The 69484-nt window shown below is 43.3% G+C and overlaps 28 non-coding genes across 28 annotated transcripts; 15 read left to right on the plus strand and 13 right to left on the minus strand.

Moving 5' to 3' along the window:
• Window positions 1-4674: 4674 nt before the first annotated feature.
• trnar-ucg (transfer RNA arginine (anticodon UCG)) lies at window positions 4675-4747 on the minus strand. Its single transcript has one exon. It is a non-coding gene; the product is annotated as a tRNA-Arg (tRNA).
• A 1193-nt stretch (window positions 4748-5940) lies between these two features.
• On the plus strand, window positions 5941-6014 carry trnan-guu (transfer RNA asparagine (anticodon GUU)). Its single transcript has one exon. It is a non-coding gene; the product is annotated as a tRNA-Asn (tRNA).
• A 1537-nt stretch (window positions 6015-7551) lies between these two features.
• Window positions 7552-7633, plus strand: trnas-uga (transfer RNA serine (anticodon UGA)). The gene has a single exon. It is a non-coding gene; the product is annotated as a tRNA-Ser (tRNA).
• Window positions 7634-9183: 1550 nt separating this feature from the next.
• Window positions 9184-9256, minus strand: trnar-ucg (transfer RNA arginine (anticodon UCG)). Its single transcript has one exon. It is a non-coding gene; the product is annotated as a tRNA-Arg (tRNA).
• A 1193-nt stretch (window positions 9257-10449) lies between these two features.
• trnan-guu (transfer RNA asparagine (anticodon GUU)) lies at window positions 10450-10523 on the plus strand. The gene has a single exon. It is a non-coding gene; the product is annotated as a tRNA-Asn (tRNA).
• A 1536-nt stretch (window positions 10524-12059) lies between these two features.
• trnas-uga (transfer RNA serine (anticodon UGA)) lies at window positions 12060-12141 on the plus strand. Its single transcript has one exon. It is a non-coding gene; the product is annotated as a tRNA-Ser (tRNA).
• Window positions 12142-13691: 1550 nt separating this feature from the next.
• trnar-ucg (transfer RNA arginine (anticodon UCG)) lies at window positions 13692-13764 on the minus strand. The gene has a single exon. It is a non-coding gene; the product is annotated as a tRNA-Arg (tRNA).
• A 1193-nt stretch (window positions 13765-14957) lies between these two features.
• On the plus strand, window positions 14958-15031 carry trnan-guu (transfer RNA asparagine (anticodon GUU)). The gene has a single exon. It is a non-coding gene; the product is annotated as a tRNA-Asn (tRNA).
• A 1536-nt stretch (window positions 15032-16567) lies between these two features.
• trnas-uga (transfer RNA serine (anticodon UGA)) lies at window positions 16568-16649 on the plus strand. Its single transcript has one exon. It is a non-coding gene; the product is annotated as a tRNA-Ser (tRNA).
• A 1550-nt stretch (window positions 16650-18199) lies between these two features.
• On the minus strand, window positions 18200-18272 carry trnar-ucg (transfer RNA arginine (anticodon UCG)). The gene has a single exon. It is a non-coding gene; the product is annotated as a tRNA-Arg (tRNA).
• A 1193-nt stretch (window positions 18273-19465) lies between these two features.
• On the plus strand, window positions 19466-19539 carry trnan-guu (transfer RNA asparagine (anticodon GUU)). Its single transcript has one exon. It is a non-coding gene; the product is annotated as a tRNA-Asn (tRNA).
• Window positions 19540-21075: 1536 nt separating this feature from the next.
• Window positions 21076-21157, plus strand: trnas-uga (transfer RNA serine (anticodon UGA)). The gene has a single exon. It is a non-coding gene; the product is annotated as a tRNA-Ser (tRNA).
• Window positions 21158-22707: 1550 nt separating this feature from the next.
• On the minus strand, window positions 22708-22780 carry trnar-ucg (transfer RNA arginine (anticodon UCG)). Its single transcript has one exon. It is a non-coding gene; the product is annotated as a tRNA-Arg (tRNA).
• A 1193-nt stretch (window positions 22781-23973) lies between these two features.
• trnan-guu (transfer RNA asparagine (anticodon GUU)) lies at window positions 23974-24047 on the plus strand. Its single transcript has one exon. It is a non-coding gene; the product is annotated as a tRNA-Asn (tRNA).
• Window positions 24048-25583: 1536 nt separating this feature from the next.
• On the plus strand, window positions 25584-25665 carry trnas-uga (transfer RNA serine (anticodon UGA)). Its single transcript has one exon. It is a non-coding gene; the product is annotated as a tRNA-Ser (tRNA).
• Window positions 25666-28481: 2816 nt separating this feature from the next.
• Window positions 28482-28555, plus strand: trnan-guu (transfer RNA asparagine (anticodon GUU)). Its single transcript has one exon. It is a non-coding gene; the product is annotated as a tRNA-Asn (tRNA).
• Window positions 28556-30091: 1536 nt separating this feature from the next.
• On the plus strand, window positions 30092-30173 carry trnas-uga (transfer RNA serine (anticodon UGA)). The gene has a single exon. It is a non-coding gene; the product is annotated as a tRNA-Ser (tRNA).
• Window positions 30174-31728: 1555 nt separating this feature from the next.
• trnar-ucg (transfer RNA arginine (anticodon UCG)) lies at window positions 31729-31801 on the minus strand. Its single transcript has one exon. It is a non-coding gene; the product is annotated as a tRNA-Arg (tRNA).
• A 4754-nt stretch (window positions 31802-36555) lies between these two features.
• Window positions 36556-36628, minus strand: trnar-ccu (transfer RNA arginine (anticodon CCU)). The gene has a single exon. It is a non-coding gene; the product is annotated as a tRNA-Arg (tRNA).
• A 6235-nt stretch (window positions 36629-42863) lies between these two features.
• On the minus strand, window positions 42864-42936 carry trnar-acg (transfer RNA arginine (anticodon ACG)). Its single transcript has one exon. It is a non-coding gene; the product is annotated as a tRNA-Arg (tRNA).
• Window positions 42937-44560: 1624 nt separating this feature from the next.
• trnas-gcu (transfer RNA serine (anticodon GCU)) lies at window positions 44561-44642 on the plus strand. Its single transcript has one exon. It is a non-coding gene; the product is annotated as a tRNA-Ser (tRNA).
• Window positions 44643-45985: 1343 nt separating this feature from the next.
• On the plus strand, window positions 45986-46067 carry trnas-uga (transfer RNA serine (anticodon UGA)). The gene has a single exon. It is a non-coding gene; the product is annotated as a tRNA-Ser (tRNA).
• Window positions 46068-55519: 9452 nt separating this feature from the next.
• Window positions 55520-55661, minus strand: LOC138225788 (U4 spliceosomal RNA). Its single transcript, XR_011184259.1, has one exon. It is a non-coding gene; the product is annotated as a U4 spliceosomal RNA (small nuclear RNA).
• A 1292-nt stretch (window positions 55662-56953) lies between these two features.
• Window positions 56954-57072, plus strand: LOC138225755 (5S ribosomal RNA). The gene has a single exon (XR_011184228.1). It is a non-coding gene; the product is annotated as a 5S ribosomal RNA (ribosomal RNA).
• A 2725-nt stretch (window positions 57073-59797) lies between these two features.
• trnas-cga (transfer RNA serine (anticodon CGA)) lies at window positions 59798-59879 on the minus strand. Its single transcript has one exon. It is a non-coding gene; the product is annotated as a tRNA-Ser (tRNA).
• A 2046-nt stretch (window positions 59880-61925) lies between these two features.
• On the minus strand, window positions 61926-62039 carry LOC138225736 (U5 spliceosomal RNA). The gene has a single exon (XR_011184208.1). It is a non-coding gene; the product is annotated as a U5 spliceosomal RNA (small nuclear RNA).
• Window positions 62040-62432: 393 nt separating this feature from the next.
• LOC138225735 (U5 spliceosomal RNA) lies at window positions 62433-62546 on the minus strand. Its single transcript, XR_011184207.1, has one exon. It is a non-coding gene; the product is annotated as a U5 spliceosomal RNA (small nuclear RNA).
• Window positions 62547-65845: 3299 nt separating this feature from the next.
• Window positions 65846-65987, minus strand: LOC138225723 (U4 spliceosomal RNA). Its single transcript, XR_011184195.1, has one exon. It is a non-coding gene; the product is annotated as a U4 spliceosomal RNA (small nuclear RNA).
• Window positions 65988-69484: the final 3497 nt, after the last annotated feature.

The following is a 69484-nucleotide window of genomic DNA, read 5'->3' on the forward strand; positions in this document are numbered from 1 at the left end:
AATTTATTACCCTGTTTTTAACATAATAACAAATTAAAACTAAGTTTGGAACACCAGGGAACATAAAAAATGATTTTTAGGAAAACCATGAGGTTCTCTGTGTCCGATGCCTGCAAGGGGAGAAAGCTAGAATCCTTTGATTTTTCCAAATTTGAAAATAAACATCATATAACAACAGCTTTCATTCCTAGGAGTGAAAAACAACCATTTTTGAAGACATATTAGTTTCTAAAACACTACAATAAAGTTAAAAACATCCATTTTATATTACATTATTTTTTGTGAAATAATTAAATTGGCTTATTTCTCTCGCATTAAATTGGCTACAAATGCAAGAATTCAACCAGATATTCTTGTAAAATGTATAATGTTGCATTGCAGTTAGTTAATGTAGTTAGTCCATAGTCAGCAATCTAAACTTTATTGTTAAGCTTTAATGATTGATGTTGTACCAGTAACCTTTAGAAATACTATAGTACTTCACAAATGCTTTGTGTGTTTGGAAACCTTTTGAGTAAAAGCCTTATAAAAATAGGTTTCGTTTTTACAGGACATCACAAAGAAATAGGATGGTATAATTCTTATAATTGCTTAGTGATTGTATTTGGAAGATTATGCACTAAACAGACTTCAGGAATGCCAGTGGATCATTGTGCTATTTGGAATTATTCCAAAAATCAAGTGACCTCTTTGCTGTAGTATTTTTAGTATTATTTATTTAGTATTAATAAAGAATAGATTTATTAAAGTCGTGCGATGTGCAAGCGGGATATGTAAAATAATTTAAAATAAAGTTTTTTATTATTGTTATAGAGAAACATGATCAGATTTTCCCTGGTTCAGAAAAAAAACGATTAAAATCTGTAATCTTTCCACTTGTATGTCATCAGACATTAACGAGTACAACCCCCCTCTCTGCCGGAGTGCTGGCTGTGACGAATTAAACCAATTTCACAGGTGTTTTCAAAGTAGGAAGTACAGTGTTAACTAGTAGATGGCCTCCTCAATGAAATCGCTTCAACATGCTAATGCGTTGGTGTAACAGTCCGGGCGTGGCAAGCTTCCAATGTCAACTCGACTCGATTGGAAGACAATGAACGTATTTTAGCCCTAAATGAATTAATAGCAAACATGGTTTACATAAAAGACATTTTTCCAAGAAAGTTTATAATAATACAATCTATAGTTGAAATCTGAGCCTAAATATAAAGAAAAAAGCATTTTCAGAGAGCAATCACGCTGTGTTTATGTAGAAAAAGCGATTAGGTTTATGAGCAATCTAATTACCTATTCGCTTAAAACGCTATATAAAATAAAGTTTATTTAAAGATGAATGATAAGTGTCGCAGTTTTAATAATTTTCGTAGTAGGGCTTGGACAGATTCCAAGTGCATTTTTGCAATTTACGTTGCATTGTCCAATGTGATGTTGTAATACAGTTTAGAATACAGTAAGTCTAAACTGTATCAGCTTTATTTATGGGTTGCAATTTAGAAAAAGTCAAAAACCGCACTCAAAATCCAATTTAGAGCTTTCTGGCAAGAGGAGACACCCAAATTATAATGTAACATGCCACTGTTTGTGCATGAACAAAGTTATACTGCAATTTTCCTTAGATACGCGATTAAAAAAAATAATTTTTTTGAATCCCCGGCCAAACACATTCCATAAGAATCAGCGCTTTTATACAGTATATCGCCTTTAAACACGCGTTTACGATTTAAATCAAAACTCGATTCAAATCAATATAAATGTTTATTTTGTAACGCATAGGTGACTATTCATTGTTATTAAAAAGACGTAAATTCGATCATGTTGTGATATTTAGAAATATAAATTTGTTTTGATGCGAGTGAGGTTTTATTTAATCTCTGACCAAGGGAAATGTTTCATTTTTTCAAAGAAATGTTTGTTAAAAATTAAAGTCATAGTTCCATGAGATTCAACCACAGACCATGTGACATAGGAGTCAGGAACCTAACCCACAGCACCACCAGCGCAGTCACATGCTGAGGGCTGAAAAAGCACTACAGAAACATTATCGACTATAAAATAATGTAATTAGGCACAGAAGAAGTTTACAGCACAGTACAATAATAAATGCTGACCATGACTTTAGAAGCATAAATTACCTTACACTCAATTTAAACACAAGCTGTCTTTAGCCCTCTAAGCTGGTTCATACAGAAATGTAGAGAACCAGGCTCAGAACACACAGCTTCATTAGCGAATACATATGCAGAACAACTAGAGAAGATGTTTTACAGAGGATGGATTTTTAGAAACATCCCATCAGTGACATCACTGAAGTCAACTCCTAGGTAACTGTCGTGTGGATAGTTTCACAAGAATCAGACAAAGGTTTAAGCATCGCTTATTTTAGATAAAACTGCAAAAAAACAACAACAACCCATAATGTACTTCTTTGCGGCTCTGTTTGCCCAAATCATATATTCACAACGTGAAATTAGAAAATAGTATTACGTAACCAAAAACCGCAATATGGAAACAGAACCTGTGTAATTGTTGACAGATGATGTACTCGTAACATTTTTACAAGACGAACTACAACATTTAAAAAATGACTTGTATGTACTTGATATCTCTAATCAATCCACTGCACTGCATTAAAACAAAACAAAAACTAAAACGCCCTGGGCATACCGTTTCGCGCTTCTTATCAGTTGCTCAAAAGCAATTTGACCGTATGAAATGCATAATATAAACCTAGAAACATATACGTGAGGAGTATTTACGTAGTATCGGTGTCAAGACATACCTCTCAAATACTGTAAATCAAGTTAAAAATATCTCAAGACTGATTCTGGTCATAATGAAACCATGTTTCGTGTATGTTTTCTTTAAAGTACCGAGACCAGCCATATACTGTATGTTTATGTTCCAAAATTAATATCGTTTATGGCCTTCACACGCGTTGCATTACGCTCCTATTCTTTTTATGCTCAGGCACTAAGATTTCCCTTCAGTGGTAAAATTCCATATAAATATTCAATACTTAAACGGGCACAGTTAAGACATTAAATATACATATACATATACATATACATATACAAACTGTATACAGTACAGTTTGCATACGGTAATATGTTTATGTTCCTAAATCAATCTCTTTTATGAGCATGTGAAAGGCATGGTGAATCGATTCTCAAAAATTACTGTACTTTGCATGATTGGAAAAAAATGCGTGATTGCGAAATGCTGTGGTGTTACTTTTACAAAGAAGGTCAGTGAAAAAAATAATGTGGACCAGGGCAATACTTTGAGTTTACAGCTTGTCCAAGGTCATTTATTATTAATACTATTAGTAATATCTTCATTAAAGACTTTGATGGCTACAGCTCAAACATGAGAAGTTGAGCTTTATTAGCTCCACCTTGCGGAAATTCCGGATACTATTATTTTGCTAGCGGTATTTACCGGTAACTCGCGGTATTTACCGGTAACTCGCGGTAGACTGCGTACAGCGTACCGGAAAATAATGCAGTATCGCCCGCACATTTTGAATGGCTGCATCTGTAGCAATCATATTGTAGCAGACACTCATTTGCCTGTTTCACAAATGATCATATTTTACTAGAGATTCTGTTTGGGATACGGATGTGCATTCTGACAGCAATCTCTTACAAAAAATGATTTTACCTTATCGCGGCTTTGCCCTTCTTGCCTCTTTGGACAATATCTCCATCTTGTGGTCGTTGTTGGTAATGTCTAGACAATATCTCCATCTTGTGGTCGTTGTTGGTAATGTCTTCTTATAGATAGATACTTTATTGATCCCGTGAGGGAAATTGCAGTGCAACAGCAGCTTAACACACACAACACAGCCACAGTGTAACGAATTATATAATAATAGTACAATACTGTATATATACTGTATATATATATATGAAACAGAAATAGAAACAGAAACAGGAATCGCTTACTCACCTGGAGAATCTCTGTAGGAATATATAGCATTTATCAATGGAAATAAAAGCTGCTTTAATACAGTGCATGTTCAAACTCAAACCCTCAGCTGCTGTTCTTGTTTGTTTTGGGACAAATTCAACTGAGCATCGCATGAGCCGTTACGTACCCTTATCTGTTTGGCAATTTCAAGGGAGGAGTTAGGTCAGAATGGGTAGGCTGCAAAACAACAAGTAAAGATTTATTCCAAGATGAAACGTTGTGGCGGTTTTCTTATCTTTTCAGCATGGACTAAACTTTTACGTGTTCCTTATATGCTATATATGTATATATTAGCACCAATGTCGTTCTTAAAAACTAACATGAAATTGTCAGGGACATTCAGCTATATACAAAGACGAGACAGACAAAGTAATAATTCTGTATTAACGTGGCCTACATATTGACGCAATGATCGAACTAACTGACATGTTCTGATTCACATCCCCTGCAGTTCATGCCAATTAGAACAATAGCAATGCTGAGTCCTCCCCACCCTACTGAGCACAAATTCAGCTGCTCTCCAGTTCTGTTCTGCATGTTTTTTCATTGCAATTGAGCTCGGAGCTGGAGATGATCTCCATACAGTTCTGTGTTAACTAGCCCGCACTTGCGTGCTAATTTACGGGTTGTGGCAGATGCTTTTCTATAGTTCATATACATGACGGCAACCTGTTACCGAGGAACCTGAGAGGTTTAAAAGCCTCACGAGCCAGGCAGGACTCGAACCTACAATCTTCTGATCCGAAGTCAGACGCGTTATCCATTACGCCACTGGCCCATAGAACAGGCGCTTGCACTCCACCACAGAGAGCTCTACACTGCTACTAGTAGTACACCTCCCCATCTAAATTTTCACAGCAAGAAACTTGTGTTTCCTACTATTTTTATCAGGTTTAAAATATCATCTCCTTAAAACAGAAAAAGTGTTGATGTGTCGTGCTGAAATTCCGATTGATTTTGAATTCAAAGAAAAAACGTTTTCTTCCAAAACACCGTGAAATTGTCACATCTTGCAGACAATAGGTGTATTCCATGTTGAAAAGAGAAAAAAGAAAACAATGGAGCCTTTTACAGGTGTGAGGCTTCTTCAGGTGTGAGAAGACCTCACAGTCGAAACGCTGTGTTTCCGTTCTTCTCTTTTCAGCATGCAATAAACCTAGTACTTGTTCCTTTGCAGCCGAGGCATGCTGACGTAGCTACCCAGCTGAACATCTTGCAGACTCTACAGTACTTCTCTCCTGTAGAAGTAAAGCAGGGCTTGCTGGGTGAGCTTTTGCTCCGGTAAATTAGGTCACGTGTCATGTTAAATCACTTCTTCTAAACACAACATTTGCTGGTGCTAGCTTTCCCCATGAAAAGAGACATTTCCCTTACAGTACATGACATATCATTTTTATTCTATCAATAAGTATAGAAATTAAACAAAAGAAAAAATGGTGTCGCCAAAGAATGCACAGCTCTGTCGCCTTGTGGAGGTGTCAAGGGCATTGAGCTCCTTGGACATGAAAAGTGCCCGATAAATGCCATTTCTCATCATTTCTCTTGGCGTCAGTTCTGCTATTAAATGGGACGGAGGCAACGGGCTCAGAGAGCAGGTTAAGTGCACACCGAACGCAGATGTGTCCAAGTGTCTGTAAAAGCGCGGTGCTCCGCTGGCGCTGTTCCCTAGTGGCTTAAAGTGCCCGCCTAGTAAGCAGGCGATCCTGGGTCTGAATACCAGCGGTGCCTCTCTCCGTGTCTTGTTGTGCCGAATGTCTCATTTCAGACAAACATGTACAGCTTGGTTCAGTTTAATGTAAGAATTCATTTCCTTTCTGGAATAACTTGTTTTTGAAGAAATCCATACAGCTTGTGAAAGATGAAATCCATTTCTTGGTTGTCAGTGGAAAAAGATTGCCGGCTGCAAGAAGCGCAAGTGATTGTTTTCTTTGACCATAAACCTGCAAATGTAGGGAACACAAGCGGCCGTCAGTCTCTGTGGCGCAATCGGTTAGCGCGTTCAGCTGTTAACCGAAAGGTTGGTGGTTCAAGCCCACCCAGGGACGCATGTCTCCGTTTTTCCAATGTAAACATCATCACCGCTAAAGAAGATGGCGCAGAAGGCTCCACAGTCGAAACGTTGTGCTTCTTTTCTTCTCTTTTCAGCATGGAGTAAACCTTTGCTTGATCGTTTGCAGCCTACGCATGCTGACACAGCTGCCTTTCTCTTAACGCGCCTCAATCATTATTCACCAAAACCATCAGCAGAATGTGTCGCCTTTGTGGTGATGTCACTCCTCTGCTTCACAAATGTCCTTAGTGACGGACCATTTCTTTCTGCCATTTTTCCGGAGCGGTTATTGATTGCTCCATCATTTCCCTCATACTTTCCATCCCTAGATTGAAAAAAAAAAAACAGAAACAGGCTGACAGGACGACAATCAAATTGCAAAAACTCATCAAAGCACTCGATAGAGTATTTGAATCCACAAGTAGCTACGAGCAACTTTGTCCTGGCTTGCATGAAAGTCGGAAAATGTCAAAAAGAAAAAGATGGTGGCTTTTTCATATTTGTTCTTTCATTTTTAGTTCGTTGGCTCTTCTGTCCATTGTCCTCCTGCCTGGCTCTTGACCTGTGACTGTCTGAACGCACACATTAGACTTTCAGGCGGGGGATTTGTCCTGAGCCTCTGTGGAAGACCCACCCACCCCCATAAATAACTGCTCTAGAAACACATGAATGCAAAACTAAACCACAGCTTAAAGAGGAGCTCCAACTCAGTGCCATACTAATGTAAACGAAGTAATACTAAGACATGTTCTTATGGATTTGTCTTACCTTGAGATATGTAATTGGATTTCAGGATTAACTTCCTCATTCAATGTACTGGTGATTCTTTGCCTGGTCAGTACCTGGGTGGGAGACCTCCAGCGAACAATTAAGCTTGCTGCTGGAAGTGGTGTTAAGAGACTCTTAGGATCTTCCAGAGGTGTCTGTCCAATAGCACTAGTTGCCTTAGAGCTGGCTCAAACATTGCTCAAGAGTCTACCTTTCACAGATGCGCAAAGATGAATGATGGGGGTGCACGCTTCAAGGAGCCTTCCAACTGTAGGGACCGATTAGAGACGATCCGTAGCATGTGTTCGTTTCCATATCTGCCCCATGTCTCAACGGTAGGACAGAGTCAAATACTGCCTCGACACGTAACAGCGTTATATTAAACCGCAGGACTTGAGGGCTGTTTTGTTTGAATGTTCAAGGCATTGGTAAGAGCGTAGGTCAAGGGCCATTGGTGCATCTCCTGTAACTGGAGTAAAAATGCTATTCAAAGTGCAGTGACTAAAATCGTCGTCCACATGTCTCTGTTGTTGATTGCTTTCTGTCTAAGAACGTTCTGTTTTCATGTCCGAACGGGGAGACTTTATCATTCCAACTTGAAGCCACCCTTAAGTCCTCTGAGGTGTGTGTGTGTGTGCTTGCACGTATGGCGTAAAAGGTTTCTTAAACGGAGAGCGAACTTGAAAAAAGTTGCCTCCGCTGCCGCCGCCGCCTCGCACTCCCTGTTCGATTGTAGCAAGAAGGCAGCGGCCGCGGCGCTTGCTGTAGTCGTGGCCGAGTGGTTAAGGTGACGGACTTGAAATCCGTTGGGGTCTCCCCGCGCAGGTTCAAATCCTGCCGACTACGGCGTCCTTTGCATTTGGTTGCGTGCGTGCGTGTAAAAGGACCAGCGCCGTTTCGTTTTCGCTGGGACCTTTAACACTCTAAATCGCCTGGACCCACAGCCTGTGAAATCGATTCTTCAGCACCCACGATGGACGCTTTGCCGCTGGACACAGAGAACGATGCTTTTCTGCAACGAGCTTTCCAGCTGAATTTTCTCGGCAGCTCCGTACTGAACCTGTTCTCCATTGCAACATAGCGGAGGCTCGTCACGTCTATAGCAAGGCTGTGTAGGACCGCATACGCCACAGTGACTTGTACACAGACCACATGAAAGGCAAGCAAAATACACTTTTAAAATTCCAAAGACTCACAAGGTCAGAGAAACAGCGATGACCTGAACAGATCTGTTACAGAAGTCTAGGTTGATCTTTTTAGAGCTGTAATTGCATTTTTGTTTAATAGAAGATCAAATCTACTCGCATGTACCAGCACCTTACAGTTTATTGATGTTAATTCTGTTTAAGTAATAAGATTGCTAACGATGTTGGACTTTAGCCGGTGTTTTTTAGAACAAATTGCTTACACTTCTGTAAGGAATACGCAGTACGTGCCTTTGTCAGTCATTGCTCACCATACCTGTAACTTTCTTATCTAACTCACTTCCTCAAATGGTGAAGGTCCACAAACATAAATGAAAAAAAAACCCTTGTTGTAGATGAGGTGCACAAAAAAGCAGCCCCTGATAGTGTATAACACATTTATACTATTGCAGAGACACATGTAACATATATATACTGTATATATGAAACAGAAATAGAAACAGAAACAGGAATCGCTTACTCACCTGGAGAATCTCTGTAGGAATATCTAGCATTTATCAATGGAAATAAAAGCTGCTTTAATACAGTGCATGTTCAAACTCAAACCCTCAGCTGCTGTTCTTGTTTGTTTTGGGACAAATTGCAACTGAGCATCGCATGAGCCGTTACGTACCCTTATCTGTTAGGGAATTTCAAGGGAGGAGTTAGGTCAGAATGGGTAGGCTGCAAAACAACAAGTAAAGATTTATTCCAAGATGAAACGTTGTGGCGGTTTTCTTATCTTTTCAGCATGGACTAAACTTTTACGTGTTCCTTATATGCTATATATGTATATATTAGCACCAATGTCGTTCTTAAAAACTAACATGAAATTGTCAGGGACATTCAGCTATATACAAAGACGAGACAGACAAAGTAATAATTCTGTATTAACGTGGCCTACATATTGACGCAATGATCAAACTGACTGACATGTTCTGATTCAGATCCCCTGCAGTTCATGCCAATTAGAACAATAGCAATGCTGAGTCCTCCCCACCCTACTGAGCACAAATTCAGCTGCTCTCCAGTTCTGTTCTGCATGTTTTTTCATTGCAATTGAGCTCGGAGCTGGAGATGATCTCCATACAGTTCTGTGTTCACCAGCCCGCACTTGCGTGCTAATTTACGGGTTGTGGCAAATGCTTTTCTATAGTTCATATACATGACGGCAACCTGTTACCTAGGAACCTGAGAGGTTTAAAAGCCTCACGAGCCAGGCAGGACTCAAACCTACAATCTTCTGATCCGAAGTCAGACGCGTTATCCATTACGCCACTGGCCCATAGAACATGCGCTTGCACTCCACCACAGAGAGCTCTACACTGCTACTAGTAGTACACTTCCCCATCTAAATTTTCACAGCAAGAAACTTGTGTTTCCTACTATTTTTGTCAGGTTTAAAATATCATCTCCTTAAAACAGAAAAAGTGTTGATGTGTTGTGCTGAAATTCCGATTGATTTTGAATTCAAAGAAAAAAGGTTTTCTTCCAAAACACCATGAAATTGTCACATCTTGCAGACAATAGGTGTATTCCATGTTGAAAAGAGAAGAAAGAAAACCATGGAGCCTTTTACAGGTGTGAGGCTTCTTCAGGTGTGAGAAGACCTCACAGTCGAAACGCTGTGTTTCCGTTCTTCTCTTTTCAGCATGCAATAAACCTAGTACTTGTTCCTTTGCAGCCGAGGCATGCTGACGTAGCTACCCAGCTGAACATCTTGCAGACTCTACAGTACTTCTCTCCTGTAGAAGTAAAGCAGGGCTTGCTGGGTGAGCTTTTGCTCCGGTAAATTAGGTCACGTGTCATGTTAAATCACTTCTTCTAAACACAACATTTGCTGGTGCTAGCTTTCCCCATGAAAAGAGACATTTCCCTTACAGTACATGACATATCGTTTTTATTCTATCAATAAGTATAGAAATTAAACAAAAGAAAAAATGGTGTCGCCAAAGAATGCACAGCTCTGTCGCCTTGGGGAGGTGTCAAGGGCATTGAACTCCTTGGACATGAAAAGTGCCCGATAAATGCCATTTCTCATCATTTCTCTTGGCGTCAGTTCTGCTATTAAATGGGACGGAGGCAACGGGCTCAGAGAGCAGGTTAAGTGCACACCGAACGCAGATGTGTCCAAGTGTCTGTAAAAGCGCGGTGCTCCGCTGGCGCTGTTCCCTAGTGGCTTAAAGTGCCCGCCTAGTAAGCAGGCGATCCTGGGTCTGAATACCAGCGGTGCCTCTCTCCGTGTCTTGTTGTGCCGAATGTCTCATTTCAGACAAACATGTACAGCTTGGTTCAGTTTAATGCAAGAATTCATTTCCTTTCTGGAATAACTTGTTTTTGAAGAAATCCATACAGCTTGTGAAAGATGAAATCCATTTCTTGGTTGTCAGTGGAAAAAGATTGCCGGCTGCAAGAAGCGCAAGTGATTGTTTTCTTTGACCATAAACCTGCAAATGTAGGGAGCACAAGCGGCCGTCAGTCTCTGTGGTGCAATCGGTTAGCGCGTTCGGCTGTTAACCGAAAGGTTGGTGGTTCAAGCCCACCCAGGGACGCATGTCTCAGTTTTTCCAATGTAAACATCATCACCGCTAAAGAAGATGGCGCAGAAGGCTCCACAGTCGAAACGTTGTGCTTCTTTTCTTCTCTTTTCAGCATGGAGTAAACCTTTGCTTGATCCTTTGCAGCCTACGCATGCTGACACAGCTACCTTTCTCTTAACGCACCTCAATCATTATTCACCAAAACCATCAGCAGAATGTGTCGCCTTTGTGGTGATGTCACTCCTCTGCTTCACAAATGTCCTTAGTGACGGACCATTTCATTCTGCCATTTTTCCGGAGCGGTTATTGATTGCTCCATCATTTCCCTCATACTTTCCATCCCAAGATTGAAAAAAAAAAACAGAAACAGGCTGATAGGACGACAATCAAATTGCAAAAACTCATCAAAGCACTCGATAGAGTATTTGAATCCACAAGTAGCTACGAGCAACTTTGTCCTGGCTTGCATGAAAGTCGGAAAATGTCAAAAAGAAAAAGATGGTGGCTTTTTCATATCTGTTCTTTTATTTTTAGTTCGTTGGCTCTTCTGTCCATTGTCCTCCTGCCTGGCTCTTGACCTGTGACTGTCTGAACGCACACATTAGACTTTCAGGCGGGGGATTTGTCCTGAGCCTCTGTGAAAGACCCACCCACCCCCATAAATAACTGCTCTAGAAACACATGAATGCAAAACTAAACCACAGCTTAAAGAGGAGCTCCAACTCAGTGCCATACTAATGTAAACGAAGTAATACTAAGACATGTTCTTATGGATTTGTCTTACCTTGAGATATGTAATTGGATTTCAGGATTAACTTCCTCATTCAATGTACTGGTGATTCTTTGCCTGGTCAGTACCTGGGTGGGAGACCTCCAGCGAACAATTAAGCTTGCTGCTGGAAGTGGTGTTAAGAGACTCTTAGGATCTTCCAGAGGTGTCTGTCCAATAGCACTAGTTGCCTTAGAGCTGGCTCAAACATTGCTCAAGAGTCTACCTTTCACAGATGCGCAAAGATGAATGATGGGGGTGCACGCTTCAAGGAGCCTTCCAACTGTAGGGACCGATTAGAGACGATCCGTAGCATGTGTTCATTTCCATATACGCCCCGTGTCTCAACGGTAGGACAGAGTCAAATACTGCCTCGACACGTAACAGCGTTATATTAAACCGCAGGACTTGAGGGCTGTTTTGTTTGAATGTTCAAGGCATTGGTAAGAGCGTAGGTCAAGGGCCATTGGTGCATCTCCTGTAACTGGAGTAAAAATGCTATTCAAAGTGCAGTGACTAAAATCGTCGTCCAGATGTCTCTGTTGTTGATTGCTTTCTGTCTAAGAACGTTCTGTTTTCATGTCCGAACGGGGAGACTTTATCATTCCAACTTGAAGCCACCCTTAAGTCCTCTGAGGTGTGTGTGTGTGTGCTTGCACGTATGGCGTAAAAGGTTTCTTAAACGGAGAGCGAACTTGAAAAAAGTTGCCTCCGCTGCCGCCGCCGCCTCGCACTCCCTGTTCGATTGTAGCAAGAAGGCAGCGGCCGCGGCGCTTGCTGTAGTCGTGGCCGAGTGGTTAAGGTGACGGACTTGAAATCCGTTGGGGTCTCCCCGCGCAGGTTCAAATCCTGCCGACTACGGCGTCCTTTGCATTTGGTTGCGTGCGTGCGTGTAAAAGGACCAGCGCCGTTTCGTTTTCGCTGGGACCTTTAACACTCTAAATCGCCTGGACCCACAGCCTGTGAAATCGATTCTTCAGCACCCACGATGGACGCTTTGCCGCTGGACACAGAGAACGATGCTTTTCTGCAACGAGCTTTCCAGCTGAATTTTCTCGGCAGCTCCGTACTGAACCTGTTCTCCATTGCAACATAGCGGAGGCTCGTCACGTCTATAGCAAGGCTGTGTAGGACCGCATACGCCACAGTGACTTGTACACAGACCACATGAAAGGCAAGCAAAATACACTTTTAAAATTCCAAAGACTCACAAGGTCAGAGAAACAGCGATGACCTGAACAGATCTGTTACAGAAGTCTAGGTTGATCTTTTTAGAGCTGTAATTGCATTTTTGTTTAATAGAAGATCAAATCTACTCGCATGTACCAGCACCTTACAGTTTATTGATGTTAATTCTGTTTAAGTAATAAGATTGCTAACGATGTTGGACTTTAGCCGGTGTTTTTTAGAACAAATTGCTTACACTTCTGTAAGGAATACGCAGTACGTGCCTTTGTCAGTCATTGCTCACCATACCTGTAACTTTCTTATCTAACTCACTTCCTCAAATGGTGAAGGTCCACAAACATAAATGAAAAAAAAACCCTTGTTGTAGATGAGGTGCACAAAAAAGCAGCCCCTGATAGTGTATAACACATTTATACTATTGCAGAGACACATGTAACATATATATACTGTATATATGAAACAGAAATAGAAACAGAAACAGGAATCGCTTACTCACCTGGAGAATCTCTGTAGGAATATCTAGCATTTATCAATGGAAATAAAAGCTGCTTTAATACAGTGCATGTTCAAACTCAAACCCTCAGCTGCTGTTCTTGTTTGTTTTGGGACAAATTGCAACTGAGCATCGCATGAGCCGTTACGTACCCTTATCTGTTAGGGAATTTCAAGGGAGGAGTTAGGTCAGAATGGGTAGGCTGCAAAACAACAAGTAAAGATTTATTCCAAGATGAAACGTTGTGGCGGTTTTCTTATCTTTTCAGCATGGACTAAACTTTTACGTGTTCCTTATATGCTATATATGTATATATTAGCACCAATGTCGTTCTTAAAAACTAACATGAAATTGTCAGGGACATTCAGCTATATACAAAGACGAGACAGACAAAGTAATAATTCTGTATTAACGTGGCCTACATATTGACGCAATGATCAAACTGACTGACATGTTCTGATTCAGATCCCCTGCAGTTCATGCCAATTAGAACAATAGCAATGCTGAGTCCTCCCCACCCTACTGAGCACAAATTCAGCTGCTCTCCAGTTCTGTTCTGCATGTTTTTTCATTGCAATTGAGCTCGGAGCTGGAGATGATCTCCATACAGTTCTGTGTTCACCAGCCCGCACTTGCGTGCTAATTTACGGGTTGTGGCAAATGCTTTTCTATAGTTCATATACATGACGGCAACCTGTTACCTAGGAACCTGAGAGGTTTAAAAGCCTCACGAGCCAGGCAGGACTCAAACCTACAATCTTCTGATCCGAAGTCAGACGCGTTATCCATTACGCCACTGGCCCATAGAACATGCGCTTGCACTCCACCACAGAGAGCTCTACACTGCTACTAGTAGTACACTTCCCCATCTAAATTTTCACAGCAAGAAACTTGTGTTTCCTACTATTTTTGTCAGGTTTAAAATATCATCTCCTTAAAACAGAAAAAGTGTTGATGTGTTGTGCTGAAATTCCGATTGATTTTGAATTCAAAGAAAAAAGGTTTTCTTCCAAAACACCATGAAATTGTCACATCTTGCAGACAATAGGTGTATTCCATGTTGAAAAGAGAAGAAAGAAAACCATGGAGCCTTTTACAGGTGTGAGGCTTCTTCAGGTGTGAGAAGACCTCACAGTCGAAACGCTGTGTTTCCGTTCTTCTCTTTTCAGCATGCAATAAACCTAGTACTTGTTCCTTTGCAGCCGAGGCATGCTGACGTAGCTACCCAGCTGAACATCTTGCAGACTCTACAGTACTTCTCTCCTGTAGAAGTAAAGCAGGGCTTGCTGGGTGAGCTTTTGCTCCGGTAAATTAGGTCACGTGTCATGTTAAATCACTTCTTCTAAACACAACATTTGCTGGTGCTAGCTTTCCCCATGAAAAGAGACATTTCCCTTACAGTACATGACATATCGTTTTTATTCTATCAATAAGTATAGAAATTAAACAAAAGAAAAAATGGTGTCGCCAAAGAATGCACAGCTCTGTCGCCTTGGGGAGGTGTCAAGGGCATTGAACTCCTTGGACATGAAAAGTGCCCGATAAATGCCATTTCTCATCATTTCTCTTGGCGTCAGTTCTGCTATTAAATGGGACGGAGGCAACGGGCTCAGAGAGCAGGTTAAGTGCACACCGAACGCAGATGTGTCCAAGTGTCTGTAAAAGCGCGGTGCTCCGCTGGCGCTGTTCCCTAGTGGCTTAAAGTGCCCGCCTAGTAAGCAGGCGATCCTGGGTCTGAATACCAGCGGTGCCTCTCTCCGTGTCTTGTTGTGCCGAATGTCTCATTTCAGACAAACATGTACAGCTTGGTTCAGTTTAATGCAAGAATTCATTTCCTTTCTGGAATAACTTGTTTTTGAAGAAATCCATACAGCTTGTGAAAGATGAAATCCATTTCTTGGTTGTCAGTGGAAAAAGATTGCCGGCTGCAAGAAGCGCAAGTGATTGTTTTCTTTGACCATAAACCTGCAAATGTAGGGAGCACAAGCGGCCGTCAGTCTCTGTGGTGCAATCGGTTAGCGCGTTCGGCTGTTAACCGAAAGGTTGGTGGTTCAAGCCCACCCAGGGGCGCATGTCTCAGTTTTTCCAATGTAAACATCATCACCGCTAAAGAAGATGGCGCAGAAGGCTCCACAGTCGAAACGTTGTGCTTCTTTTCTTCTCTTTTCAGCATGGAGTAAACCTTTGCTTGATCCTTTGCAGCCTACGCATGCTGACACAGCTACCTTTCTCTTAACGCACCTCAATCATTATTCACCAAAACCATCAGCAGAATGTGTCGCCTTTGTGGTGATGTCACTCCTCTGCTTCACAAATGTCCTTAGTGACGGACCATTTCATTCTGCCATTTTTCCGGAGCGGTTATTGATTGCTCCATCATTTCCCTCATACTTTCCATCCCAAGATTGAAAAAAAAAAACAGAAACAGGCTGATAGGACGACAATCAAATTGCAAAAACTCATCAAAGCACTCGATAGAGTATTTGAATCCACAAGTAGCTACGAGCAACTTTGTCCTGGCTTGCATGAAAGTCGGAAAATGTCAAAAAGAAAAAGATGGTGGCTTTTTCATATCTGTTCTTTTATTTTTAGTTCGTTGGCTCTTCTGTCCATTGTCCTCCTGCCTGGCTCTTGACCTGTGACTGTCTGAACGCACACATTAGACTTTCAGGCGGGGGATTTGTCCTGAGCCTCTGTGAAAGACCCACCCACCCCCATAAATAACTGCTCTAGAAACACATGAATGCAAAACTAAACCACAGCTTAAAGAGGAGCTCCAACTCAGTGCCATACTAATGTAAACGAAGTAATACTAAGACATGTTCTTATGGATTTGTCTTACCTTGAGATATGTAATTGGATTTCAGGATTAACTTCCTCATTCAATGTACTGGTGATTCTTTGCCTGGTCAGTACCTGGGTGGGAGACCTCCAGCGAACAATTAAGCTTGCTGCTGGAATTGGTGTTAAGAGACTCTTAGGATCTTCCAGAGGTGTCTGTCCAATAGCACTAGTTGCCTTAGAGCTGGCTCAAACATTGCTCAAGAGTCTACCTTTCACAGATGCGCAAAGATGAATGATGGGGGTGCACGCTTCAAGGAGCCTTCCAACTGTAGGGACCGATTAGAGACGATCCGTAGCATGTGTTCATTTCCATATACGCCCCGTGTCTCAACGGTAGGACAGAGTCAAATACTGCCTCGACACGTAACAGCGTTATATTAAACCGCAGGACTTGAGGGCTGTTTTGTTTGAATGTTCAAGGCATTGGTAAGAGCGTAGGTCAAGGGCCATTGGTGCATCTCCTGTAACTGGAGTAAAAATGCTATTCAAAGTGCAGTGACTAAAATCGTCGTCCAGATGTCTCTGTTGTTGATTGCTTTCTGTCTAAGAACGTTCTGTTTTCATGTCCGAACGGGGAGACTTTATCATTCCAACTTGAAGCCACCCTTAAGTCCTCTGAGGTGTGTGTGTGTGTGCTTGCACGTATGGCGTAAAAGGTTTCTTAAACGGAGAGCGAACTTGAAAAAAGTTGCCTCCGCTGCCGCCGCCGCCTCGCACTCCCTGTTCGATTGTAGCAAGAAGGCAGCGGCCGCGGCGCTTGCTGTAGTCGTGGCCGAGTGGTTAAGGTGACGGACTTGAAATCCGTTGGGGTCTCCCCGCGCAGGTTCAAATCCTGCCGACTACGGCGTCCTTTGCATTTGGTTGCGTGCGTGCGTGTAAAAGGACCAGCGCCGTTTCGTTTTCGCTGGGACCTTTAACACTCTAAATCGCCTGGACCCACAGCCTGTGAAATCGATTCTTCAGCACCCACGATGGACGCTTTGCCGCTGGACACAGAGAACGATGCTTTTCTGCAACGAGCTTTCCAGCTGAATTTTCTCGGCAGCTCCGTACTGAACCTGTTCTCCATTGCAACATAGCGGAGGCTCGTCACGTCTATAGCAAGGCTGTGTAGGACCGCATACGCCACAGTGACTTGTACACAGACCACATGAAAGGCAAGCAAAATACACTTTTAAAATTCCAAAGACTCACAAGGTCAGAGAAACAGCGATGACCTGAACAGATCTGTTACAGAAGTCTAGGTTGACCTTTTTAGAGCTGTAATTGCATTTTTGTTTAATAGAAGATCAAATCTACTCGCATGTACCAGCACCTTACAGTTTATTGATGTTAATTCTGTTTAAGTAATAAGATTGCTAACGATGTTGGACTTTAGCCGGTGTTTTTTAGAACAAATTGCTTACACTTCTGTAAGGAATACGCAGTACGTGCCTTTGTCAGTCATTGCTCACCATACCTGTAACTTTCTTATCTAACTCACTTCCTCAAATGGTGAAGGTCCACAAACATAAATGAAAAAAAAACCCTTGTTGTAGATGAGGTGCACAAAAAAGCAGCCCCTGATAGTGTATAACACATTTATACTATTGCAGAGACACATGTAACATATATATACTGTATATATGAAACAGAAATAGAAACAGAAACAGGAATCGCTTACTCACCTGGAGAATCTCTGTAGGAATATCTAGCATTTATCAATGGAAATAAAAGCTGCTTTAATACAGTGCATGTTCAAACTCAAACCCTCAGCTGCTGTTCTTGTTTGTTTTGGGACAAATTGCAACTGAGCATCGCATGAGCCGTTACGTACCCTTATCTGTTAGGGAATTTCAAGGGAGGAGTTAGGTCAGAATGGGTAAGCTGCAAAACAACAAGTAAAGATTTATTCCAAGATGAAACGTTGTGGCGGTTTTCTTATCTTTTCAGCATGGACTAAACTTTTACGTGTTCCTTATATGCTATATATGTATATATTAGCACCAATGTCGTTCTTAAAAACTAACATGAAATTGTCAGGGACATTCAGCTATATACAAAGACGAGACAGACAAAGTAATAATTCTGTATTAACGTGGCCTACATATTGACGCAATGATCAAACTGACTGACATGTTCTGATTCAGATCCCCTGCAGTTCATGCCAATTAGAACAATAGCAATGCTGAGTCCTCCCCACCCTACTGAGCACAAATTCAGCTGCTCTCCAGTTCTGTTCTGCATGTTTTTTCATTGCAATTGAGCTCGGAGCTGGAGATGATCTCCATACAGTTCTGTGTTCACCAGCCCGCACTTGCGTGCTAATTTACGGGTTGTGGCAAATGCTTTTCTATAGTTCATATACATGACGGCAACCTGTTACCTAGGAACCTGAGAGGTTTAAAAGCCTCACGAGCCAGGCAGGACTCGAACCTACAATCTTCTGATCCGAAGTCAGACGCGTTATCCATTACGCCACTGGCCCATAGAACATGCGCTTGCACTCCACCACAGAGAGCTCTACACTGCTACTAGTAGTACACTTCCCCATCTAAATTTTCACAGCAAGAAACTTGTGTTTCCTACTATTTTTGTCAGGTTTAAAATATCATCTCCTTAAAACAGAAAAAGTGTTGATGTGTTGTGCTGAAATTCCGATTGATTTTGAATTCAAAGAAAAAAGGTTTTCTTCCAAAACACCATGAAATTGTCACATCTTGCAGACAATAGGTGTATTCCATGTTGAAAAGAGAAGAAAGAAAACCATGGAGCCTTTTACAGGTGTGAGGCTTCTTCAGGTGTGAGAAGACCTCACAGTCGAAACGCTGTGTTTCCGTTCTTCTCTTTTCAGCATGCAATAAACCTAGTACTTGTTCCTTTGCAGCCGAGGCATGCTGACGTAGCTACCCAGCTGAACATCTTGCAGACTCTACAGTACTTCTCTCCTGTAGAAGTAAAGCAGGGCTTGCTGGGTGAGCTTTTGCTCCGGTAAATTAGGTCACGTGTCATGTTAAATCACTTCTTCTAAACACAACATTTGCTGGTGCTAGCTTTCCCCATGAAAAGAGACATTTCCCTTACAGTACATGACATATCGTTTTTATTCTATCAATAAGTATAGAAATTAAACAAAAGAAAAAATGGTGTCGCCAAAGAATGCACAGCTCTGTCGCCTTGGGGAGGTGTCAAGGGCATTGAACTCCTTGGACATGAAAAGTGCCCGATAAATGCCATTTCTCATCATTTCTCTTGGCGTCAGTTCTGCTATTAAATGGGACGGAGGCAACGGGCTCAGAGAGCAGGTTAAGTGCACACCGAACGCAGATGTGTCCAAGTGTCTGTAAAAGCGCGGTGCTCCGCTGGCGCTGTTCCCTAGTGGCTTAAAGTGCCCGCCTAGTAAGCAGGCGATCCTGGGTCTGAATACCAGCGGTGCCTCTCTCCGTGTCTTGTTGTGCCGAATGTCTCATTTCAGACAAACATGTACAGCTTGGTTCAGTTTAATGCAAGAATTCATTTCCTTTCTGGAATAACTTGTTTTTGAAGAAATCCATACAGATTGTGAAAGATGAAATCCATTTCTTGGTTGTCAGTGGAAAAAGATTGCCGGCTGCAAGAAGCGCAAGTGATTGTTTTCTTTGACCATAAACCTGCAAATGTAGGGAGCACAAGCGGCCGTCAGTCTCTGTGGCGCAATCGGTTAGCGCGTTCGGCTGTTAACCGAAAGGTTGGTGGTTCAAGCCCACCCAGGGACGCATGTCTCAGTTTTTCCAATGTAAACATCATCACCGCTAAAGAAGATGGCGCAGAAGGCTCCACAGTCGAAACGTTGTGCTTCTTTTCTTCTCTTTTCAGCATGGAGTAAACCTTTGCTTGATCCTTTGCAGCCTACGCATGCTGACACAGCTACCTTTCTCTTAACGCACCTCAATCATTATTCACCAAAACCATCAGCAGAATGTGTCGCCTTTGTGGTGATGTCACTCCTCTGCTTCACAAATGTCCTTAGTGACGGACCATTTCATTCTGCCATTTTTCCGGAGCGGTTATTGATTGCTCCATCATTTCCCTCATACTTTCCATCCCAAGATTGAAAAAAAAAAACAGAAACAGGCTGATAGGACGACAATCAAATTGCAAAAACTCATCAAAGCACTCGATAGAGTATTTGAATCCACAAGTAGCTACGAGCAACTTTGTCCTGGCTTGCATGAAAGTCGGAAAATGTCAAAAAGAAAAAGATGGTGGCTTTTTCATATCTGTTCTTTTATTTTTAGTTCGTTGGCTCTTCTGTCCATTGTCCTCCTGCCTGGCTCTTGACCTGTGACTGTCTGAACGCACACATTAGACTTTCAGGCGGGGGATTTGTCCTGAGCCTCTGTGAAAGACCCACCCACCCCCATAAATAACTGCTCTAGAAACACATGAATGCAAAACTAAACCACAGCTTAAAGAGGAGCTCCAACTCAGTGCCATACTAATGTAAACGAAGTAATACTAAGACATGTTCTTATGGATTTGTCTTACCTTGAGATATGTAATTGGATTTCAGGATTAACTTCCTCATTCAATGTACTGGTGATTCTTTGCCTGGTCAGTACCTGGGTGGGAGACCTCCAGCGAACAATTAAGCTTGCTGCTGGAAGTGGTGTTAAGAGACTCTTAGGATCTTCCAGAGGTGTCTGTCCAATAGCACTAGTTGCCTTAGAGCTGGCTCAAACATTGCTCAAGAGTCTACCTTTCACAGATGCGCAAAGATGAATGATGGGGGTGCACGCTTCAAGGAGCCTTCCAACTGTAGGGACCGATTAGAGACGATCCGTAGCATGTGTTCATTTCCATATACGCCCCGTGTCTCAACGGTAGGACAGAGTCAAATACTGCCTCGACACGTAACAGCGTTATATTAAACCGCAGGACTTGAGGGCTGTTTTGTTTGAATGTTCAAGGCATTGGTAAGAGCGTAGGTCAAGGGCCATTGGTGCATCTCCTGTAACTGGAGTAAAAATGCTATTCAAAGTGCAGTGACTAAAATCGTCGTCCACATGTCTCTGTTGTTGATTGCTTTCTGTCTAAGAACGTTCTGTTTTCATGTCCGAACGGGAAGACTTTATCATTCCAACTTGAAGCCACCCTTAAGTCCTCTGAGGTGTGTGTGTGTGTGCTTGCACGTATGGCGTAAAAGGTTTCTTAAACGGAGAGCGAACTTGAAAAAAGTTGCCTCCGCTGCCGCCGCCGCCTCGCACTCCCTGTTCGATTGTAGCAAGAAGGCAGCGGCCGCGGCGCTTGCTGTAGTCGTGGCCGAGTGGTTAAGGTGACGGACTTGAAATCCGTTGGGGTCTCCCCGCGCAGGTTCAAATCCTGCCGACTACGGCGTCCTTTGCATTTGGTTGCGTGCGTGCGTGTAAAAGGACCAGCGCCGTTTCGTTTTCGCTGGGACCTTTAACACTCTAAATCGCCTGGACCCACAGCCTGTGAAATCGATTCTTCAGCACCCACGATGGACGCTTTGCCGCTGGACACAGAGAACGATGCTTTTCTGCAACGAGCTTTCCAGCTGAATTTTCTCGGCAGCTCCGTACTGAACCTGTTCTCCATTGCAACATAGCGGAGGCTCGTCACGTCTATAGCAAGGCTGTGTAGGACCGCATACGCCACAGTGACTTGTACACAGACCACATGAAAGGCAAGCAAAATACACTTTTAAAATTCCAAAGACTCACAAGGTCAGAGAAACAGCGATGACCTGAACAGATCTGTTACAGAAGTCTAGGTTGACCTTTTTAGAGCTGTAATTGCATTTTTGTTTAATAGAAGATCAAATCTACTCGCATGTACCAGCACCTTACAGTTTATTGATGTTAATTCTGTTTAAGTAATAAGATTGCTAACGATGTTGGACTTTAGCCGGTGTTTTTTAGAACAAATTGCTTACACTTCTGTAAGGAATACGCAGTACGTGCCTTTGTCAGTCATTGCTCACCATACCTGTAACTTTCTTATCTAACTCACTTCCTCAAATGGTGAAGGTCCACAAACATAAATGAAAAAAAAACCCTTGTTGTAGATGAGGTGCACAAAAAAGCAGCCCCTGATAGTGTATAACACATTTATACTATTGCAGAGACACATGTAACATATATATACTGTATATATGAAACAGAAATAGAAACAGAAACAGGAATCGCTTACTCACCTGGAGAATCTCTGTAGGAATATCTAGCATTTATCAATGGAAATAAAAGCTGCTTTAATACAGTGCATGTTCAAACTCAAACCCTCAGCTGCTGTTCTTGTTTGTTTTGGGACAAATTGCAACTGAGCATCGCATGAGCCGTTACGTACCCTTATCTGTTAGGGAATTTCAAGGGAGGAGTTAGGTCAGAATGGGTAGGCTGCAAAACAACAAGTAAAGATTTATTCCAAGATGAAACGTTGTGGCGGTTTTCTTATCTTTTCAGCATGGACTAAACTTTTACGTGTTCCTTATATGCTATATATGTATATATTAGCACCAATGTCGTTCTTAAAAACTAACATGAAATTGTCAGGGACATTCAGCTATATACAAAGACGAGACAGACAAAGTAATAATTCTGTATTAACGTGGCCTACATATTGACGCAATGATCAAACTGACTGACATGTTCTGATTCAGATCCCCTGCAGTTCATGCCAATTAGAACAATAGCAATGCTGAGTCCTCCCCACCCTACTGAGCACAAATTCAGCTGCTCTCCAGTTCTGTTCTGCATGTTTTTTCATTGCAATTGAGCTCGGAGCTGGAGATGATCTCCATACAGTTCTGTGTTCACCAGCCCGCACTTGCGTGCTAATTTACGGGTTGTGGCAAATGCTTTTCTATAGTTCATATACATGACGGCAACCTGTTACCTAGGAACCTGAGAGGTTTAAAAGCCTCACGAGCCAGGCAGGACTCAAACCTACAATCTTCTGATCCGAAGTCAGACGCGTTATCCATTACGCCACTGGCCCATAGAACATGCGCTTGCACTCCACCACAGAGAGCTCTACACTGCTACTAGTAGTACACTTCCCCATCTAAATTTTCACAGCAAGAAACTTGTGTTTCCTACTATTTTTGTCAGGTTTAAAATATCATCTCCTTAAAACAGAAAAAGTGTTGATGTGTTGTGCTGAAATTCCGATTGATTTTGAATTCAAAGAAAAAAGGTTTTCTTCCAAAACACCATGAAATTGTCACATCTTGCAGACAATAGGTGTATTCCATGTTGAAAAGAGAAGAAAGAAAACCATGGAGCCTTTTACAGGTGTGAGGCTTCTTCAGGTGTGAGAAGACCTCACAGTCGAAACGCTGTGTTTCCGTTCTTCTCTTTTCAGCATGCAATAAACCTAGTACTTGTTCCTTTGCAGCCGAGGCATGCTGACGTAGCTACCCAGCTGAACATCTTGCAGACTCTACAGTACTTCTCTCCTGTAGAAGTAAAGCAGGGCTTGCTGGGTGAGCTTTTGCTCCGGTAAATTAGGTCACGTGTCATGTTAAATCACTTCTTCTAAACACAACATTTGCTGGTGCTAGCTTTCCCCATGAAAAGAGACATTTCCCTTACAGTACATGACATATCGTTTTTATTCTATCAATAAGTATAGAAATTAAACAAAAGAAAAAATGGTGTCGCCAAAGAATGCACAGCTCTGTCGCCTTGGGGAGGTGTCAAGGGCATTGAACTCCTTGGACATGAAAAGTGCCCGATAAATGCCATTTCTCATCATTTCTCTTGGCGTCAGTTCTGCTATTAAATGGGACGGAGGCAACGGGCTCAGAGAGCAGGTTAAGTGCACACCGAACGCAGATGTGTCCAAGTGTCTGTAAAAGCGCGGTGCTCCGCTGGCGCTGTTCCCTAGTGGCTTAAAGTGCCCGCCTAGTAAGCAGGCGATCCTGGGTCTGAATACCAGCGGTGCCTCTCTCCGTGTCTTGTTGTGCCGAATGTCTCATTTCAGACAAACATGTACAGCTTGGTTCAGTTTAATGCAAGAATTCATTTCCTTTCTGGAATAACTTGTTTTTGAAGAAATCCATACAGATTGTGAAAGATGAAATCCATTTCTTGGTTGTCAGTGGAAAAAGATTGCCGGCTGCAAGAAGCGCAAGTGATTGTTTTCTTTGACCATAAACCTGCAAATGTAGGGAGCACAAGCGGCCGTCAGTCTCTGTGGCGCAATCAGTTAGCGCGTTCGGCTGTTAACCGAAAGGTTGGTGGTTCAAGCCCACCCAGGGACGCATGTCTCAGTTTTTCCAATGTAAACATCATCACCGCTAAAGAAGATGGCGCAGAAGGCTCCACAGTCGAAACGTTGTGCTTCTTTTCTTCTCTTTTCAGCATGGAGTAAACCTTTGCTTGATCCTTTGCAGCCTACGCATGCTGACACAGCTACCTTTCTCTTAACGCACCTCAATCATTATTCACCAAAACCATCAGCAGAATGTGTCGCCTTTGTGGTGATGTCACTCCTCTGCTTCACAAATGTCCTTAGTGACGGACCATTTCATTCTGCCATTTTTCCGGAGCGGTTATTGATTGCTCCATCATTTCCCTCATACTTTCCATCCCAAGATTGAAAAAAAAAAACAGAAACAGGCTGATAGGACAACAATCAAATTGCAAAAACTCATCAAAGCACTCGATAGAGTATTTGAATCCACAAGTAGCTACGAGCAACTTTGTCCTGGCTTGCATGAAAGTCGGAAAATGTCAAAAAGAAAAAGATGGTGGCTTTTTCATATCTGTTCTTTTATTTTTAGTTCGTTGGCTCTTCTGTCCATTGTCCTCCTGCCTGGCTCTTGACCTGTGACTGTCTGAACGCACACATTAGACTTTCAGGCGGGGGATTTGTCCTGAGCCTCTGTGAAAGACCCACCCACCCCCATAAATAACTGCTCTAGAAACACATGAATGCAAAACTAAACCACAGCTTAAAGAGGAGCTCCAACTCAGTGCCATACTAATGTAAACGAAGTAATACTAAGACATGTTCTTATGGATTTGTCTTACCTTGAGATATGTAATTGGATTTCAGGATTAACTTCCTCATTCAATGTACTGGTGATTCTTTGCCTGGTCAGTACCTGGGTGGGAGACCTCCAGCGAACAATTAAGCTTGCTGCTGGAAGTGGTGTTAAGAGACTCTTAGGATCTTCCAGAGGTGTCTGTCCAATAGCACTAGTTGCCTTAGAGCTGGCTCAAACATTGCTCAAGAGTCTACCTTTCACAGATGCGCAAAGATGAATGATGGGGGTGCACGCTTCAAGGAGCCTTCCAACTGTAGGGACCGATTAGAGACGATCCGTAGCATGTGTTCATTTCCATATACGCCCCGTGTCTCAACGGTAGGACAGAGTCAAATACTGCCTCGACACGTAACAGCGTTATATTAAACCGCAGGACTTGAGGGCTGTTTTGTTTGAATGTTCAAGGCATTGGTAAGAGCGTAGGTCAAGGGCCATTGGTGCATCTCCTGTAACTGGAGTAAAAATGCTATTCAAAGTGCAGTGACTAAAATCGTCGTCCAGATGTCTCTGTTGTTGATTGCTTTCTGTCTAAGAACGTTCTGTTTTCATGTCCGAACGGGAAGACTTTATCATTCCAACTTGAAGCCACCCTTAAGTCCTCTGAGGTGTGTGTGTGTGTGCTTGCACGTATGGCGTAAAAGGTTTCTTAAACGGAGAGCGAACTTGAAAAAAGTTGCCTCCGCTGCCGCCGCCGCCTCGCACTCCCTGTTCGATTGTAGCAAGAAGGCAGCGGCCGCGGCGCTTGCTGTAGTCGTGGCCGAGTGGTTAAGGTGACGGACTTGAAATCCGTTGGGGTCTCCCCGCGCAGGTTCAAATCCTGCCGACTACGGCGTCCTTTGCATTTGGTTGCGTGCGTGCGTGTAAAAGGACCAGCGCCGTTTCGTTTTCGCTGGGACCTTTAACACTCTAAATCGCCTGGACCCACAGCCTGTGAAATCGATTCTTCAGCACCCACGATGGACGCTTTGCCGCTGGACACAGAGAACGATGCTTTTCTGCAACGAGCTTTCCAGCTGAATTTTCTCGGCAGCTCCGTACTGAACCTGTTCTCCATTGCAACATAGCGGAGGCTCGTCACGTCTATAGCAAGGCTGTGTAGGACCGCATACGCCACAGTGACTTGTACACAGACCACATGAAAGGCAAGCAAAATACACTTTTAAAATTCCAAAGACTCACAAGGTCAGAGAAACAGCGATGACCTGAACAGATCTGTTACAGAAGTCTAGGTTGACCTTTTTAGAGCTGTAATTGCATTTTTGTTTAATAGAAGATCAAATCTACTCGCATGTACCAGCACCTTACAGTTTATTGATGTTAATTCTGTTTAAGTAATAAGATTGCTAACGATGTTGGACTTTAGCCGGTGTTTTTTAGAACAAATTGCTTACACTTCTGTAAGGAATACGCAGTACGTGCCTTTGTCAGTCATTGCTCACCATACCTGTAACTTTCTTATCTAACTCACTTCCTCAAATGGTGAAGGTCCACAAACATAAATGAAAAAAAAACCCTTGTTGTAGATGAGGTGCACAAAAAAGCAGCCCCTGATAGTGTATAACACATTTATACTATTGCAGAGACACATGTAACATATATATACTGTATATATGAAACAGAAATAGAAACAGAAACAGGAATCGCTTACTCACCTGGAGAATCTCTGTAGGAATATCTAGCATTTATCAATGGAAATAAAAGCTGCTTTAATACAGTGCATGTTCAAACTCAAACCCTCAGCTGCTGTTCTTGTTTGTTTTGGGACAAATTGCAACTGAGCATCGCATGAGCCGTTACGTACCCTTATCTGTTAGGGAATTTCAAGGGAGGAGTTAGGTCAGAATGGGTAGGCTGCAAAACAACAAGTAAAGATTTATTCCAAGATGAAACGTTGTGGCGGTTTTCTTATCTTTTCAGCATGGACTAAACTTTTACGTGTTCCTTATATGCTATATATGTATATATTAGCACCAATGTCGTTCTTAAAAACTAACATGAAATTGTCAGGGACATTCAGCTATATACAAAGACGAGACAGACAAGGTAATAATTCTGTATTAACGTGGCCTACATATTGACGCAATGATCAAACTGACTGACATGTTCTGATTCAGATCCCCTGCAGTTCATGCCAATTAGAACAATAGCAATGCTGAGTCCTCCCCACCCTACTGAGCACAAATTCAGCTGCTCTCCAGTTCTGTTCTGCATGTTTTTTCATTGCAATTGAGCTCGGAGCTGGAGATGATCTCCATACAGTTCTGTGTTCACCAGCCCGCACTTGCGTGCTAATTTACGGGTTGTGGCAAATGCTTTTCTATAGTTCATATACATGACGGCAACCTGTTACCTAGGAACCTGAGAGGTTTAAAAGCCTCACGAGGCAGGCAGGACTCGAACCTCCAATCTTCTGATCCGAAGTCAGACGCGTTATCCATTACGCCACTGGCCCATAGAACATGTGCTTGCACTCCACCACAGAGAGCTCTACACTGCTACTAGTAGTACACTTCCCCATCTAAATTTTCACAGCAAGAAACTTGTGTTTCCTACTATTTTTGTCAGGTTTAAAATATCATCTCCTTAAAACAGAAAAAGTGTTGATGTGTTGTGCTGAAATTCCGATTGATTTTGAATTCAAAGAAAAAAGGTTTTCTTCCAAAACACCATGAAATTGTCACATCTTGCAGACAATAGGTGTATTCCATGTTGAAAAGAGAAGAAAGAAAACCATGGAGCCTTTTACAGGTGTGAGGCTTCTTCAGGTGTGAGAAGACCTCACAGTCGAAACGCTGTGTTTCCGTTCTTCTCTTTTCAGCATGCAATAAACCTAGTACTTGTTCCTTTGCAGCCGAGGCATGCTGACGTAGCTACCCAGCTGAACATCTTGCAGACTCTACAGTACTTCTCTCCTGTAGAAGTAAAGCAGGGCTTGCTGGGTGAGCTTTTGCTCCGGTAAATTAGGTCACGTGTCATGTTAAATCACTTCTTCTAAACACAACATTTGCTGGTGCTAGCTTTCCCCATGAAAAGAGACATTTCCCTTACAGTACATGACATATCGTTTTTATTCTATCAATAAGTATAGAAATTAAACAAAAGAAAAAATGGTGTCGCCAAAGAATGCACAGCTCTGTCGCCTTGGGGAGGTGTCAAGGGCATTGAGCTCCTTGGACATGAAAAGTGCCCGATAAATGCCATTTCTCATCATTTCTCTTGGCGTCAGTTCTGCTATTAAATGGGACGGAGGCAACGGGCTCAGAGAGCAGGTTAAGTGCACACCGAACGCAGATGTGTCCAAGTGTCTGTAAAAGCGCGGTGCTCCGCTGGCGCTGTTCCCTAGTGGCTTAAAGTGCCCGCCTAGTAAGCAGGCGATCCTGGGTCTGAATACCAGCGGTGCCTCTCTCCGTGTCTTGTTGTGCCGAATGTCTCATTTCAGACAAACATGTACAGCTTGGTTCAGTTTAATGCAAGAATTCATTTCCTTTCTGGAATAACTTGTTTTTGAAGAAATCCATACAGCTTGTGAAAGATGAAATCCATTTCTTGGTTGTCAGTGGAAAAAGATTGCCGGCTGCAAGAAGCGCAAGTGATTGTTTTCTTTGACCATAAACCTGCAAATGTAGGGAGCACAAGCGGCCGTCAGTCTCTGTGGCGCAATCGGTTAGCGCGTTCGGCTGTTAACCGAAAAGTTGGTGGTTCAAGCCCACCCAGGGACGCATGTCTCAGTTTTTCCAATGTAATCATCATCACCGCTAAAGAAGATGGCGCAGAAGGCTCCACAGTCGAAACGTTGTGCTTCTTTTCTTCTCTTTTCAGCATGGAGTAAACCTTTGCTTGATCCTTTGCAGCCTACGCATGCTGACACAGCTACCTTTCTCTTAACGCACCTCAATCATTATTCACCAAAACCATCAGCAGAATGTGTCGCCTTTGTGGTGATGTCACTCCTCTGCTTCACAAATGTCCTTAGTGACGGACCATTTCATTCTGCCATTTTTCCGGAGCGGTTATTGATTGCTCCATCATTTCCCTCATACTTTCCATCCCAAGATTGAAAAAAAAAAACAGAAACAGGCTGATAGGACGACAATCAAATTGCAAAAACTCATCAAAGCACTCGATAGAGTATTTGAATCCACAAGTAGCTACGAGCAACTTTGTCCTGGCTTGCATGAAAGTCGGAAAATGTCAAAAAGAAAAAGATGGTGGCTTTTTCATATCTGTTCTTTTATTTTTAGTTCGTTGGCTCTTCTGTCCATTGTCCTCCTGCCTGGCTCTTGACCTGTGACTGTCTGAACGCACACATTAGACTTTCAGGCGGGGGATTTGTCCTGAGCCTCTGTGAAAGACCCACCCACCCCCATAAATAACTGCTCTAGAAACACATGAATGCAAAACTAAACCACAGCTTAAAGAGGAGCTCCAACTCAGTGCCATACTAATGTAAACGAAGTAATACTAAGACATGTTCTTATGGATTTGTCTTACCTTGAGATATGTAATTGGATTTCAGGATTAACTTCCTCATTCAATGTACTGGTGATTCTTTGCCTGGTCAGTACCTGGGTGGGAGACCTCCAGCGAACAATTAAGCTTGCTGCTGGAAGTGGTGTTAAGAGACTCTTAGGATCTTCCAGAGGTGTCTGTCCAATAGCACTAGTTGCCTTAGAGCTGGCTCAAACATTGCTCAAGAGTCTACCTTTCACAGATGCGCAAAGATGAATGATGGGGGTGCACGCTTCAAGGAGCCTTCCAACTGTAGGGACCGATTAGAGACGATCCGTAGCATGTGTTCATTTCCATATACGCCCCGTGTCTCAACGGTAGGACAGAGTCAAATACTGCCTCGACACGTAACAGCGTTATATTAAACCGCAGGACTTGAGGGCTGTTTTGTTTGAATGTTCAAGGCATTGGTAAGAGCGTAGGTCAAGGGCCATTGGTGCATCTCCTGTAACTGGAGTAAAAATGCTATTCAAAGTGCAGTGACTAAAATCGTCGTCCAGATGTCTCTGTTGTTGATTGCTTTCTGTCTAAGAACGTTCTGTTTTCATGTCCGAACGGGGAGACTTTATCATTCCAACTTGAAGCCACCCTTAAGTCCTCTGAGGTGTGTGTGTGTGTGCTTGCACGTATGGCGTAAAAGGTTTCTTAAACGGAGAGCGAACTTGAAAAAAGTTGCCTCCGCTGCCGCCGCCGCCTCGCACTCCCTGTTCGATTGTAGCAAGAAGGCAGCGGCCGCGGTGCTTGCTGTAGTCGTGGCCGAGTGGTTAAGGTGACGGACTTGAAATCCGTTGGGGTCTCCCCGCGCAGGTTCAAATCCTGCCGACTACGGCGTCCTTTGCATTTGGTTGCGTGCGTGCGTGTAAAAGGACCAGCGCCGTTTCGTTTTCGCTGGGACCTTTAACACTCTAAATCGCCTGGACCCACAGCCTGTGAAATCGATTCTTCAGCACCCACGATGGACGCTTTGCCGCTGGACACAGAGAACGATGCTTTTCTGCAACGAGCTTTCCAGCTGAATTTTCTCGGCAGCTCCGTACTGAACCTGTTCTCCATTGCAACATAGCGGAGGCTCGTCACGTCTATAGCAAGGCTGTGTAGGACCTCATACGCCACAGTGACTTGTACACAGACCACATGAAAGGCAAGCAAAATACACTTTTAAAATTCCAAAGACTCACAAGGTCAGAGAAACAGCGATGACCTGAACAGATCTGTTACAGAAGTCTAGGTTGACCTTTTTAGAGCTGTAATTGCATTTTTGTTTAATAGAAGATCAAATCTACTCGCATGTACCAGCACCTTACAGTTTATTGATGTTAATTCTGTTTAAGTAATAAGATTGCTAACGATGTTGGACTTTAGCCGGTGTTTTTTAGAACAAATTGCTTACACTTCTGTAAGGAATACGCAGTACGTGCCTTTGTCAGTCATTGCTCACCATACCTGTAACTTTCTTATCTAACTCACTTCCTCAAATGGTGAAGGTCCACAAACATAAATGAAAAAAAAAACCCTTGTTGTAGATGAGGTGCACAAAAAAGCAGCCCCTGATAGTGTATAACACATTTATACTATTGCAGAGACACATGTAACATATATATACTGTATATATATATGAAACAGAAATAGAAACAGAAACAGGAATCGCTTACTCACCTGGAGAATCTCTGTAGGAATATCTAGCATTTATCAATGGAAATAAAAGCTGCTTTAATACAGTGCATGTTCAAACTCAAATCCTCAGCTGCTGTTCTTGTTTGTTTTGGGACAAATTGCAACTGAGCATCGCATGAGCCGTTACGTACCCTTATCTGTTAGGGAATTTCAAGGGAGGAGTTAGGTCAGAATGGGTAGGCTGCAAAACAACAAGTAAAGATTTATTCCAAGATGAAACGTTGTGGCGGTTTTCTTATCTTTTCAGCATGGACTAAACTTTTACGTGTTCCTTATATGCTATATATGTATATATTAGCACCAATGTCGTTCTTAAAAACTAACATGAAATTGTCAGGGACATTCAGCTATATACAAAGACGAGACAGACAAAGTAATAATTCTGTATTAACGTGGCCTACATACTGACGCAATGATCGAACTAACTGACATGTTCTGATTCAGATCCCCTGCAGTTCATGCCAATTAGAACAATAGCAATGCTGAGTCCTCCCCACCCTACCGAGCACAAATTCAGCTGCTCTCCAGTTCTGTTCTGCATGTTTTTTCATTGCAATTGAGCTCGGAGCTGGAGATGATCTCCATACAGTTCTGTGTTCACCAGCCCGCACTTGCGTGCTAATTTACGGGTTGTGGCAAATGCTTTTCTATAGTTCATATACATGACGGCAACCTGTTACCGAGGAACCTGAGAGGTTTAAAAGCCTCACGAGCCAGGCAGGACTCGAACCTCCAATCTTCTGATCCGAAGTCAGACGCGTTATCCATTACGCCACTGGCCCATAGAACATGTGCTTGCACTCCACCACAGAGAGCTCTACACTGCTACTAGTAGTACACTTCCCCATCTAAATTTTCACAGCAAGAAACTTGTGTTTCCTACTATTTTTGTCAGGTTTAAAATATCATCTCCTTAAAACAGAAAAAGTGTTGATGTGTCGTGCTGAAATTCCGATTGATTTTGAATTCAAAGAAAAAAGGTTTTCTTCCAAAACACCATGAAATTGTCACATCTTGCAGACAATAGGTGTATTCCATGTTGAAAAGAGAAGAAAGAAAACCATGGAGCCTTTTACAGGTGTGAGGCTTCTTCAGGTGTGCGAAGACCTCACAGTCGAAACGCTGTGTTTCCGTTCTTCTCTTTTCAGCATGCAATAAACCTAGTACTTGTTCCTTTGCAGCCGAGGCATGCTGACGTAGCTACCCAGCTGAACATCTTGCAGACTCTACAGTACTTCTCTCCTGTAGAAGTAAAGCAGGGCTTGCTGGGTGAGCTTTTGCTCCGGTAAATTAGGTCACGTGTCATGTTAAATCACTTCTTCTAAACACAACATTTGCTGGTGCTAGCTTTCCCCATGAAAAGAGACATTTTCCTTACAGTACATGACATATCGTTTTTATTCTATCAATAAGTATAGAAATTAAACAAAAGAAAAAATGGTGTCGCCAAAGAATGCACAGCTCTGTCGCCTTGGGGAGGTGTCAAGGGCATTGAGCTCCTTGGACATGAAAAGTGCCCGATAAATGCCATTTCTCATCATTTCTCTTGGCGTCAGTTCTGCTATTAAATGGGACGGAGGCAACGGGCTCAGAGAGCAGGTTAAGTGCACACCGAACGCAGATGTGTCCAAGTGTCTGTAAAAGCGCGGTGCTCCGCTGGCGCTGTTCCCTAGTGGCTTAAAGTGCCCGCCTAGTAAGCAGGCGATCCTGGGTCTGAATACCAGCGGTGCCTCTCTCCGTGTCTTGTTGTGCCGAATGTATCATTTCAGACAAACATGTACAGCTTGGTTCAGTTTAATGCAAGAATTCATTTCCTTTCTGGAATAACTTGTTTTTGAAGAAATCCATACAGCTTGTGAAAGATGAAATCCATTTCTTGGTTGTCAGTGGAAAAAGATTGCCAGCTGCAAGAAGCGCAAGTGATTGTTTTCTTTGACCATAAACCTGCAAATGTAGGGTGCACAAAAGACTGTCAGACTCTGTGGTGCTGAAAAGTTGGTGGTTCAAGCCCCTCCAGTATGCGTGTCTCAGTTTTTCCAATGTAAACATCATCACCATCGCTAAAGAAGATGGCGCAGAAGGCTCCACAGTCGAAACGTTGTGCTTCTTTTCTTCTCTTTTCAGCATGGAGTAAACCTTTGCTTTATCCTTTGCAGCCTAAGCATGCTGACGCAGCTACCTTTCTCTTAACACGCCTCAATCATTATTCACCAAAACGATCAGCAGAATAAGTCGCCTTTGTGGTGATGTCACTCCTCTGCTTCACAAATGTCCTTAGTGACGGACCATTTCTTTCTGCCATTTTTCCGGAGCGGTTATTGATTGCTCCATCATTTCCCTCATACTTTCCATCCCTAGATTGAAAAAAAAAAAACAGAAACAGGCTGACAGGACGACAATCAAATTGCAAAAACTCATCAAAGCACTCGATAGAGTATTTGAATCCACAAGTAGCTACGAGCAACTTTGTCCTGGCTTGCATGAAAGTCGGAAAATGTCAAAAAGAAAAAGATGGTGGCTTTTTCATATCTGTTCTTTTATTTTTAGTTCGTTGGCTCATCTGTCCATTGTCCTCCTGCCTGGCTCTTGACCTGTGACTGTTTGAACGCACACAGTAGACTTTCATGCAGGGGATTTGTCCTGAGCCTCTGTGAAGGACCCACCCACCCCCATAAATAACTGCTCTAGAAACACATGAATGCAAAACTAAACCACAGCTTAAAGAGGAGCTTGTCATGACCGCCAGGCAGTTAAGACCAACTCTTAAGCAATCTAAACAGCACCAGCAGAGGGTGATTATTAACAAACGCCGCCGCACGAGTTAACCCACCTGCACACACTCCACCGTGGGGTACGCAGTGCTATTTTTACCATCTTTACTTGCTTCCCGCTGGTATTGAGTCTACTCCTTGAGAGCTCTACCTGGCGTTTTTTCCATTACCTCGTTTATTCTGGATATTGGACTCCCCTTCTGCCTTTTCGACTTTGGACCTCGCCTCTCACCTCGGACTGTTTGCCACCAGTGTTCTCCCTGGATTACGACTTACCTTACGCCTCTTGACCACGAAACAAAGCAAAGCAGAGCAAAACAAAATGAACAAACGAAAAGCCTCACGTCCCGCACTTGCGTGTAACGCCGTTACGTGCCCAAGCGGTATTGTACTTCATCTTAGCACTGCACCCCGGGGCGTACGGTATATGGGAACGAGCACACGCCACAAATCGTCTCGAATCACTCCCTACAGCTGTAAGGCACCTTGAAGCGTGCACCCCCAACATTTTTCTTTGCGCATCTGTGAAAGGTAAACTCTTGAGCAAACTCTGAACCAGCTCTAAGGAAACTAATCCGATTAGACGTTACTTTGACTCATCCTTTAAGGGAACCTTGTTAATTGGAGAAATCAATGATTTCGAATGAATTCTGTATGCGTTAAAAGACAGCTATACACAGAAAACATGCAGGACACTTCTCATGATGTTTCCCGAGCCGAAACACAGTGCGTTTTTCCAAGCCCTCTGACAAAGCCCGCCCACTGAAAACTGCAGCAGATCGTGTAAAGACGTTCAACTTTGTAACTACTGCACGCACAGGAAGCAGAATAAATTCCTCTTTTCAAACTGTCAAAGGTTTGCTTTGCGAACACTGCAGGACATCGCACAATCTCTTTTGAATGGGGACAAACGATTTCTTATGGGGCACAGTAAGTACAGACGTTTAAAAAGCTCCACTCATGCCGACGATGCAGCATGAAGAAGCGCAACCTAACGTTTGCATTCCTAGCAAATTCCTTTTATTTTTTGATAAATAAAGACAGTCTTGTTTAACAAACAACACACACAACATTTTACATTGTCAATTCAATTCAAATCAATGTATTTCTATATAGCACCTTTCACAACAAGGTTGTCCCAAGGCACTTAACAATGCAAGTTGTTAAGAGCCTTGTGTCTAATATGCCGCCTAGGTAACGTGCTGTCTCTTTGAGGCAGATGTTTAAATCCTCTGAGTTAAGTGCTGAAGTTATAGTAGTCCTATCAGTATTGTTGCCTCCGATCAACAGATCCTCATTTTTCTCAGAGTTGAGTAACAAAAAGTTTTCACACATCCAAGTATTTCCTTCCTTAATGCATTTAACTAAACTGATAATAGAAGAGTTGTCGTTTGGTGTAAACAAAATGTTTATTTGAGTGTCATCAGCATATGAATGAAAGTTCATATTATTTTTTCATATTATCCTACCTAGCAGCAGCATGTAGAGAGAGAGAGCAATATTGGTCCCAGCACTGATCTTCTGGTACCCCAAATTGAACTGGTGACATTGATGAAGCAGTACAATTATTAGATATTTGAACATAATGAAAACGATGAGTAAAATGTGAAGTAAACCACTGAAGGACGGTTCCAGATAAGCCAACCTCAAACTCAAGCCTGTGTAACAAAACAGAGAGGTCAACCGTGTCAAAGGCAGCTCTAAGATCTAGAAGCAAAGCACAAGCACTGTTGCATTCCCTGCATCAGTAGCTAAGAGAATATCATTTACGACTCTTGTTAATGCAGTTTCAGAAACCAGACTAAAATTTCTCAAGTATATTATTTGAATCCAGATATGATTGACGTTGGGCAACAACTATTCTCCCAAGACTTTTAGATTGAAATGGGACCTTTGAGACAGGCCTGTAGTTGTTAAGAACTTGTTGATCCAAATTTGACTTCTTAAGAGCGGTCTAACAACCGCTACCTTAAATTGATCAGGTACAACGCCTGACGCAAGCGATGCATTCATCATACTAATTATAGGTCCTGCCAGTCCTTCGAGGGAATCTTTGACTAGCTGAGTGGGGATGGGATCTAGCGAACAGGTGGTTGACTTTGTCTTACGTCTGTGTTTATGAGTCCACCATAAGAAGAAATCTGAACAGGAGTGGTGATCATGCGAGGTCACCATGGAGGAAACCACTGCTCTCCCCCCCAAAAAAACCACCACTGCCCCTCTCAAGTTTGCTAAAGACCACATGGATGTTCCACAGCAACTCCTGGAACAATGTTCTGTGGACAGTGACAAAAGTTGAACATGTTGGTAAATGTGCACAACGTTATGTTTGGAGATAACAAAACACTGCATACCAACTCCAAAACCTCATCCCACCTGGGAAGCATAGCGGAGGCTGTACGGCTTGCAATCATCGAGGGACCGATGAATTCCAAGATGTATCAGGAAATTCTACAGCAGAATGTCAGGGTGTCTGCCTGTGATCTAAAACTCGAAAGACGCTGGGTCATGCAGCATGACAAAAACAAAGGAGTACATCAACAACAGAGTGGCTGAAACAATAGAAATTCCGTATTTTGGGATGGCCGAGTAAGAGTCCTGACCCCAATCCCATTGAAGTGCTGTGGCGTGATCTGAAGCAGGCCGTTCAGTGCAAGACATCTCCCAACTGTATGTGAGAGAAAAGCAGAGACGCTCACTGAGTAAGGTGGGGTTGCAGCTTTGCAAATCAAAAGGACATTTGTACGCTCAAAAAGGGACAGTAGCACCCCAGATGGGACTCGAACCCACAATCCCTGGCTTAGGAGGCCAGTGCCTTATCCATTAGGCCACTGGGGCACACTGGGTTGGGTCGATCACGCTGATGAAGAGCCAGTTTTTTTTTTCCTTTGCTTTTTCAAAGGGATCCCCAAAATTAGGAAAGTTAGGCAGCAGAAGGTTTACTGTGACCTGAGAAGGACCGGCATCCAATCACGGTGGTACACACACACACGCTCTCACTCATCTGAGCTACACGGCTACCAAGATGATCTCAGGTGCGCCGAGCTGGTACGGAACATATTGAACTGATCGACGGCGAATTGTCTCTCAGACAGGCTTTTCACCTCTGAGCTCCCTGACTGACAGTAATCAGCTAGGTAGTGAAACAGTCAGCTGCTTCTAAGCCTTAAACAGCTGCATCTCGGCGCTTCCACAGAGAGATGATTTGAAAGCCAAACATCGCCCATTGGGAACACCTTACTATCACTAGTTTAAGAGACTCTTAAGGTCTTGCAGAGGTGCCTGTCTAATAGCATGCGCTTTGCAAGCTATAGGTGTTTAGGCTGAGGCAGAATGCCTGTTAACAAAATGTTTTTCTAAAGGGGCCTCGCACTCTTTTCCAAGCAATGGTCACCATCCCCACCGAGTGTCACAATGTAGTCATGTCCTAGGACATCACCTGTTAGTCTCCATTTGTCTGCCACCAACACTTTAGGTTAAGGGGTCACAACCGCACCCCAAAGACCAGAGGAGCCGTTGGCGTTCTGGCGGCGCAGATTGGGCTGAAGGTGGGGCGCTTGAATCTCGCTGTTGGAGGCCGTCTGAAACTGACCCAAGCCTTTCCCTTGAATTAAATGTAAATAAATAAATGAACCCCAGATGCACATGGAATCAATCACGTGTTTCCTTTGAGCCGTTTCAAAGACTGCTCCAGAGTTTACCTTGCACAGATGCGCAAAGATTAATGATGGGGGTGCACGCTTCCAGGCGCCTTACAACTGTAGGGACTGATTAGAGACAATTCGTAGCGTGTGTTCGTTTCCATATACGCCCCGTGTTGCAATGGTAGGACAGAGTCAAATACTGCCTCGACACGTAACAGCGTTATATTAAACCGCAGGACTTGAGGGCTGTTTTGTTTGAATGTTCAAGGCATTGGTAAGAGCGTAGGTCAAGGGCCATTGGTGCATCTCCTGTAACTGGAGTAAAAATGCTATTCAAAGTGCAGTGACTAAAATCGTCGTCCACATGTCTCCGTTGTTGATTGCTTTCAGTCTAAGAACGTTCTGTTTTCATGTCCGAACGGGGAGACTTTATCATTCCAACTTGAAGCCAGCCTTAAGTCCTCTGAGGCGCATTTGTCTGCTAGCATGCATTTTGTGAAAGTTTTTTTTGTTGTTGTTAAACGGAAAGCGACTTTGAAAAAGGTTTCCGCCGCTGCCCGGCACTCTATGTTAGACTGCATCAAAAAGGCAGTGGCGGCGGTGGTGGCCGAGTGGTTAGGGCGATGGACTAGAAAGCCATCGGGGTCTCCCTGCGAAGCTTCGAGTCCTGCCGCCTACGGTGTCGTCGTGTGTCTGCGCAACAAAGGAAAAGCACCTGTTTTGCTTTTCCCGCAACTTTTAAAACGCGAATGATCTGGATTTCTACATGATTGGCTCTTAAAATGTGATCTGATCTTCATCTGACGCATAATAATAAATAAAGACAGTCTTGTTTAACAAACAACACACACAACATTTTACATTGTCAATTCAGTTCAAATCAATGTATTTCTATATAGCACCTTTCACAACAAGGTTGTCTCAAGGCACTTAACAATGCAAGTTGTTAAGAGCCTTGTGTCTAATATGCCACTTAGGTTACGTGCTGTCTCTTTGAGGCAAATGTTTAAATCCTCTGAGTTAAGTGCTGAAGTTATAGTAGTCCTATCAGTATTGTTGCCTCCGATCAACAGATCCTCAGTTTTCTCAGAGTTGAGTAACAAAAAGTTTTCACACATCCAAGTCTTTCCTTCATTAATGCATTTAACTAAAGTGATAATAGAAAAGTTGTCGTTTGGTGTGAACAAAATGTTTATTTGAGTGTCATCAGCATATGAATGAAAGTTCATATTATTTTTTCGTATTATCCTACCTAGCAGCAGCATGTAGAGAGAGAGAGCAATATTGGCCCCGGCACTGATCCGTCTGGTACCCCAAATTGAACTGGTGACGTTGATGAAGCAGTACAATTATTAGATATTTGAACATAATGAAAACGATGAGTAAAATGTGAAGTAAACCACTGAAGGACGGTTCCAGATAAGCCAACCTCAAACTCAAGCCTGTGTAACAAAACAGAGAGGTCAACCGTGTCAAAGGCAGCTCTAAGATCTAGAAGCACAAGCACTGTTGCATTCCCCACATCAGTAGCTAAGAGAATATCATTTACGACTCTCGTTAATGCAGTTTCAGAAAGCAGACTGAAATTTCTCAAGTATATTATTTGAATCCAGATACGATTGACATTGGGCAACAACTATTCTCTCAAAACTTTTAGATTGAAATGGGACCTTTGAGACAGGCCTGTAGTTGTTAAGAACTTGTGGATCCAAATTTGACTTCTTAAGGAGCGGTCTAACAACCGCTACCTTAAATTGATCAGGTACAACGCCTGACGCAAGCGATGCATTCATCATACTAATTATAGGTCCTGCCAGTCCTTCGAGGGAATCTTTGACTAGCTGAGTGGGGATGGGATCTAGCGAACAGGTGGTTGACTTTGTCTTACGTCTATGTCCATGAGTCCACCATAAGAAGAAATCTGAACAGGAGCGGTGATCATGCGAGGTCACCACGGAGGAAACCACTGCTCTCCCCCCCAAAAAAACCACCACTGCCCCTCTCAAGTTTGCTAAAGACCACATGGATGTTCCACAGCAACTCCTGGAACAATGTTCTGTGGACAGACATGACAAAAGTTGAACTTGTTGGTAAATGTGCACAGCGTTATGTTTGGAGATAACAAAACACTGCATACCAACTCCAAAACCTCATCCCACCTGGGAAACATGGCGGAGGCTGTACGGCTTGCAATCATCGAGGGACCGATGAATTCCAAGATGTATCAGGAAATTCTACAGCAGAATGTCAGGGTGTCTGCCTGTGATCTAAAACTCGAAAGAGGCTGGGTCATGCAGCATGACAAAAACAAAGGAGTACATCAACAACAGAGTGGCTGAAACAGAAGAAATTCCGTATTTTGGGATGGCCAAGTAAGAGTCCTGACCCCAGTCCCATTGAAGTGCTGTGGCGTGATCTGAAGCAGGCCGTTCAGCGCAAGACATCCCAAAAATATACATGAACTGAAACAGTTTTGCATAGAGGAATAGGCCAAAATACCTCCTAACTGCTGCTCAGGTCTGACCAGCCGCTACAGAAAGTGGGGATTGAGGTTTTTGTCATAAAGGAGGTTCCACTAGCTCCTTAATATAAGGGTTCACGTACTTTTTCCATCAATGACCTTGATTGTTTAAACCATTTGGTCAATAAAGAAACAGCAATGTCAAATGTTGGGCGTGTGTTGTTTGTTAAATCAGACTCTCTTTATTAATTATTATGACTTAGATAAAGATAAGATCACATGTTAGGAGCCATTCATGCAGAAATCCACATCATTCCGAAGGGCTGTTTACAAAAGTTTTTCTCCCAACTGTATGTGAGAGAAAAGAAGAGACGCTCACTGAGTAAGGTGGGGTTGTAGCTTTGCAAATCAAAAGGACATTTGTACGCTCAAAATGGGACAGGAGCACCCCAGATGGTACTCAAACCCACAATCCCTGGCTTAAGAGGCCAGTGTCTTAGCCATTAGGCCACTGCGCCACACTGGGTGAGGTCGATCTTGCTGATGAAGAGCCAGTTTTTTTTCCTTTGCTTTTTCAAAGGGATCCCCAAAATTAGGGAAGTTAGGCAGCAGAAGGTTTACTGTGACCTGAGAAGGACCGGCATCCAATCACGGTGGTACACACACACACGCTCTCACTCATCTGAGCTACACGGCTACCAAGATGATCTCAGTTGCGCCGAGCTGGTACGGAACATATTGAACTCATCGACGGCGAATTGTCTCTCAGACAGGCTTTTCACCTCTGAGCTCCCTGACTGACAGTAATCAGCTAGGTAGTGAAACAGTCAGCTGCTTCTAAGCCTTAAACAGCTGCATCTCGGCGCTTCCACAGAGAGATGATTTGAAAGCCAAACATCGCCCATTGGGAACACCTTACTATCACTAGTTTAAGAGACTCTTAAGGTCTTGCAGAGGTGCCTGTCTAATAGCATGCGCTTTGCAAGCTATAGGTGTTTAGGCTGAGGCAGAATGCCTGTTAACAAAATGTTTTTCTAAAGGGGCCTCGCACTCTTTTCCAAGCAATGGTCACCATCCCCACCGAGTGTCACAATGTAGTCATGTCCTAGGACATCACCTGTTAGTCTCCATTTGTCTGCCACCAACACTTTAGGTTACGGGGTCACAACCGCACCCCAAAGACCAGAGGAGCTGTTGTCGTTCTGGCGGCGCAGATTGGGCTGAAGGTGGGGCGCTTGAATCTCGCTGTTGGAGGCCGTCTGAAACTGACCCAAGCCTTTCCCTTGAATTAAATGTAAATAAGAAATGAACCCCAGATGCATATGGAATCAATCACGTGTTTCCTTTGAGCCGTTTCAGAGACTGCTCCAGAGTTTACCTTGCACAGATGCGCAAAGATTAATGATGGGGGTGCACGCTTCCAGGCGTCTTACAACTGTAGGGACTGATTAGAGACAATTCGTAGCTTGTGCTCATTTCCCTCTATTCCCCGTGTTGCAGTGGTAGGATGACGTAAATTCCTGCTTCGACACGTAACGGCATTATAATCAAGTGCAGGAGCTGAGGGCTTTAGTTTTGTTTCGTTTTCTATGGCGTTCGTAAGCGCGCAAATCAAAGGCAATTCCTGCGTCTAACACGAATGTAAATGCTTTTGAAAGTGCAGTGTGGTGCAGGTTGTAAAATCCTTGTCCACATTTTTGGTTTGTTGATGTTTTTTCTGTCTGCCAAAGTTGCATTTTGACATCCGGACTGGGGGACTTTATCATTTGAACGTGAAGCCAGCCTTAAACCCTCTGAGGCGTGTCTGTCTGCCGGCACGAATCTTGTGAAAGGTATTTTTTTTAACGGAGAGCAACTTTAAAAAGGTTTCCGCAGCCAAATCGCAGTCCGTGTTTGATTATAGGAGGAATGCGGCGGCGGCGAGCTCGCATTTGTCGTGCTCGAGTGGTTAAGGCGATGGGCTCGAAATGCGTTGGGGCTTCCCCGCGCAGGTGCGAAACCTGCTGACTCCGGCGTCTGCCGCACGTCGCCTTGTGCCTGCGCGGCAGAGGCGAAGTGCCGCTTTTCCTTTCCTGGTACTATAACAACGCGAAATCGCTTGGACCCGCTGCCATGGAAATCAATTCTTCAGATAACTACACATTTTGCGTTCGCACCTCTGGTGCTCTACTTATGCCTTTGAAAACCTAATGAATAAAGCTGAAAGAACCGACACGATATGTAGGTGCTGGTAAAGCACGCAGTAAAGAACTGTTAACAGCAAGGGTTTCAGTGGGTTAACTGAGGAGAAGGCGTGATCGCTAATTGTTGACTTTTTATTTGGTGTTAGAAACACTCTTACTGTGCATGACGTGCAACAAATGTAGCCACAGAAATTGCATCACGCTTTCATGTATGCTATTGCAGACACCAACGTTGCCTAGATAGAAAACCGAAAAAGCCGTGGGTTTGCTTGCTGGTCTGAAGGATCTCTCTTCGAATCTCTATCATTTGTCAATGGAAGTAAAAGGCGCTGCAATCTCATACGTTCAGAATCAAACCCGCAGCTGTTGTTCGACTTTTTTTTTCTTGACTAATTACAACTGAGTGTCGCATGAGCAGTTACATAAACTTGTCTGGTATATTTGAACACAAATGCCGTTCTTCAATTAAAACTAACAGTACATTGTCAGGGACATTCAGTTCTATACAAACAAGAGACAGACAAGAGAATATTTCTACCGTTCATGTGGACTACGTGTTGACTTACTGATCGGAATAATTGAAAGGTTCGGGCTCATAGCCGATGCAGTGCGTGCTAATTAGAACAGCAACGCTAAGCTCTCAGCACCGTACTGAGCCCAGGTGTTTTTCTAAAGCTGTCAGGTGCAGTTCATTTACATGAAGGAAATATCTTACTGGGTACGATTACAATGCAGTAAGTAGCACAGACTACTTAGGGAGTAGCCCGATGTGTTTAAAAACAACCCGAGCCAGGCAGGAGTCGAACCTGCAATCTCCTGATCCGTAGTCAGACGCGTTATCCATTGCGCCACTGGCCCTGGTGTGACACTGCAGGACTGTAACCCAGTGAGATGAGCACTGCACCTAGTAAAATATTACCCCCGGTCCATTCTTTTCCAAAAGTGAGAAACACCTGTTTTCTACATTTTGTCTGTTTTAAAACCATATCTCTTTAAACCAAACCAAGAGTTTGTCTTTTGCACTGATATTCTGATTCATTTCGATTTCAAAGAAAAAAAAAACATTATCTTCCAAAGCATCATAAAATTGTCCATTCTTCCAGACTCTACTTCTCTCTTGTAGTAGTACAGCAGACCTTTCCAGGTGAGCAGATCACAGAGTCCGAAATATGCTTCCTCCATCAAGCAAAGTACCTGAACATGACTCTGTCTTCATAAAAGCGCCCCTGTAATAAAGAAATTAAATCCGAAATCAAGAGGGCAGTTGCCTACTGAAGTTCAAGAAGTCATCAATTTTAACCCAGCAACACATTAAAGGCTGCATCTATACAAGTACGATTCTAGAAATGCTCACCAGATTACGTTTTAAGAAGGAACTGTGCCTCAGGTTCCGCCGAGATCTTAACTCGGATGGCAGGATTCAGAGTCCGGAGTGTGGACTGATGGCGCACGGAGGGTCCATATACTGTGGATCCCTCAGTGATCTTCCGCGTGTTCAAACCGCCAGCGTGTGACTCCCCTGTCCCTGTGACCTCATTGCTCTGCTCTCGCCTCTGTGCAGCTGAGCCCGACTCATGGTAAAGTGGAAAAAAATATGCCCTCATCGTGGGATTTACTCTGGATCGAGGATAGATGTCACTTTTTTATCGTTGAACAGGATGTATGTGATGTGGCGACTAGGTTCAATATTGTATCCTTTTAAAAGATTAAGGACTGGGGTGAGCGTGATTTACCACCCTTTCAGCTAAGAACCCGACATGAGCACCGTTTAAGCTGCATAGACTCGGTCGTTTAACTCTTCTCCATTAGCAGGGTTAAGGTTAAAGAAAAAAAACATTGCTGACTTCTTTTTTTTTGCCAGCCGCTAGCGCTGATTAGCAATGTTTGTATTTCATGTATTGCAAGTTCCATCCATTTTAAGAAAAACAAGTCGCGTTAAAGACAGGAAATGAATACTTGCATTTAATTAAGTCTAGCCGTAGGCGGTTGTCTGTAAGGACCAGTTCTGTTCGAGAAGACAGAACAAAGAAGGCACCACTGGGATTCGGACTCAGGATCTCCTGTTTAAGAGACAAGCGCTTTAACCAACTAAGCAACGGCGCCCCGGTAGTGTTGTCCTTTTGCAGCCACTTGGACACACCACTCAGACACATCTGCATTCGGTGTGTGCTCCGCCTGCTCGCTGAGCAAGTTGCCACCTTTACATACAATAGCAACATCGACACCAAGAGAAAGGATGACAAATGGCTTTTATCTGGAACTTTTCATGTCCAAGGAGCTCAATGTGCTTTCTGTGTACAACAGGGCCACTGAACTCCACAATGGCCACTGAACCACAGCAGTGGCTTGCTGGCTTGACATCTCCCAAGGAAAATGTTGAAATCGCATGTGGAACAGGAAAAGGACCCTTGAGTACGAGGGAAAAAAAAGAAAAAGATCATCTGGAGCGCGCCAACCCATGTCTGGACAGCCCAGTTTCATCGACGAGGTGGCCGAGTGGTTAAGGCGATGGACTGCTAATCCATTGTGCTCTGCACGCATGGGTTCGAATCCCATCTTCGTCGCTCTCTACGTTTGACGTTGGCTCTCCTTTTGTTTGCTCCAGTACTAGAGCCTTACATTTTCTAGCGGTGGCTGAACATGGTATAGTAGGCTAACGTTGGTATCGAGCAGTGGTAGTAACAGTATTTACGTGCCGCTGCTGCCAAGTGGCTCTGGGTTGAGACCGCGTTTTCACTTACTTGCAGCACAAACGGAGAAAGCGATTTTTGACAGTCTCTCGAGAGACTGCGCTAGGTGTTTAGGGATAGACTTTGTCAGTTCCCCCTGGGATGATGGCCTCTCAAATAGTTTGTGATTCCTCTAGACGTTTATACAGTAGAAGCCTGCTTCGTGGCTTAAATCCAAGCTAAGGAAACGAGTTAGAGGTCTGATGCAGAACTGCGAATTCAATGAAGGGGAACACTACAGTACATTGCACTGTATGTGTGAGGAAAGCTGCCCCCTACTGTTCCTTGTCGACCGAACAGAGGACTGTAAAGGATACCGCCAAGAAACTTTAGGATGCTGGTTGGAATCCAGCTCCAAAGAAGCCCCTTTGGGTGTTATGTAATCAAAAAGTAAGAACAGAGAATCTCCCTTTGATCAAAAGCGCAACAGAACTGTTTTCCGTGGAGCAGGTTTCAGACCCGTAGACCTGTTTTATTTGTAGGGCAGGGCGCATTCCCAAACGCGAATCTCCTGTTTTAGAAATGCTTTGGGCGGCGTGAAGTGAAAATAAGAAGTGGGCTCCAGATGCACATGGAAGCAATCAAGTGTTTCATCCGAGCTGTTTCAAAGACTGCTCAACAGCTTTCCTTTTACAGAGGCCCAACGATTAATGATGGGGGTGCACCCTTCAATGTGCCTTACGACTCTAGGGAGTGATTGAGACGATTCGTAGCGTGTGTTCATTTCCCTCTATTCCCCATGTTGCAGTGGTAAGATGACGTAAATTCCTGCTTCGACACGTAACGGCGTTATAATCAAGTACAGGAGCTGAGGGCTTTTGTTTTGTTTCGTTTTCTATGGCGTTCGTAAGCGCGCAAAACAAAGACAATTCCTGCGTCTAACACGAATGTAAATGCTTTTGAAAGTGCAGTGTGGTGCAGCTTGTAAAATCCTTGTCCACATTTGTGGTTTGTTGATGTTTTTTCTGTCTGCCAAAGTTGCATTTTGACATCCGGACGGGGAGACTTTATCATTTGAACGTGAAGCCAGCCTTAAACCCTCTGAGGCGTGTCTGTCTGCCGGCATGTATCTTGTGAAAGGTTTTTTTTTTAACAGAGAGCGACTTTAAAAAGGTTTCCGCAGCCACCTCGCACTCCGTGTTAGATTATAGGAGGAATGCGGCGGCGGCGAGCTCGCTGTAGTCGTGGCCGAGTAGTTAAGGCGATGGATTTGAAATCCATTGGGGACTCCCCGCTCAGGTTCGAATCCTGCCGACTACGGCGTCTGCCGCACGTCACCTTGTGCCTGTGCGGCAAAGGCGAAGTGCCGCTTCTCCTTTCCTGGTACTATAAAAATGCTACATCGCTTGGTCCTGCTTCCATGGAAAGCAGTTCTTCAGGTAATTCTACTCTCTTACCAAAGCTGTTAGGTTCCTTTCCGTGGTGAGATGGGTTGTCATGCAACGCTGCCACATAGTGCCGACAGACAAGTTTTTTGCGGGAGAAGAGAAAAGTGTTTGAAGATTTAAGAGTGTCTTAGGTGGAGCCAAAATCAAGTGTCACAAATGCAAGTGGGAAGATTTCCAATGTTTAATATGGTCAAAATAAGCGGAAGTTACCAGCTGGTCCGGCACAGTCTGCCATGCTTTTGTCATATACTGTAAAGTGGTGTGGAACTGGGTGTCGAACTGGAGCCTCACCATTTGCATATGTGAGGCTCCAGTTATACATCGAGTGTCACATTAAATGACAAAAATGAAGAGAGTTAAAGCACCTGGAGAGGTTTTCTTACAACTTTTGAGCTGACACAGTTTTGGAAAATGTTTCCTTCACGGTGCACTGAACAACATAGGCAGCCAAGAGTCTCCAAAACAAAACAGAATGGACAGATAGGAGAAAATTCCCACTCGTCCTGAAGTTCCCAAAATCCAGCACTGAGCGTAAACAAAGTGTCTAAGTAGCGTGGGAATGCTAACCCTAACCCTAGCTGGAGTTTGAGCAATCCGGCACTGAGCGTAAGAAGATGAGTCAAAGTAACGTCTAATCGGATTAGTTTCCTTAGAGCTGGTTCAGAGTTTGCTCAAGAGTTTACCTTTCACAGATGCGCAAAGAAGAATGTTGGGGGTGCACGCTTCAAGGCGCCTTACAGCTGTAGGGAGTGATTCGAGACGATTCGTGGCGTGTGCTCGTTCCCATATACCGTACGACCCGGGGTGCAGTGCTAGGATGACGTACAATACCGCTTGGGCACGTAACGGGGTTATATGCAAGTGCAGGACGTGAGGGTTTTCGTTTGTTCGTTTTGTTTTGCTCTGCTTTGCTTTGTTTTGCTTTCCATCGCGTTGGTAAGAGCGTAAATAAAAAGGCGATTCCTGTGTCTACCACTAATGTAAGAGCTATTTCAAGTGCGACGTGGTGCGGCTTTTCAAATGCTTGTGGGCATTTCTCTGTTGTTGATTCTTTTTTTGTGTGTAACAAAGTGGCATTTTCATGTCCGGACGGGGAGACTTTATCATTCCGACATGAAGCCACCCTTAAATCCTCTGAGGCGTGTCTGTCTGCAAGGCTTGTATTTTGCCTTCCGCCGGCGCCTCGCGATCCAGGTAAGATTGTAGCAAGAACGCAGCGGCAGTGGGGCTTGCTGTAGTCGTGGCTGAGTGGTTAAGGCGATGGACTAGAAATCCATTGGGGTCTCCCCGCACAGGTTCCAATCCTGCCGACTACGTTGTCCGCCTTCAGTCGGTGTGTTTCGGCACAAGCAAAGAAGCGCGCCTCTTTGCTGTTCCTGGTGGTTTTAAAACGCCCAATCGCTTGTACCTGCTGCCTTGGAAATAAGTTCTTCAGCGTCCGCAAATGGCATTTTGCAGCTGGAAGCAGATGTCGACGCGTTTTGCACAGAGCACCAAAAAAGCGTCTTTTTTGAAGGCTCAGGCACTGAGCATTGGTGGTTCAGTGGTAGAATTCTCACCTGCCACGTGGGAGGCTCGGGTTTGATTCCCGGCCAATGCAGTGGCTTTTGCAGCGAGCGGCTCCATCACTTGCATCCCCTTGCAACTCGCAACTGAAAACCCACTGAAGCTAAGCAGGTGTGAGCCAGGTCAGTACCTGGATGAGGATGAGCTACAGGGAAAAACAAAGCTTCCAGCTGGAAGCGGTGTTAATGGTGCCGGCGGGGGGGCGCTCACCCTGAGGTCTGTGCGGGTCCCAATGCCCCAATATAGTGACGGAGATGCTGTGTTGTAAAAGGGCGCTGTCTTTTGGATGAGATGTAAAACCGAGGTCACAGCGCTCTGTGGTCATTCAAAATGACCACCAAAACCTTTGACAAAAGCTCTTGGTAATTGATGGTCTTCAATAATGCTTCTCCTTTAGGTACATTTTAAATCAGCTGAAAAATGCTGTGAAATGGGGGGGCACTTCAGGCCAGTGTAGGATTTGGGTTACAAGAACCATGAAACTGCACGAGAAAGCCCGTACACTGAATTACACAGCTTTCTATTCAAAGGAGGACAAAATTCCCTGAGTTTGATTTTTTGCAACACAGAGAGGAGCACTGTCGTGAGGCCGGTTAGCTCAGTTGGTTAGAGTGTGGTGCTAATAACGCCAAGGTCGTGGGTTTGAGCCCCGTACGGGCCAAGTCTAGGTCCAGGTCCCTGTTTGTGAAACAGGCAAATGACTGTCTCAGGGGCCCATTCCTCATTCTCAAGACACATGTATGCAGTATGTACACCGTGCATTGAGCAATAGGGACTGAATACACCACAGGTAAGGTTAGAAGTCATTCTGAGGTGCCACATGTGAGGGATACAGCTAGGCATCCAAAATGTAGGGTTTGAGACCCTTCAGGAGTACTGCATCCTTTGAGACAGACCTGTGCATGTTAAACAAATGATCATTTCTTTCGGCATTAGGGACTAAATATACTAAACATATGATGCTAAAATGTTATTTTCACATATATTAATGTAATAAATGATTGCTTATGCTTTATAAACAAATCTAATTAAAATAAAAGCTTAAGTTTTGTATTTATCTTGTACCATAGAACAAGATTTTCTTTGTATTTGAAGCCCACAAAGTGTCCAAATGACGCACTACATGATATAAGGAAGATTATCACATGCATATCGGTATTATCTTTCTTATGAAAATGCATTCCTTTCATTACCTTTTACTTTTTAAAATGAACTCAAATTGAGTATAATGTAATAATTTAAGTAGAATAGATTCTAATAATATAATGATCCAGTGTTTTGCACTACTTCACTGCTTCACTGCTCTATGCCATCTGGAAATAAATCCTCAGACTGCTTACTGCCCTGGGCATGTACCAATAAATTAAAGGAGCACATCTGTTTATCACTGCGTTGAAGCAGGAGACACACAGTCTCTGCAAACACATCCTAGATACAGTGTTCCAGCACCTTTGACCTCATCCAGAACGTATCATTTCTTGAAAGGGATTGCTGTCCGAATGCACATCTGAATCCCAAACAGAATCTCTAGTAAAATACGATCATTTGTGAAACAGGCAAATGACTGTCTCAGGGGCCCATTCCTCATTGTCAGACACATGTATGGAATGCTTTCACCGTGCATTGAGCAATAGGGATTAAAAACACCGCAGGTAAGGTTAGATGTCATGTTCTATGATCATTTCTTTCAGCATTAGGGACTAAATATACTAAACGTATGATGCTAAAATGTTATTTTCACATATATTAATGTAATAAATGATTGCTTATGCTTTATAAACAAATCTAATTAAAATAAAAGCTTAAGTTTTGTATTTATCTTGTACCATAGAACAAGATTTTCTTTGTATTTCAAGCCCACAAAGTGTCCAAATGACGCACTACATGATATAAGGAAGATTATCACATGCATATCGGTATTATCTTTCTTATGAAAATGCATTCCTTTCATTACCTTTTACTTTTTAAAATGAACTCAAATTGAGTATAATGTAATAATTTAAGTAGAATAGATTCTAATAATATAATGATCCAGTGTTTTGCACTACTTCACTGCTTCACTGCTCTATGCCATCTGGAAATAAATCCTCAGACTGCTTACTGCCCTGGGCATGTACCAATAAATTAAAGGAGCACATCTGTTTATCACTGCGTTGAAGCAGGAGACACACAGTCTCTGCAAACACATCCTAGATACAGTGTTCCAGCACCTTTGACCTCATCCAGAACGTATCATTTCTTGAAAGGGATTGCTGTCCGAATGCACATCTGAATCCCAAACAGAATCTCTAGTAAAATACGATCATTTGTGAAACAGGCAAATGACTGTCTCAGGGGCCCATTCCTCATTGTCAGACACATGTATGGAATGCTTTCACCGTGCATTGAGCAATAGGGATTAAAAACACCGCAGGTAAGGTTAGATGTCATGTTCTATGATCATTTCTTTCAGCATTAGGGACTAAATATACTAAACATATGATGCTAAAATGTTATTTTCACATATATTAATGTAATAAATGATTGCTTATGCTTTATAAACAAATCTAATTAAAATAAAAGCTTAAGTTTTGTATTTATCTTGTACCATAGAACAAGATTTTCTTTGTATTTGAAGCCCACAAAGTGTCCAAATGACGCACTACATGATATAAGGAAGATTATCACATGCATATCGGTATTATCTTTCTTATGAAAATGCATTCCTTTCATTACCTTTTACTTTTTAAAATGAACTCAAATTGAGTATAATGTAATAATTTAAGTAGAATAGATTCTAATAATATAATGATCCAGTGTTTTGCACTACTTCACTGCTTCACTGCTCTATGCCATCTGGAAATAAATCCTCAGACTGCTTACTGCCCTGGGCATGTACCAATAAATTAAAGGAGCACATCTGTTTATCACTGCGTTGAAGCAGGAGACACACAGTCTCTGCAAACACATCCTAGATACAGTGTTCCAGCACCTTTGACCTCATCCAGAACGTATCATTTCTTGAAAGGGATTGCTGTCCGAATGCACATCTGAATCCCAAACAGAATCTCTAGTAAAATACGATCATTTGTGAAACAGGCAAATGACTGTCTCAGGGGCCCATTCCTCATTGTCAGACACATGTATGGAATGCTTTCACCGTGCATTGAGCAATAGGGATTAAAAACACCGCAGGTAAGGTTAGATGTCATGTTCTATGATCATTTCTTTCAGCATTAGGGACTAAATATACTAAACGTATGATGCTAAAATGTTATTTTCACATATATTAATGTAATAAATGATTGCTTATGCTTTATAAACAAATCTAATTAAAATAAAAGCTTAAGTTTTGTATTTATCTTGTACCATAGAACAAGATTTTCTTTGTATTTCAAGCCCACAAAGTGTCCAAATGACGCACTACATGATATAAGGAAGATTATCACATGCATATCGGTATTATCTTTCTTATGAAAATGCATTCCTTTCATTACCTTTTACTTTTTAAAATGAACTCAAATTGAGTATAATGTAATAATTTAAGTAGAATAGATTCTAATAATATAATGATCCAGTGTTTTGCACTACTTCACTGCTTCACTGCTCTATGCCATCTGGAAATAAATCCTCAGACTGCTTACTGCCCTGGGCATGTACCAATAAATTAAAGGAGCACATCTGTTTATCACTGCGTTGAAGCAGGAGACACACAGTCTCTGCAAACACATCCTAGATACAGTGTTCCAGCACCTTTGACCTCATCCAGAACGTATCATTTCTTGAAAGGGATTGCTGTCCGAATGCACATCTGAATCCCAAACAGAATCTCTAGTAAAATACGATCATTTGTGAAACAGGCAAATGACTGTCTCAGGGGCCCATTCCTCATTGTCAGACACATGTATGGAATGCTTTCACCGTGCATTGAGCAATAGGGATTAAAAACACCGCAGGTAAGGTTAGATGTCATGTTCTATGATCATTTCTTTCAGCATTAGGGACTAAATATACTAAACGTATGATGCTAAAATGTTATTTTCACATATATTAATGTAATAAATGATTGCTTATGCTTTATAAACAAATCTAATTAAAATAAAAGCTTACGTTTTGTATTTATCTTGTACCATAGAACATGATTTGCTTTGTATTTCAAGCCCACAAAGTGTCCAAATGTTCTATGATCATTTCTTTCAGCATTAGGGACTAAATATACCAAACGTATGATGCTAAAATCCTGAAAAAAGGATGTGCTCCATCTCGTCAGTAGATTGGATTCCAAAACTGATTTGGGTCAATATACATTACCTTTGAAATTAAAGTACAGTCTACTGTAGGGAACCATCCACTTAGAAAGCATTGGCCTTCCCTGGGGGTCAGGTAGGTGCAAAAGATAAACCTTTATCCTATCTTTATCTTAAGATAAGTGGCCAAGCAGTATTTTTCCAAGTTTCACCAAGCACATCATGTTGCCATAGTAGACAAAGTTCTATAAAATGTTAAATAACTTTTAAAAAAAGCATCTTGGTCTTACAGTACTGTACAAGGTGAATTAAACTGTCCCTGGTAATAAAAAGTAATTAGAAGCATCTCAGAAACTTTATCTCTAGAAACATTAGCTGTTTTATATCATGTAATTTAGTGTGATGTTGTCAGAATTCAAGGACATTATCACACACAGAAATTGGTTCAGTTAAATCTAAAAAACACAGCTAAACATGGGTTTAAATGTAACAGATGTCTTACCTCTTGTCAAAAGATTTAATTCAAGAAGCGATGTAATAAATGATTGCTTATGCTTTATAAAGAAATCTAATTAAAATAAAAGCTTAAGTTTTGTATTTATCTTGTACCATAGAACATGATTTTCTTTGTATTTGAAGCCCACAAAGTGTCCAAATGATGCACTACATGATATAAGGAAGATTATCACATGCATATCGGTATTATCTTTCTTATGAAAATGCATTCCTTTCATTACCTTTTACTTTTTAAAATGAACTCAAATTGTGTATAATGTAATAATTTAAGTAGAATAGATTCAGGTAGGAAATATAGAGTCATGATGTTTATGGCTGACATCATTTCACATGGGTGAATTTTAAGCTAAGAAATAAAAACATTTACAATGAAGATACCATTGCTTAATTTTAAATGCCTTTAAAAAATAAATACCTCCTGAGAATAATTTGCCACTCCCAGATCCTTGGTAAGGTACTGTTTGAATCCAATCAGGAGAGGAGCATCCAGGGAGTGCTTTCTATAGAGTCCAGCTTGGGCCACTCTCTTCCGGCCTGCTGATACTTTTTAACTACTCAGGGCCTGTAAGGATATAAAACACCGGTTAAAACATTTTATACCTATAAGACAAATTAGAATTTTAGTAAAAAATAGATACATCTGAAAAATAAAAAGTCTTACTGCTGATAGAGTTCTTCAGAGCTCACATCTTCCCCTTCCTTATCCGCTTCTGTTTCAGTTTCTAGAGCAGCCTCTGGCATCTCTTCCTCCTGGACTGCGGCCTCTTGCTCAGGGCCGCTGGAATGCAGGTAGATTCTTTTCAACATGCTTTTACATAATATGTTGTAACAATGATTTCAAAAAGAAACTACAGAAGCCTTACAGATTAAAAATATCTCACCTTGCCAATGTGTCTTCAGGCTTCCCATGTACAAAAAGGCCCAAGGACTCTAGCAGTCTTACAACCACTATCCTGTTTGCCTCACCAGACACGATCTCTATTCTGTGGTAATCCACGATGACCCCGTTCTTCAGGTGATTCATCATGTCCTCCCTCGCCTGTTGAGAGGCCATCCTGATGTTTTCTGCCGTGGCGTGCTTCATACACGCCCTCTTCAAGTGAGCAGGAAGCTGATCAAGAGTATTCAGGCACATCTTGCACACCAGGGGAATCCTCGCGGGTTTCCTTTGAAAATAAATAATACCATCTGTGTATAGAAACAAGCTAAGACTGATTTCTTAAATTATCCTTAATTTTCTCTCTCATAGTTTGAGCATAATGATTTTATTGCATTTATATAAGAATTGCTCATTGCTCCTAAATAAATAATGGTTTCATAAAAAAGTGAACACTTGGTCTCAGTCACAGACTTTCCAATAGAAGCCATTGTGGAGTTCAGCAACTGCAGGTCCTAGAAGTGGGGAAGGAATTTTAAAAGAGAAATTGAATTACAATACAGAAGGAATGGCTGAGGGATCACTGAAATATATATATACAAATTCCAAAGACTGAGTCCATATAGAAACAACTACCTTTCATTTTCAGTATAAGAAAAAAAAAACATTATCTTCCAAAGCATCATAAAATTGTCCCTTCTTCCAGACTCTACTTCTCTCTTGTAGTAGTATAGCAGACCTTTCCAGGTGAGCAGATCACAGAGTCCGAAATGAGCTTCCTCCATCAAGCAAAGTACCTGAACATGACTCTGTCTTCATAAAAGCGCCCCTGTAATAAAGAAATTAAATCCGAAATCAAGAGGGCAGTTGCCTACTGAAATACAAGAAGTCATCAATTTTAACCTAGCAACACATTAAAGGCTGCATCTATACAAGTACGATTCTAGAAATGCTCACCAGATTACGTTTTAAGAAGGAACTGCGCCTCAGGTTCCGCCGAGATCTTAACTCGGATGGCAGGATTCAGAGTCCGGAGTGCGGACTGATGGCGCACGGAGAGTCCATATACTGTGGATCCCTCAGTGATCTTCCGCGTATTCAAACCGCCAGCGTGTGACTCCCCTGTCCCCGTGACCTCATTGCTCTGCTCTCTCCTCTGTGCAGCTGAGCCCGACTCACGGTAAAATGGAAAAAAATATGCCCTCGACGTGAGATTTATTCTGGAGCGAGCCAGTGTTGCGCATAGCTGCCTTCAAAGCAGTTAACCCAGGTTCGATTCCCAGCCAACGCAGTTACGAATGTTTTCAAATGCTGTCATGAGCCTTGGATTGTGACTAGCAAAGCGAAGCCTTTTGAAAGAGCTAAAGCACTGCAAAACGGAATTGAAGGAGAATCTTACAGGGGATTCTGAGCAGTGTCTGCATACATGCAGTCAGATAAAGGTGCTGAAAGCTTGAGCTACTCTCAATGTCATGCTGCCCTTCCCCGGAGTAAATTTGTTACATTGAAAGAATGCTTCTGGCAGGTTCAAAAAGGGACCCTTGTTAATTGGAGAAATCAATGATTTCGAATGAATTCTGTATGCGTTAAAAGACAGCTATACACAGAAAACATGCAGGACACTGCTCATGATGTTTCCCGAGCAGAAACACAGTGCGTTTTTCCAAGCCATTTGACAAAGCCCACCCACTGAAAACTGCAGCAGATCGTGTAAAGACGTTCAACTTTGTAACTACTGCACGCACAGGAAGCAGAATAAATTCCTCTTTTCAAACTGTCAAAGGTTTGCTTTGCGAACGCTGCAGGACATCGCACAATCTCTTTTGAATGGGGACAAACGATTTCTTATGGGGCGCAGTAAGTACAGACGTTTAAAATGCTCCACTCATGCCGACGATGCAGCATGAAGAAGCGCAACCTAACGTTTGACAGACAAAAGCCAGGCGCCGCTACGAGCAATATGAAATCATACTGACAAGCACACGGCGTTTCGCGCTGACACAAAAGTAATCTCGACAGACGCTGTTCTCTGCATAAAGCTGAAAGAGCTAAAGAGCGTTTCTGTTGACACGTAACAAGTTCGTTTCTTTCTACCATGATATCACCGTGACCAAATCTGTCTTTAAACACCTTGCTCAGTCTCTGACGAGACTGTCAAAAATTGCTTTCGCCGATTGTATTGCAAACCGGCGGAAGCGGGGTATTGGGAAAAGTTTTCAACTAGCAATAATCACGCCTCGGCTAACCCTCACAGGCTACGATACTGCCACTGCGCAAAGCTGACGGTTGCCAGGCAACCGCGGGGATCCTATGGAAATCGTTATCGATCGTGTCATGGCATGTCGTTGCTATAACGCTTCATATTTGTCGTCTTCTTCTTCTTCTAGCTTGAGGTTTTGAAGAATTTCATGACAGACAAGGGCTCCGTTGGGAACAAAGGGCGTTGTGAGAAAACCGTTGCTTATTTTCAGCAGCAGAAATACAACCCTTTAAATACAAGATGACAGAACAATGACGAAGGGCATGCCGGGAGGAACTCATGCACTACAGAGGAAAGGGGGCGGGCACGTACAGTTCACATTCAAGCCACAAGTACTCCTCTTGGATGTTGCACAAACAAATCCTAACGTCTTGAAAGCATTGCAGCATGTTTGTGTCCCACTTCCCGTGGCTGCGGGACGACTGACACGAACGGACAAACACAATCTGTGGCGTTTAGCGTGACATAGTCTTGCAGGCATCGTGCTGTCTCACTGCAATATTATACCGCTGGAGGAAACAGTCCATCTGGCCATGAAACTCATTTGAACGTCTAGCTACAGCAACTAACAATATCATGATTTATTCAGGATGTGTGGAATCAGCACGTCCCGGAGACAGCTTCCGAAATCGTGAGCATTCTCTGGTGGTAGGGGCGTTCAAGATGGCGCTCAGGTGGGAGGTAAAGTTTAGTGGTTGGGGAGTTTTTTTGAGTTTTTCATGACCTGAATGTTAATTTTTGCTTTTTTTGACTACAGAAAAATAAGGACTTAACACTAGTTGTTTAAACTTCAGTTATAATTGAAAGAAAAAAAAACGATTTTTTTTTAGGTTTAAAAAGTCCGATATGAGTAACACTGGGAAAAGAAAAGAGAGTGCTGGGTCTTCGAAGGAGAACTCTAAGATACCTCAATCGTATATGTATAGCACTACAAAAAAATCGATGGCAACTAAAGGGAAAAGTGAAGCAGCTGCAGGGGCAGCAAGAGGGCGGAGGCGCCGCGGGCCCGGCCGAAGTGTTGGACCGGTGCGCTTTACGTGCTGAAATAAACACGCGACAGCCCCGAAATGTTTCCAGAGTGCTGTGCACTGAAGACTTGCCTGGTGCTCCTCCATGCAGATTCTTTGTCCTCCTCCAGTGCGGGACGAGCCAACACAAGGGAGCGCATTCGCCAACATCCAGGCACGCAATGCGATTTGGAAAGCAGCTCCTTTCCAAAGAGTTGCACACGAACGATCCTTCAGTCCCGCTCGGCGGGCACGGAACTCCCGCCACACACAGCTTCAAGTAGCGAGTCAGGCGCCGGGGCTTTCGCTTACGGCCACACCACCCTGAACACGCCCGATCTCGTCTGGTCTCAGAAGCTAAGCAGCGTCGGGCCTGGTTAGTACTTGGATGGGAGACTGCCTGGGAATACCAGGTGCTGTAAGCTTTTGCTCTCCCGGCCAGCAGGGGTCGCCGTTGGTGCCGTAGGCTTTGGGAGGAAAACCTGCAGGATGGAAAGGTGATCTATAGCCTCATCTCTAGAGATGTTTTGTTGCTGTGGCATGTGTGTGACCCATATTCAAAAAAAAAAACCCGTCTGTAAAACGAATATCGAAGCTGCCTCTAAATCTGCAAATGAAGATGAGTCGATAAACCACTCGTTTTTCGTATAACTAGACATATATTCATTTGTTACCGATTTCATTCATTGAGCACGGATACAATAGAGGTACAGCCATTCACTGTTTGACATGTCTGCACTGGTACAGAACCGAGCAATCAGAAAATGGGTGAAACTGTCTTTAGACTCAGCATACAGTAACCACTCGGCCACCTCGTCTAGGAAACTGGGCTGTCCTGACATGGGTTGGCGCACTCCAGTTGATCTTTTTCTTTTTTTTCCCTCATACTCGAGGGTCATTTTCCTGTTCCACATGCGATTTCAACATTTTCCTTGGGAGATGTCAAGCCAGCAAGCCACTGCTGTGGTTCAGTGGCCAGTGTGGAGTTCAGTGGCCCTGTTGTACACAGAAAGCACATTGAGCTCCTTGGACATGAAAAGTTCCAGATAAAAGCCATTTGTCATCCTTTCTCTTGGTGTCGATGTTGCTATTGTATGTAAAGGTGGCAACTTGCTCAGCGAGCAGGCGGAGCACACACCGAATGCAGATGTGTCTGAGTGGTGTGTCCAAGTGGCTGCAAAAGGACAGCACTCCCGGGGCGCCGTGGCTTAGTTGGTTAAAGCGCCTGTCTAGTAAACAGAAAATCCTGGGTCCGAATCCCAGCGGTGCCTTTTTTTGTTCTGTGTTCTCGAACAGAACTGCTCATTATGGACAACCGCATACGTCTAGACTTAATTAAATGCAAGTATTCATTTCCTGTCTTGAACGACTTGTTTTTCTTAAAATGGATGCAACTTGCAAAACATGAAATACAAACCTCGCTAATCAGCGCTCGCGGCTGGCAAAAAAAAAAGAAGTCAGCAATGTTTTTTTCTTTAACCTTAAGCCTGCTAATGGAGAAGAACCTAGTCGCCACATCACATACATCCGTTTCAACGATAAGAAGGTAACAACTATCCTCACTCCAGAGTAAATCTCACGTTGAGGGCATATTTTTTTCCACTTTACCATGAGTCGGGCTCAGCTGCACAGAGGCGAGAGCAGAGCAATGAGGTCAGGGGGATAGGGGAGTCACACGCTGGCGGTTTGAACACGCGGAAGATCACTGAGGGATCCACAGTATGTGGACCCTCCGTGCGCCATCATTCCACACTCCAGACTCTGAATCCTGCCATCCGAGTTAAGATCTCGGCGGAACCTGAGGCGCAGTTCTTTCTTAAAACGTAATCTGGTGAGCATTTCTAGAATCGTACTTGTATAGATGCAGCCTTTAATGTGTTGCTAGGTTAAAATTTATGACTTCTTGTATTTCAGTAGGCAACTGCCCTCTTGATTTCGGATTGAATTTCTTTATTACAGGGGCGCTTTTATGATGACAGAGTCATGTTCAGGTACTTTGCTTGATGGAGGAAGCTCATTTCGGACTCTGTGATCTGCTCACCTGGAAAGGTCTGCTGTACTACTACAAGAGAGAAGTAGAGTCTGGAGGAAGGGACAATTTTATGATGCTTTGGAAGGTAATGTTTTTTTTTTCTTTGAAATCGAAATGAATCAGAATATCAGTGCAAAAGACAAACTCTTGGTTTGGTTTAAAGAGATATGGTTTTAAAACAGACAAAATGTAGAAAACAGGTGTTTCTCACTTTTGGAAAAGAATGGACCGGGGGTAATATTTTACTAGTTGCAGTGCTAAGCTCACTGGGTTACAGTCCTGCAGTGTCACACCAGGGCCAGTGGTGCAATGGATAATGTGTCTGACTATGGATTAGGAGTTTGGAGGTTTGACTCCTGCCTGGCGCTGGTTGTTTTTAAACACATCAGCCTACTCCCTAAGTAGCCTGTGCTACTTACTGCATTGTAATCGTACCCAGTAAGAGATTTCCTTCATGTAAATGAACTGCACCTGACAGCTTTAGAAAAACACCTGGGCTCAGTACGGTGCTGAGAGCTCAAGTTGTACCAATAAACTTGACAGTAAAAGGTTGTAATTAGTCAAGAAATAAAGTCGAACAACAGCTGCGGGTTTGATTCTGAACGTATCAGATTGCAGCACCTTTTACTTCAATTGACAAATGATAGAGATTCGAAGAGAGATCCTTCAGACCAGCAAGCGAACCCACGGCTATTTCGGTTTTCTATCTAGGCAACGTTGGTGTCTGCAATAGCATACATGAAAGCGTGATGCAATTTCTGTGGCTACATTTGTTGCACGTCATGCACAGTAAGAGTGTTTCTAACACCAAATAAAAAGTCAACAATTAGCGATCACGCCTTCTCCTCAGTTAACCCACTGAAACCCTTGCTGTTAACAGTTCTTTAATGCGTGCTTTACGAGCACCTACATATTGTGTCGGTTCTTTCAGTTTTATTCATTAGGTTTTCAAAGGCATAAGTAGAACACCAGAGGTGCGAACGCAAGATGTGTGGTTATCTGAAGAACTCATTTCCATGGCAGCGGGGCCAAGCGATTTAGCGTTTTTATCGTACCGGGAAAGGAGAAACAGCACTTCGCCTTTGCCGCGCAGGCACAAGGAGACGTGCGGCAGACGCCGTAGTCGGCAGGATTCGAACCTGCGCGGGGAGTCCCCAATGGATTTCGAGTCCATCGCCTTAACCACTCGGCCACGACTACAGCGAGTTCGCCATCGCTGCATTCCTCCTTTAATCTAACACGGAGTGCGACGTGGCTGCGGAAACCTTTTCAAAGTCGCTCTCCGTTAAAAAAAATAAATACCTTTGACAAAATACGTGCCGGCAGATAGACACGCCTCAGAGGGTTTAAGGCTGGCTTCACGTTCAAATGATAAAGTCTCCCCGTCCGGATGTCAAAATGCAGCTTTGGCAGACAGAACAAACAGCAACAAACCACAAATGTGGATAAGGATTTTACAAGCTGCACCACACTGCACTTTCAAAAGCATTTACATTCCTGTTAGACGCAGGAATTGCCTTTGATTTGCGTGCTTACAAACGCCATGGAAAACGAAACAAAACAAAAGCCCTCAGCTCCTGCACTTGATTATAATGCCGTTACGTGTCGAAGCAGGAATTTACGTCATCCTACCACTGCAACACGGGGAATAGAGGGAAATGAGCACACGCTACGAATCGTCTCAATCATTCCTGTTAGACGCAGGAATTGCCTTTGATTTGCGCGCTTACGAACGCCATGGAAAACGAAACAAAACTAAAGCCCTCAGCTCCTGCACTTGATTATAATGCCATTACGTGTCGAAGCAGTAATTTACGTCATCCTACCACTGCAACACGGGGAATAGAGGGAAATGAGCACACGCTACGAATCGTCTCAATCACTCCCTAGAGTCCTAAGGCGCATTGAAGGGTGCACCCCCATCATTAATCGTTGCGCCTCTGTGAAAGGAAAGCTCTTGAGCAGTCTTTGAAACAGCTCGGATGAAACACTTGATTGCTTCCATGTGCATCTGGAGCCCATTTCTTATTTTCACTTCACGCCCATTAAAGCATTTCTAAAACAGGAGATTCGCGCTTGGGAATGCGCCCTGCCTTACAAATAAAACAGGTCTACGGGTCTGAAACCTGCTCCACGGAAAACAGCTCTGTTGCGCTTTTGATCAAAGGGAGATTCGCTGTTCTTACTTTTTGATGACATAACACCCAAAGGGGCTTCTTTGGAGCTGGATTTCAACCAGCATCCTTGGCGGTATCCTTTACAGTCCTCTGTTCGGTCGACAAGGGACAGAAGGGGGCAGCTTTCCTCACACATACAGTGCAATGTACTGTAGTGTTCCCGTTCATTGAATTTGCAGTTCTGCATCAGACCTCTAACCCGTTTCCTTAGCTTGGATTTAAGCCACGAAGCAGGCTTCTACTGTATAAACGTCTAGAGGAATGACAAACTGTGATTCTGAGAGACTGTCAAAAATCGCTTTCTCCGTTTGCGTTGCAAATAAGTGAAAACGCGGTCTCAACCCAGAGCCAACGTTAGCCTACTATACCATGTTCAGCCACCGCTAGAAAATGTACGGCTCTAGTACCGGAGCGACGAGGATGGGATTCAAACCCACGCGTGCAGAGCCCAATGGATTAGCAGTCCATCGCCTTAACCACTCGGCCACCTCGTCGAGGAAACTGGGCTGTCCGGACATGGGTTGGCACGCTCCAGATGATCTTTTTCTTTTTTTTCCCTCGTACTCGAGGGTCATTTTCCTGTTCCACATGCGATTTCAACATTTTTCTTGGGAGATGTCAAGCCAGCAAGCCACTGCTGTGGTTCAGTGGCCAGTGTGGAGTTCAGTGGCCCTGTTTATTATGCCTAATAAACAGGAGATCCTGGGTGATCCTAGATGATTGCAAGCCGTACAGCCTCCGCCATGCTTCCCAGGTGGGATGAGGTTTTGGAGTTGGTATGCAGTGTTTTGTTATCTCCAAACATAACGCTGTGCACATTTACCAACAAGTTCAGCTTTTGTCACGTCTGTCCACAGAACATTGTTCCAGGAGTTGCTCTGGAACATCCACGTGGTCTTTAGCAAACTTGAAAGGGGCAGTGGGGGCAGACACTTCCCGCCCCCCAAAGAAAAGAGCGCCAATCAGACAGGCGGAGACCAAGGACTCGCAGAGCAGACAACCACAATCGCCATAACAAGAGCGATTGTGAGCGGTTTTGTTTTCTCTCTTTGACCAGCCCAGCTGCACCCCACCCGAAAGCAGGGAAGCAGAAAAATTGCATGGAACTCATTCATGCTCCTCTCCACGGAAATCTTTAGTAAAAGGCAAAAGATTTGTATGAAATGAATAGAAACCAGAGTGCGTGGCTGCACAGCTTCAGAAGCCCAGGCCACCTTCAAGGCCTCTGCCCTGCCGGTCGTGGTTGGCAATGCACCAGGCCTTACAAACGAGCCAGTGGGGTCCGTTCAGCTCCGGGCTCATCGCCTGCGGCTCTCGGCTTGCGGGCGTGCCCAATCCGTGCGATAACTCGGAAAACACCCGGCCACACTGTGCCGGAAACGACGCACTCTGGGAAGCCGCTTTGCAAAGCGAGGTCCCAAGATCCCCTGCGGCCGGACACTTCCCGCCCCCCAAAGAAGAGAGCGGCAATCAGACGGGCAGAGACCGAGGACTCGCAGAGCAGACAACCACAATCGCCATAACAAGAGCGATTGTGAGCGGTTTTGTTTTCTCTCTTTGACCAGCCCAGCTGCAACCACCCGAAGGCAGGGAAGCACAAAAATTGCACGGAACTCATTCATGCTCCTCTCCACGGAAATCTTTAGCAAAAGGCGAAAGATTTGTACGAAATGAAGAGAAACCAGAGTGCGTGGCTGCACAGCTGCAGGAGCCCAGGCTGCTTTCAAGGCCTCTGCCCTGCCGGTCGTGGTTGGCAATGCACCTGGCCTTACAAACGAGCCAGTGGGGCCCGTTCAGCTCCGGGCTCATCGCTTGCGGCTCTTGGCTTGCGGGCGTGCCCAATCCGTGCAATAACTCGGAAAACACCCTGCCATACTATGCCGGAAACGATGCACTCTGCTACAATATGATTGCTACATATCTGCATTTGTTGGTTTTTAAGGAGTAAGAGTGCAGGGAGTTTAAACCTGCGATCCAGTGTGTTGAAGTATTTCACAGCACTACCCCTAGCATATCTGGAAATAAATCCTCATAATGATTATTGCCCTGGGCATGTACCATAAAATCAGTGAGCATATATATATATATAACTGTGTTGAAGCTAGAGACACAGAATAACTGCAAACACATCCTAAATACAGTGTTCCTGCACCTTTGACCTCATCCAGAATGTATCCTTTTTTGAAAGGGATTGCTGTCAGAATGCACAACTGAATCCCAAACAGAATCTCTAGTCAAATATGATCATTTGTGAAACAGGCAAATGAGTCTCTCAGGTGCCCATTGCTCATTTTCAGACACATTTATGCAATACTTTCACCATGCATTGAGCAATAGGGATTAAAGACACCACAGGTAAGGTTTTCGCGTTGAGCAATAGGGATAAAAGATACCAGAGGTAAGGTTTAAAAGTGATTCTGAGGTGTAACACATCAGCTAGGCATCTGAAATGCGGGGTTTGAGAGCCCTTCAGGGAACACCGTACCCTAAAGGTACCAGAAGTCCACTAGTATAAGCATTAAGTCACTGTCACCCCTGTTACAATGTGATTGCTACATATCTTCATTTCTTTGGTTTTTAAGGAGTAAGAGTGCAGGGGGTCTAAATCTGCGATCCAGTGTGTTGAAGTATTTCACAACACTACCTGTAGCCCGTCTGGAAATCAATCCTCATTCTGATTGTTGCCCTGGGCATGTACCAATAAATCACTGAGCATATATATCTATAGCACTGTGTTGAAGCTAGAGACCTGTATGTATAATATGATGCTAAAATGTTATTTTCACATATATTAATGTAATAAATGATTGCTTATGCTTTATAAACAAATCTAATTAAAATAAAAGCTTACGTTTTGTATTTATCTTGTACCATAGAACATGATTTTCTTTGTATTTCAAGCCCACAAAGTGTCCAAATGACGCACTACATAATATAAGGAAGATTATCACATGCATATCGGTATTATCTTTCTTATGAAAATGCATTCCTTTCATTACCTTTTACTTTTTAAAATGAACTCAAATTGTGTATAATGTAATAATTTAAGTAGAATAGATTCTAATAATATAAAGATCCAGTGTATTGCACTGGCCTGGTCAGCCTGGCCTGGTGGATGGTGCACATAGCACTTTCAGTGCTGGAGGTGTTAATGGCGGAGGTGTTGGAGAGTGATAGCTGTGTGGGATGGGTGGGTGAGTAGCTGTCGTGGGTTGTAGCTTTTCCTTTGCAGCTTGTCCTATACCTTCCTCCTGTAGGCGTCCTTGCTCTCTCTCAACTTCTGTTTTAGCCCCCATCATGTAATGATGAACATGATTTACATGATATAAGGAAGATTATCACATGCATATCGGTATTATCTTCCTCATGAATATGCATTCCTTTCATTACCTTTTAATTTTTAAAATGAACTCAAGTTGTGTATAATGTAATAATTTAAGTAGAATAGATTCTAATAATATAATGATCCAGTGTGTTGCACTACTTCACTGCTTCACTGCTCTATGCCGTCTGGAAATAAATCCTCAGACTACTTACTGCCCTGGGCATGTACCAATAAATTACAGGAGCACATCTATATATCACTGCGTTGAAGCAGGAGACACAATCACTGCAAACACATCCTAAATACAGTGTTCCAGCACCTTTGACCTCATCCAGAACGTATAATTTCTCTCAGGGGCCCATTCCTCATTCTCAAGACACATGTATGCAGTACGTACACTATGCATTGAGCAATAGGGATTAAAGACACCACAGGTAAGGTTAGAAGACATTCTGACTATATTCTAAAATATTGGACTCATATTCTTATGATGGCAGACATGATGCTGTGTTTAAAACCGGGGTTAATGGACATTATATGACTGTCAATTCTGTTTTGTTTTGGAGACTCTTGGCTGCCTATGTGGTACAGTGCAGCGTGAAAAAAACATTTTCCAAAACTGTGTCAGCTCAAAAGTTGTAAGAAAACCTTTCCAGCTGCTTTAACTCTCTTCATTTTTGTCATTTAATTGTCTGTCGGCACTATGTGGTAGGGTTGCATGACAACCCATCTCACCACGGAAAGGAACCTAACAGCTTTTGTAAGAGAGGAAAAAGGGACCTGGCCTGTACGGAGATCGAACCCACAACCTTGGCGTTATTAGCACCACGCTCTAACCAACTGAGCTAACCAGCCTCACGACAGCAATCCTCTCTGTGCTGCAAAAAATCGAACTCAGGGAATTTCTTTTGCTCTCCTTTGAATAGAAAGCCGTGTAATTCAGTGTACGGGCTTTCTCGTGCAGTTTCATGGTTCTTGTAACCCAAATCCTACACTGGCGTGAAGTGACCCCCCATTTCACAGCATTTTTCAGCTGATTTAAAATGTACCTAAAGGAGAAGCATTATTGAAGACCATCAATTACCAAGAGCATTTGTCAAAGGTTTTGGTGGTCATTTTTAATGACCACATAGCGCTGTGACCTCGGTTTTACATCTCATCTAAGAGACAGCGCCCTTTTACAACACAGCGTCTCCGTCACTATGCTGGGGCATTGGGACCCGCACAGACCTCAGGGTGAGCGCCCCCCCACCGGCACCATTAACACCGCTTCCAGCTGGAAACTTTGTTTTTCCCTGTAGCTCACCCTCATCCGGGTACTGACTTGGCTAACAAATGCTTAGCTTCAGTGGGTTTTCAGTTGCGAGTTGCAAGGGGATGCAAGTGATGGAGCCGCTCGCTGCAAAAGCCACTGTTTTGGCTGGGAATCGAACCAGAGCCTCCCACGTGGGAAGCGAGAATTCTACCACTGAACCATCAATGCTCAGTACCCAGGCATTCAAAAAAGACGCTTTTTTGGTGCTCTGTTAAAAAAGCGTCGACATTACCTCTTTCAAAAGGCTTCACTTTCCTAGTCACATTCCAAGGTTCATTGAACCCGGGCTGTTTCCTCCAGCGGTATAGTATTGCAGTTAGACAGCACGATGCCTGCAAGATTATGTCACGCTCTGACGAGACTGTCAAAAATTGCTTTCACCGATTGTATTGCAAACCGGCGGAAGCGGGGTATTGGGAAAAGTTTTCAACTAGCAATAATCGCGCCTCGGCTAAACCTCACAGGCTACGATACTGCCAATGCGCAAAGCTGACGGTTGCCAGGCAACCGCGGGGATCCTATGGAAATCGTTATCAATCGTCTCATGGCATGTTGTTGCTGTAACGCTTCATATTTGTCGTCTTCTTCTTCTAGCTTGAGGTTTTGAAGAATTTCATGACAGACAAGGGCTCCGTCGGGAACAAAGGGCGTTGTGAGAAAACCGTTGCTTATTTTCAGCAGCAGAAATACAACCCTTTAAATACAAGATGACAGAACAATGACGAAGGGCATGCCGGGAGGAACTCATGCACTACAGAGGAAAGGGGGCGGACACGTACAGTTCACATTCAAGCCACAAGTACTCTTCTCGGATGTTGCACAAACAAATCCTAACGTCCTGAAAGCATTGCAGCATGTTTGTGTCCCACTTCCCGTGGCTGCAGGACGACTGACACGAAGGGACAAACACAATCTGTGGCGTTTAGCGTGACATAGTCTTGCAGGCATCGTGCTGTCTCACTGCAATACTATACCGCTGGAGGAAACAGCCCGGGTTCGATGAGTCTTGGAATGTGACTAGGAAAGTGAAGCCTTTTGAAAGAGGTAAAGCACTGCACAACGGAATTGACGGAGAATCTTCCAGGGGATTCTGAGCGGTGTCTGCATACACGCAGTCTGATATGGGTGCTGAAAGCTTGAGCTACTCTTAATGTCATGCTGCCTTTCCCCGGAGTAAATCTGTTACATTGAAAGAATGCTTCTCGCAGGTTCAAAAAGGGACCCTTGAATGTGGACATAAAAAAACAAGAGTTCGCTGGCATTATATCCTAGAAGACACAGACCGGCGCCAGACCGGTAAAATGCCAGATGAACTAGGGATTGGACAGTTTCCAAGTGCTTGTACAATCGATGGAAATGTTCAAATAAATGTGCAAAAGAAATAAACAAAATAATCATTTATTTCTTTATCATATTGGCTAGCTAATGTCTTTGCTAGTTAGTGGCTGTGTTTCTGCGTTGGGTAGCAACGGGTGACTGTTCTCAGGCGGAAGATGTAAACAGCTTAATGTTCGTGTTAAATAATTCATTCTATACAGCAATCGCATATTTGGGTACCGTTTCATAAAACTTTCATGCTTAAAATGTTTAGGGAGAAATGGAAGACTGGTGTGTATTTTTTCTTTAAACTACCAAGACCAGCCATACACAGTACAGTTTATGTACATACAGTAATGTTTATGTTCCTAAATTAATATTGTTTATGACCTTCAGATGCGTTATGCTCCTCTTCTTTTTATGCTCAGCTACTAAAATTTCCCTTTAGTGGTAAAATCCATATAAATATTCAAAACTAAGCGGATTAAAATGTGCACAGTAAAGACATTAAATGATTAAATCTTTTCACTACCAACCAATGCACCACGAGTGCCCCTGTCGGTCATTTTGGCCAGCCAAGCACTTACCGCGGTGTCCTCCGGTGCCCTGCAGTGGCTTGTGGGTAGGTTACTGTACCGTGGGTTTTTATCGCGCATTTTGAATGGCTGCATCTGTATGATGTTATATGATGGGTTTTTTTTTTTCAAATTTTCACTCCTAGGAATGAAAGCTGTTGTTATATGATGTTTATTTTCAAATTTTGAAAAATCAAAGGATTCTATCTTTCTCCCCTTGCAGGCATCGGACACAGAGAACCTCATGGTTTTCCTAAAAATCATTTTTTATGTTCCCTGGTGTTTCAAACTTAGTTTTAATCAATTTTAATTTGTTATTATGTTAAAAACAGGGTAATAAGTTTCTTATTGGACTATAAATAATGTCATATTGTCTGCTATAAAACTGATGTTTTCAACTCCATTGTAGAGATTCTAGAATCAACCAATAGAGAATTGAAATAAAAAAGGGCATAAGAAGACATTACCAACAACGACCACAAGATGGAGATATTGTCCAAAGAGGCAAGAGGGCAAAGCCGCGAAAAGGTAAAATCATTTCTTGAAAGAGATTGCTGTCAGAATGCACATCCGTATCCCAAACAGAATCTCTAGTAAAATATGATCATTTGTGAAACAGGCAAATGAGTGTCTGCTACAATATGATTGCTACATATCTGCATTTGTTGGTTTTTAAGTAGTAAGAGTGGAGGGGGTTTAAACCTGCGATCCAGTGTGTTGAAGTATTTCACAACACTACCCCTAGCACATCTGGAAATAAATCCTCATAATGATTATTGCCCTGGGCATGTACCAAAAAATCAGTGAGCATGCATATATATATCACTGTGTTGAAGCTAGAGACACAGAATAACTGCAAACACATCCTAAATACAGTGTAGTTCAGGTGGGTAGCTGCGTCAGCATGCGTAGGCTGCAAAGGAACAAGTAATAGGTTTATTCCATGCTGAAAAAAAGAAGAAAGAGAACACAACGTTTCGGCCATGGAGCCTTCTTCAGGTGTGAGAGAGACAGGGCAGTAGGCAGAGGTAAAGTAGCGGGAGAACAAAGGTTGGGAGGGTGGAGGAGTGAGAGACGGGAGCAGGGGACAGAAAGAGAGGCCAATCAAGAGGTGTGAAGTCAAAATGGGTGCAGAGAGGTGTGAAATGAAACTTCCAATGAATGGAGAAAATTTAAAAGAACAGTAGTCTGTCATTAAGGGAAGGGAGAATGTGTGATCCTAGCTGCAGAATAATTTTAGTTTCGGTGGTCTTTCTGATGTATGAGTTCCGAAAACCGTTTTTGAGAACACAGACGGAGAGATTAGAGTGGTCGGGGCCGTCAGAGGTGAAATGAGAAACAATGGGCTTGGAGAGATCTTTAATCTTCACAGCCCTGACGTGTTCTCTGAAGTGGTCTCCGAGTCTCCTTCCTGTTTCTCCAATGTAGATGGCTGGACATTTACTGCAAGAGATACAGTAAATGAGGTTGCTGGAAGTACAAGATGCTGTCTGGGTGATCCGGAATTGTCCTGAGGGGCCTTGAATGAGTGTGGTGGTGGCTGTGTACTTGCAGGTGATACAACGAGCTCTGTTGCAAGGGAAAGTGCCTGGTGTGGATGGTTGTTGAGGGCGGTCAAGGGAGCTGTGAACAAGGAGGTTACGCAGATTAGGTGGTCGGTGATATGAGATGATAGGGCGATCAGAAAAGAGGGCCCCAATGGAGGGATCATCCTGTAGGATGGAAAAGTTGTGGTTAATGGTCCTGGGGATAGGAAGTGTGTTAGGGTGGTAAGGAAGCACCAAAGGAATGCGGTTGTTACGGCGGGAGTTCCTGATCGGGTTGATGGTCCAGGGGGTGTTTTTGGCTCGGGCAAGGGCCCTGTCAATCACACTGCTGGGGTATCCTCTGTTGATGAAAAATGAGTACATTTCGAGGGCTTGGTTCTCGAAGTCGATGTCATCGCTGCATAGTCGTCGTAACCTAAGGAACTGTGAAAAAGGAAGAGAGTTTTTAGTATGGTTGGGGTGAAATGAGCTGTACAGGAGGTAGCTGTGTGAATCCGTGGGTTTGTAATAAACTGAAGTGGACAGTCGGGGGTAGTTGATAGACAAGTG

This window comes from Lepisosteus oculatus, unplaced genomic scaffold, assembly GCF_040954835.1.
Source record: "Lepisosteus oculatus isolate fLepOcu1 unplaced genomic scaffold, fLepOcu1.hap2 HAP2_SCAFFOLD_103, whole genome shotgun sequence".
NCBI lineage: Eukaryota > Metazoa > Chordata > Actinopteri > Semionotiformes > Lepisosteidae > Lepisosteus > Lepisosteus oculatus.